At 35.5% G+C, this 72,089-nt stretch overlaps 3 long non-coding RNA genes and 1 pseudogene across 6 annotated transcripts in view; 1 reads left to right on the top strand and 3 right to left on the bottom strand.

Annotated features, from left to right (window-relative positions):
- Positions 1-712, bottom strand: part of LOC146954586 (uncharacterized) — a 4,773-nt gene extending 4,061 nt beyond the window's left edge. Inside the window, exon 1 of one of the 4 annotated variants that reach the window (XR_015014097.1) lies at positions 1-712. This exon is cut by the window's left edge and continues 501 nt beyond it. This is a non-coding gene — a long non-coding RNA (uncharacterized LOC146954586). The other 3 variants (XR_015014095.1, XR_015014096.1, XR_015014091.1) reach the window with 3 other exon arrangements.
- A 24,264-nt stretch (positions 713-24,976) lies between these two features.
- LOC146954587 (uncharacterized) lies at positions 24,977-26,489 on the bottom strand. Its single transcript, XR_015005472.1, has 2 exons — positions 26,045-26,489; positions 24,977-25,156 (listed from the first exon to the last, which is right to left on the bottom strand). It is a non-coding gene; the product is annotated as an uncharacterized LOC146954587 (long non-coding RNA).
- Positions 26,490-31,579: 5,090 nt separating this feature from the next.
- Positions 31,580-33,813, top strand: LOC146954588 (uncharacterized; annotated as a pseudogene).
- Positions 33,814-36,182: 2,369 nt separating this feature from the next.
- On the bottom strand, positions 36,183-37,303 carry LOC146954589 (uncharacterized). Its single transcript, XR_015005544.1, has 2 exons — positions 37,254-37,303; positions 36,183-36,362 (listed from the first exon to the last, which is right to left on the bottom strand). It is a non-coding gene; the product is annotated as an uncharacterized LOC146954589 (long non-coding RNA).
- Between the last annotated feature and the right edge of the window lie 34,786 nt (positions 37,304-72,089).

A 72,089-nucleotide genomic window follows, 5' to 3' on the forward strand; every position in this document is an offset into this window, starting at 1 on the left:
TATGATTGGGAACTACGGGAACCATTGAGATTTTGGGATGATTTGTGAATGTTTATGATTTGGCTGGAAGGATTTCGAGATCTATTAGGTTAACACTGGAAGAGAACGATTTTGTGGAGGTTTTAGGGTTTGAAATTTGGGAGCCCGGAGATTGAAATTGAAAAAGGGGGAGTGAATAAATTGGAAAGCGTGTGAATGTTATATAACTCAAAACCTGCGGCTGTTTGGTAAGGGTCGCAATATTTCTCAAACCTGCGGTGGTTGGGCTTAAGGGTCGCAGTAACTGTCGCAAATGTATACTTTGAGGCAGTTTTAAGGTAAGGGTCGCAATTTATGTGTCGCAAAATACCAAATTTCTTGTAGTGATTTTTCAAAACCTTGCTGAATAAGAAAGCCATCAATCTTCTTATTCTAAGATCTGGAAGCCATCAATCTTCTTTACCATTTATCTCAAAACTTTGCGGTTGGCTAACATATACTTCTTCTTCGAGCTCTCCATTGAGAAATGCAGATTTCACATCTAACTGATACATTGAGCATCTATTGCTTACTGCTATTACGACAACCAATCTAATTGTTTCCATCTTGGCAACTGGTTCATTGAAACGATGTTGTTGGTGGTAATGGAAGTGATGGATGATGTTGGTGGTGGTGGTCGAAGAGATAGATGGAGTTGGTGGTGGCGGAAGAGATAGATGGAGTGGTGGTGGAAGAGAAGGAAGAAGAAGAAAGGGGTATAAAAGTAATTTTGATTTTGTATAGTTTTATTAAGGACAAAATGATCATTTCAAATGTAATTTGCTGAGTCATCCGTGTTTTTTTTTCCAGTCAGAGTTTGCCATATCATCGCCACGTCACTAATCATGTGCAACATAAGTAATAAAATAGGATTAGGACCAAAACTCAAATGATTAATTATTGCAGGGAAATTTTGGGAGGATTAGTAAATACATGGACTAAAATTCAACTGAGCCTTATTTGTAGGGACTATAGACATATTTAAACCTAAAAAAAAATACAAAAATTAACTTAAAAATAGGGACCAGAAGTAGTGATTGAAAATTTTATAGGGACAAAAATTTGAAGGAAAATTATAGAGGAACTAAAACGAAAACTTGATATAATTATAGTAACAAAAAATATATTTAACCCCATCAGAATATACTAATATTTATTATTTTCCTTGACAAAAAAAATGGTATTTATTATTTTCTCAACATCACTACAAGAATTCTTGTTTTTACTGGCGGAAATAATCCCTCAGTAATGCCAAAAATCCCTCAGTAATATATATTACTGGCGGATATGAGTCCCTCAGTAATATGAGCATCAGTGATGTTACTGGCGGAATTTTCCCTCAGTAATGGAGGTAGTTTTGACAAAGCATTACTGAGGGATTATTCCGCCAGTAATTACTGACGGAATAATTCCTCAGTAATGCTTTGTCAAAACTACCTCCATTACTGAGGGAAAATTCCGACAGTAATGTTTATACAGATCTGCATTACTGACGAAAATTTCTGCCAGTAATGTACTTCTCACTTTTTTTTTATTCCTTTCCACTTTTTAATTTTAATTAAAGAAATAAAATTTATTAAACACAAATAAATTAATGAAATAAAGTTTTAATTTAATAAGACTCAAATTAATTAAACGACATATATCATCATAATATTCATACAATTCATAAATCATTTTCGTACAAAACCATAAATATATCAATAATATTCGTACAATCTAAAAACTAACATAATAAAGTAATTATCATAATATAGGAAAATTCGATCTTGATCTCCCTCCTAACTCAAAATCCTTGAACTTTTCTTGAGTATTAGATTCCTCAATCTTTCAGCAGCCGCTGAAGCAGCCTTTTTTTGGTTGGCTCAAGTACAAGGGCATATTTAAAATCATCAATTGCTTCTTTGTAGTAGCCCAACATCTCTTTAGTTGTACCTCTACGGAAGTATGCCTTCACACTCTTTTTGTCAAGACTTGTTGCTTTTGTACAATCTGCCTCAGCTTGGAGATAACTGTCAAGCTTAAATGTGAAGGAATTCTAACTGGACTATATGAAGTAAGATGATAAAAATTATGTTGTTACACAATGCATATCCAAAAGACAGATTATGTAACTTCAGGAATTGATAGAACTCAACATTACTGAGCAAAAGGAACCAACTGAGCAAGTCAAATTACATATATAAAACTATAAGACACAATATTAAAAAATTGAGCTATAGTTAAGACCTTGTAAATATAACTATGAATTAACGTAGATTATATCTGGATCATCCAAGGCCTGGCCTCATGCTTCTAGTGTTAGTTCTCTTATGAAGGCTGCACATCTATAATTATTAATCAACAAAAACCATCACCTTGAATGTATTCAAGAACTAGATCAATGCCAGAAACTCTAAATTCAGATCGACTAACGTCTAGAAACTATATTCAAACATACTACTACAACAAAATAAAACTTCCCATAACTCAGCTGAAAAAAAAAAATTGGAAACAGGCTTTAACTCATCTGCATTCATAATCTCTTTACTCATAATCAATCACACACATGCCAAATTGCAAAATCAACACATTAAAACGTAAAAAACGAGTAATAGCACCATAATCAAACATAACCTAAATCTTATTCATTATCACCTAGTTTTCAAATATATGTTACACAAAATCATTTAGATTATTCTCAACCTAAAATCTACCAAAAGCTTCCATCAAAACATGAAAAACACTTGACTCAGTTTCTAGATTATTCTCAAGACACACAAGTTTAAATTAGTAACACATAATTGATAAAAAAAAAAAAAAACACCACATATAAGGGCTAAGGCTAAGCCAAGTATATTACTCACCCTCGAGTAGCAAAGACAAAGCAATATATTGTAAGGATAACCAACACCAAATAACACAGTAGCTGAATGGATAGCGGGTTTTTCGATTGATGTGGCTCCAGGATTAGGAGACCAACGCTTCACCGTCATCATAGCCTAAAGTTCCTTGCAAACACATAATACTGTCAAAAAGACATTCTCTAATATGGACTTTGTAGATACATTATATAAAACCATCATGAATGTATACTAAACACGAAAGATACACAAAAATACCACCTCTAAATTAAGACTAATCCGATCCATAATATCACTATTAAAGAAAATATTTCTGTGCTCCTCTTTCACTGCATTCATCCATATGGTACTCGCTAGTCGCTACAGGTCAGTCTCTTAGTACACGTAGTGCAATCTCGATCATGTCTCCGCGGTGATAGCAATACCGCGAGCCTATTAGATTATTTGGACTATTTGTCAATAGCCTTCCATGTTGTTGGATACACACAAAATATTTCACCCTCTCTGTAGTCTTAGATGTTTCAAATTCAAATTCTCTTCCACAAGTTAGACTTCTCCACATTATTGAAATCACATAACATGTTACAAGCTGAAGCTATGGAAAAACCATGCATTTGTGGAATCACATAATCTGAAGCTGAAGCAATTTGTCTTTTATGTCATGGGAAGTTAACAATATATGAATGATGAATCAATGTTTTTATGGTACATCACTCACTTTATGGTATTCTGTTTGTTCATGGTTAGGTTTGTATTTGGTGCATCACTTTGAGTTACGCGATCACCACAATCATTTTTGTTATATGGCGGGACTTCCTAGATGCACTCATGCTTTCCTGCAAGGTATCTGGTATTATTGTGTGTGGGTTATTTGGAAGAATCGGAATAAATGCATTTTTCAAAACGAGCCTTTCGATACTCACGGTTTACTTGACAAAGTTAAACGCTATTCTTTTTTATGGATGAAAGCAAAGTATACATCTTTTAGTTATAGCTGGTATGATTGGTGGACACATCCGCTTCTTTGTATGGGTGTTCCTCTTTGAATTATTTTGTTTGTTGGTAGGGAGGTGCCTGTGTTCTGGCACTTTGTACATGTAAATATTTACCAGTAATCCACTCTTTGTACGTCTTGTGCAGGGTGTATAGCCGGCGTTATTAATATATCTCATTTTAGTTTGTGAAAAAAAAATGATAGTTTATCCCTAAATATTTCGTATTGCATGTTTTTTATCTCAGCCCATAACAATCCAACAGAAAACGAACAAATTCTATGCATACAGGCCCCACTACAAAATTGGAAACACAAAAAAGCACAAACTTGAAGTTAACTACATTTGTGTAGTTAAAATGTTGCCAAGTTTCCTGTGAAGCCAAATGGTTGTAAGGTTACACTTCACCTTTAGGGTGTGTTTGGATTGAGGGTTTAGGAGGGGAATTCGGGAGGGGAGGGCTTACTTTTCTTTTTTAAAATACGGACATTATATAATGATCTTTAGAAAATTAAAAACATGATAAATGATCATATAATACTTCAAAAACACATAATTTATTTTAAAAAAACATTTTACATTGTTCGTAATTTAAAAAATAAAAGTGAGCCCTCCCCTCCATTCCCCTCCTAAACCCTCAATCCAAACACACCCTTAAGGTACACAGTTCGAGACTGGCACCAAGAGAAAGAAGAAGGAAAATTGAAGTATTTATGAGGTATTTCAAAATACCTCTCTTTTTATTTTATTTTTTTATATTTTCCATTGTTACTCAATCTTTCAATTTTTTTTAGACATTGTCATGATATTTCTTTACGTTGCAAATTGTAAAATAATATCAATTCCCAATATTTTAAATTGATAAAAAAATTATTTAAATGTATTTTTGGTTCCCTAATTTCAAATAAACTATAATTTTAGTCTCTAATTTCTAAATTCTTTAATTTAGTCCTACTATTCCACAAGTTTTAATTTTTTTCGCACAGCTCGATTTGAAGTTTATTTGTCATGACTTGTCATTTTTTTTAATGATGTGAAAATATATTTTATTATAATTTTCAGGATTTTGTTTAATGGTAAAAAAATATTTGTAAATTAACGAGTTTGACCGAAAATATGGTGTATGATAGAACATTATGAGGTGATTTGCTCTATGTAGTTGTTCTCACTGAGTGAAAAATGACTTGGTTGTTGTTCATAACTTCAAGAATTGATTAGGTGGTAAGAAAGCTAGGCCTAGATTTGAAGGAGGTATATGTATATATATTTGTAAGTGTTATTTGAGCAGTAAGGTCTTCCTTCACTTTTTCTAAATGACATGCTATTGATAAGACTTTGAAAATTAGTTTAATAGTTTATAAATACTGTAACAGCTTCATCATCAGTAGTATCAACATTCTTTTGACATGGTAATCTTAGGTGCAAAAGGTTTCATTGTAGTGACCACTGCATGTTCTGTGAAAATTCGTATGAAAATGATTGACATGTTTTTCCGGGTGTAATAAGCTAGAACCGGTGTGGAGCACAGCGGGTCTTTGGCACATTATCCATGATGTTGAAGCTCATCTGCGCTTGTCAGTTCACACGGCGTAGAATGTGTTGCTGCAATGGCAACAGATCCGTGACAGCAAAAAGTAAGCAGCAAGGGGAGAGCAAGGCAGTAGTGCAACAACCAATCAAGGTCTGATCCGATGGTGCAAGTGGGCAGAAGGGGAGATAAAATGCAATGTGGATGCGACTATTTTCAAGGAGCAAAGCTGATATGGTGTATGAGTGCGCGCAGAGAGACAAAAATTACATTGTCGAACTCTTACCACTAATCTAACACCTAATGAACACAAAAAAAATGTTAAAATAACCTTGAAAGGACTGAAACCCCTAGAAATAAATTTTAACATTTTTGATAAGGACTGAAACTAACATTTTTGATGAGGACGCGAGGATACCTTGATTTACTTAAAAATAGCTCTGGTTTACCAAAAATACCTCACAACTTAGTTCTGGTTTTGATAAGGACTGAAACTAATACTAATATATCTACTGGTGGTATTTCAACTTAGTTCTGGTCTATTAATATTCCTTCACAAAACATTATTGTACATTATGTTTAACATCTTTTTCTTGGATAGCATGGGCATTACTCATCTGTAAAGCAATATCAATGACATCATATTATTATTTTTGTGTTTGTATCTCTTCTTCAACCAATTCTCTCTATAAAAGAACATACATCTTTCCCTTGTTTTTCAAACACATTTAAAACATAGTTATTATTATACAATTCTCTCTATTACAGGTTTCATCAAAGATGAGTTATTTTACTGATAATAAAAAGCCACATGCTATGTTGATTCCATATCCAGTTCAAGGCCATATCAATCCATTGTTTAAACTAGCAAAGATTCTTTACATCCTCCCGCAAATATTAAAGGTTGTGCACATCTTGTTGCTAATTATTACAAAAGGTGTGTGGTCGTGTTGACAAATCTTGAAATTGGAAAATCGGAATCTTTTTTCCCACTAAGAGGGCCACCACCGTCAGGTAAGCAAAAAACTCCCATCATGTGCCTTGGGGTAATTCCGAATCATTTCGTGCTTATTTTTTTGAAGGATGGTTGTCCACTACCTCCATCATCTACGGAGTGGCACAATCACAAGAATGAAGATGCGATGACATGGGAAGATGAGTATTTGGATCAACATGAGTTGTTCCGAAAGCTCATGATTATTGAAAATGGAAACAAACCGCCGCAACCACAAAAGGAGTCAAACAAAGCGGCGCCTATTTTGTTGGGCACTCCCAAAAAACCAAAGCAACAATTTGAAGTTATTGCGAAAGATGAGGAAGATTCTATTTCACTTGCTCTTCCCCAATCACTTGATCTTTAATGAGTGAGTTTTTTGTCGGTGTTAGTCCTTTTTTTGGTAGAAATTACACCGACGTATATTTTGGGGTCGAAATTGTAACGCCAATTTTTTGTGGCCAATATATAAGTAACATTATGTAATTTATATTGATATATATGATAATATGACTTTTATGTAATGAAACTAGTGCAATACTTATTAATGTTTACGCATTTGATTTATTCGATATTACATTTCATTTAATTTTGTTCTAATGTATGATTTTTTTTCTTAAAGCTTTTGTCGAGTGAAAAATGTATGAGGTTGCAAAAATTGAAGGCCGTGTTAGGTACTCCGCTTTTAAAAAGACAGTTAAGGTTATGATAACGCCGACCGACTCTCTTGATGATTTGATGGCACAACTTAACACTTATTTTGAGCATCTTGGTGAAAATCAATATACATGTCACTTGTTTGGTCAAATTCCATCCATAGACCTACGAGAAGATAGAGATTAATACGCATAGAAAACGGCAAGCTATATGCCTTGGCTTATTGAAGACGATAGCGACGTCGGATTTATGTTTCGGAATATGGTGGAAAATAATATTATATATATATATATATATATATATATATATATATATATATATATATATATATATATGTTCGTTCCATATGCAATTGCGTTGAATGTAAGTAGGAATTTAATTTAATGATATGTAATGAGTTGTAATGTGTTGTTTAATTATGGACACTATGTAACGTTTTGATGAATTTCAAACTTTTGTGTACTTTGAACCAAATGTCGGTTTGTTTTAATTATGGACAATTGTAAAAGATAATGTATTTTTCTTGTTTATGACTGAGTACAAATGTTGTACGACTAATATTGCCTCTGGAAATGCTCTGGATGAATTACAGGTAAAAACCGGCCGAAAAATGGCTAGGTTGAGTTATGCAGAACCCACTGTCTGCATAATTGTTTTCCTCGGCAGTTAACTGCCGATGGAACCGGCAGTAGTTAACTACCAAGGTTTTTATCGATAGTTAACTGCAGCCGATTTTTGAATTCCTCAGCAGTTAATTGCCGAGGGGCAATTTCATATTTTACATGTGTTTCTCAGCCTAACAAGATGTGTTAACAGCAATTTTCTAAAACTAATGAATACATCCAAGTGTAAAAGAGCGGAGTGGTAAATTTGTAATATTTACTAAAGAATACAGTATGTGATTAAATTATTTACAGATTGTATACATTAATTCTAAGTATTGCATAACTTTAAATTAAGGATATAAAATTTAGTATTTTTGGAAAATAATTTTTTTAGTTTAATTAACCCATTTAAATTGACACCAGAGAATCGAAGATGAGAATTTGGGAGGAGCAAACTCCAAGATCTCAATCATCCAATACCACTAGGCCAACCCATGTGGGTTTTTTTTTTGGTAAATGAAATTAAAATATACTTTTATTTATTGTGTATAATATTTATTTTAGAAGATATAATGTATAATAATATTGTTCAAATTGTAGTGATTTAGTTCACATATTAATAGAATTTAATCATTTTATTATTTAAAAATTTAAATAATATAAAAAAGGATAAAATAGTAAATAAAATATTTTAAATTAAAGGTAATAAACTATCAAATTAAAAATTAAAGGTAATAAAAATAAACTATCAAATTAATTAAAGGTAATAAAAATAAACTATCAAATTAATTTAATGAACGTAAAATAAACTCTTGCAATTATGCTTACAGACATTGTTATCAAAAACCCGACTTAATCCCAAAATCTTGGTTTTTACGACTTTGTGTAGCTTCAACGACTCAAATCCATAGCAAAGTCCCAAAAACAGACAAAATCCTATCAAAATCGCACAAAATCGTAAAATCCATTCAAAATCACAGGATTTTGATGGATTTTGAAGGATTTTGTTCATTTTTTGATAAGGGTTAATTTTTGACCCAGTTCGTAAATTGACCCGATTTGAATTCATGACCCGTTCTATAAATACCCAAAAGGCTAAAATTTTTCATTCTTTCACTTCCCCCACACATTTATGTATATGTATTTTGTGGACTTTGAACTTTAGTCGTTTATGACTAAATGCAATTTATAGCATATATTTAACATTATTTTTGTTTTGGTACAATCCTCGATTTTGATTGCGATTTTACGAGTCCCGACTTTCCTATCCTACATCGATTCTACAAAAGTCCTTGAGTAAAATCCTTCGATTTTGATTGCGATTTCACGAGTCCCGGTTTTGCTACTCCCTTTCGACTTGAAGTAAAGTCCCGATTTTGATAACCATGCTTACAGATATTATTACTCTTACAAGCTCATATGTATTCTCACCTTACACGTTATTATATACTCCATCCGTTTCAAAATGAGTGTCGCAATTTCATATACAAACTCTCTAAACCATACCATGTGGGACTTTTAAGTTTTGGAATATGAGAATAATACTAAAAAAAATAACAATTTCTTGTATACTTCAAAATACTAAAATAATAACAATTTCTTGTATACTTCAAAAGTTCAAAATAAACTGAAAATAAGTTTATTGTTTTAACATCATCCCAATAAAACAAATCTTTAGAATTATTAAGGGATAGAGAAGTCACTTTTCACCCTAAAACATTTCATAATCAACCACAAACACAAGAAATATAATTGCATATTGAAGATTGAGCATTTTTAGAAATTTTGAAAATGTCAAAACAATGATTTCATTTGGTTTGGAAAGTTATGATAAATCAAAATAATGTGAGAAAAAAAGCATCACATACTTCCCTTAATAGTGTAGTGTGGAATTAATTGTTGAAAATCAAAACTGCCCCTCGACACATCCACTTAGTTTGGCGTATTTTGCATAACATGATACTAGCTAAATCCTCTTTGTTCAATAAAGGGATAAATTGTTCGCCTCTTCGCTACTGGTATAATTTGTTGGTCTCGGACTCGTATACTGCAGAAGGTCTGGCTTGTTGTTGGGTATGGAATTTACCAAAGGCATGTTGTTTCAAAATGTTGAGGCAAGTTCAGACTTAGCTAATATGATTGAAGCCCTCAACATGCAACACTTAATTTCATGTTTTATTAGTATTGTTTTTTCGCATGTTAGAAGAGAAGCCAATCAAGCGGCTCACTACTAAATTTGAAATTTTTAGTTCGTCTGAATTTGGATTGAAGAAACTTCTGGTTGTATATATGTTTTCGTGGCTTTTGATTTATTGCCGAACCTCTAGTTTTATTATTCAACTATCAATGACATGGTGCTTTTATGGAGTTTATGCTTTTTACCATGCATTGATGAGAGGCTCTTGTGTTAACTGTATCATACGCAAATAATTGCAGCAAAAAGGGCAATATATTCAGATGAATCAAAAGCTATTGGAGGTATAAACAAAATTCTATCATAAGCAAAATTCTATCACGAAAAAGAATAAGATAAAATTAATTTAAGTTCGCATCTAACTTTATGTGGATGGACATGGTGATAGTCGATATTTCATTTGAAAAGATAGGAAACTCCAATATTTTTCCTAATCAATCAACATTTCTGCAGTATCTGTGGTTTGAATTGTACTTTGTATGTTGAGGCCTTCATCATGTTTCTTCAAATCCTGAGACCTTATAAACTCTTCAATTTTTGCTTAAAGTAATAAGCAGTCTGCACAAAATACCAAATACCAAATATAAACTCTTCATACCCTGACAATATAGGAAACTCTTCAATTCTTCATATCTAACAAATGGGTATCCAGATATACTCCGACTAGAAAGATTCAATGAAGAAGGAAAAGAAAACTTGGTTTGTAGGTTGATCAAATCTCTATACAGTCTACAGGAGGTGCTCAGATCTTGGTACAAGAGATTTCATTCATTTATGAGTAGCCTCAATTACAATAGACTGAGTTCAGACCATTGTGCACGCTACAAAAGGTTTGATGATAATGATTTTATCATTTTCCTGTTATATTTGGACAACATGTTGGTGGTAGCTCCCAACAAATCCAAAAGTTAAAGGTACAATTGACTAAGGAGTTCGATATAAAAGACTTAGGACCATCAAACAAGATTTTAAGGAAGCAAATTCACCGAGACTGGAAGATTTGGCTTTCTCAAAAGGATTATTTAAAGAAAGCCTTGCAGTACTTCAACATGCAAGAGTGAAAGCCAATTTCTACCCCACTTCCTGTGAATCTTAAGTTATCCACATGTATGAGTCATAACAATGAAGCGGAAATGACGTAAAATTGTAGATATTAATGAAAAATTTATGATAATTAACTTACAGAAAAGCCCTTCGAAGCATGTAGATATTCATGAAAAGTTAAACTAGTATTGTTGAAAAAATCCCACAACCTTTTTTTTAAATTTATTTTTTTAAATTTAAATAGAAAAAGTTTATTCTAATGTGAAATTATCAAACATAAAAGGCAAATTAGCAAACGAATCTCTTGCAATTCATAATTGTGCAAGAAATTGGCTCCACTAACTTGTCTAAAAGCACATAGTGCACATTAGTATATAAAGATTCAAAAAGTCTATGGACCATCCTATTTGGGACTTCATAACTTAAAATATGAAAATACTAAAATAACTTAATATCCTTCACATATTTTAAAAGTTCAAAAGAAATTGATTTTTTTCTAGTTTAACATCATGCCAACAAAACAAATTTTCACATTTATTAATAGTTAAAGAAGTCACTTTTCTCCCAAAACAATCTTTGGCAACCAACTCTGGACTTTCAACTTTTTAACCATGAACTCAAATGAGCTGAGCCACCCAATCCTCAGGCAGATTTGAAACACCATTCCTATATGTTATAGTAGTCACTACTATAATATAGATGCTTTAAATAATTGTGAGTGTTTCTTTTTTCTGTTGGAGTTAAACCATAGTGTCTCTTATAAGTGATTAATATTAATACATTGAACATTATTGGTGACTTCAAGTGAGTGATCTCAGGAGTACTTCTTTATGCACTATGTAACAAACAATTGTTTATCTCCTCCCTACTTGATTATGACATTCATCACATCTTTAGTTTTATTTTTCAACCAGCAAATGTTGCATGTTTAAGCTTGGTGAACTTTGTACCTAAATGGACACGGGAAAGAATCGAACCTAAGACCTTGAAGAGAAACACACTCCCAGATCCCAAGCCAATACGACCAGACCAACCCAAGCGGGTTTTTTTATACATTTTTTTTTGGTGTACTGAAGTGAAAAATTAAATGCATGTGGGCTCAACAGTTAACTGTCATGTCTAGACTATTTCTCTGTAGAACAAAATGGCGGGAGTTGAAAATATCAATTTACTAAAAAATAGAAAATAAACAAAGGAAATTCTAAAATTAATGAAAAACTTCATATTTCTCGGACTTGATCTAGGACAAAAGTCATTTAGGAGACGGTGATAAGTTTAAATCTATCTCCTGTCATTTCTATATAAAAGCTAATCAAGATAAGAAAATGTTATTTGGACAACATTTTTGTTGTACAACATTGTTTTTATCTACGGTTTGAATACACAAATCTCTGGTTAAATGAGTTTGTAGTAATTGTTACTGCCAGTTTCCCAAGAGACCCCACTTGGTTGAGAAGCAACATGTGGTACCTTGTTCGATACTTGGCACCAAGAAGAAGAAGAAAATTGAACTTGTGAATCTTATATTCAAAAATACCTCTCTTTTTATTATTATTCCATATTGGTTCTTAGTGTGTTGAGTCTGAGAAGAGAAGAGGGTTGTTGGTATGAATTGAACATTATATATGTTGGGTATTTATGTTGGTTGCATTATTGCTAAAACAAATATCATTGTTATGTAAGTTGGAACTAATGTTTCAACATGTGGTTAGGCAACTTGTAAGATGTTGGATACAATGTTCCAACATCCTGACACGGTTCAGTGTGTCTGGGTTCTTGCCTATATGTACGTGCGCCCTTTATTGTTTAAGGAAACAATATTTCATTATCTTATTGTCTAAGCAACGCGCATATCTATACAGAATCAGCTGTGGAATATTTCTAAAGTAGATTTTATATTTTAGGAAATATTTGTTATTAGCTGGAACGATCCTATAAATGTTCCGACATTTTAGGACTTTCCAGATTTTTTCCTGAATTCTGTTTTGCAGATTAGCTGAACCGATCTGCTTCATACTGAGGCCCAACGAAGTATTTAGCCCAAGCTTCTTCAATATATAAACAAGACTTTAAGACCTAATTGATCATTCAAGCCGTCATACTAAAAAGTTTAGATTTTTAGGGTTTTGAGTCTACATGTATTCTGCTCTTGTATCATGTTGATGCAAGTTTAGAATCTTTACTGTGTGCCTTTCTTGTATCGCCTGTGATACTTGTTTAGGACTGTCTATGTGAGTTTGATACTCTTGTGCACTACACTGAAGTTGTGAAACAAGGTGATAGTTGTTTGTGTTGGAATGTAACTTCTACTTTTGTTTTGGTTTAGGTCTGATAGGTCATAGGGGCTGTGACTGACCAGTAGGATAGTGAGATGGGATCTCAGATATAGGAGTTCCTAGGTTGAAGTCTAGACGGGTAGGTCCTAGGTCGTATAGTGTAAACGAGGAGTTTGCTGATAGTTATTGAATAAGGACTACACTAGTGGATTTCCTTCCTAGCTTGGAGCCCCCAGACGTATGTATGTTTGTCACCAAACTTGGTCAACAAACTCATTGTGTTCTTTACTTTCCTGTCATTTATTTTCTTGTTTTTGTTTCTGTTTATCACGTGATGTTGGAAAATTAAACGAAACATTGCAAACGTTAAAACATCTGACAGAACATATTAAAACAAGTGCGCTAGAATTACAATTGACATCAGAGCAGGCACCCTTCCTGTTTTAGGGTGAGCTCCAGGGAAGTTCTATTCTGGCACAATGGACAAGGAAGGTGGATTTGTAAACAGACCCCCTTTGTTGGATGGCTTCAACTATGATGATTGGAAATCACACATGAGTGCTTTCCTCAAATCTATAGATAGCAAGACATGGAAAGCAGTTCTGAAGGGTTGGAAACATCATGTTGTGCTTGACAAAGATGGAAACAAGACAGCTGATCTGAAACCAGAAGAAGAGTGGTCCAAGGAAGAAGATGGAAACTCCAAGGCATTGAACGCTTTATTCCATGGAGTGGAGAAGAATATGTTCAGACTGATCAAGCAATGCACTCTGGCTAAGGATGCTTGGGAAATTCTCAAAACTGCTCACGAAGGTATATCTAAACTGAAAAGTTCAAGACTTCAACTTTTCACTACCAAGTTTGAAAATCTGAAAATGATGGAGGATGGGAACATACAAGACTATTACATGAACATTCTTGACATTGATAACTCGGTTGACTCACTTGAAAATCTGAAAATGATGGAGGATGGGAACATACAAGATCTTTACCTAAGAGATTTGACAAGAAAGTCACGGCCATTGAGGAAGCCCACGACATTAGTAACATGAAGGTGGATGAACTAATTGGGTCACTTCAAGCCTTTGAATTAGCTATCAATGGTAGATCTGAAAAAAAAGAAGAAGAAAAACATAGTGTTCGTTTCCAACACTGATGAGGAAGATGTTCAATATGAAATGGACGGATGAAAATACTTTAGATGCAATTAGGCGTCTTGGTAGAGAAATCAACAAAGTCTTGGAGATGATGGACAGAAAGTTGAAACCTAATGTTCAAAACATCTCACTCGACATCAGTAGAAACAGCGAGTCTCAAAGAAGGAATAAAAATGATGTTGAAAATTCCAATCATGTAACAACTTTGACTGGAAGATGTGAGTCTGATGAAGAATCTAGTGATGAAGGGGTCATTTATGAAGAATTGGTTGAATCCTACAAAGAGCCTTATGCCAAAAGTTTAGAAGTGATTAAGGAAGGAAGGAGAGCAGAATAGAATCATAGCTCAACTGCAGGCTGAAAAGAACAAACTTTTTTCAACTAACTCTGATCTTCAAAATGAGGTAACTCTTCTATCTTCTAAACTAGAGAAACAGAAGGTAATCATCAATGATTTTTCTCTGGAAAAAGAGAAACTTATATCCAACATCACTGGTCTACGAGAGGAAAACACCTTGTTAAATTCCAAAGTAGAAAACATGTCCAAATCTGTTCGGATGTTGAACAATGGTTCTAATGTGTTAGATGAAATACTGCAAGTTGGGAAGAAATCTGGAAATATGAAAGGAATAGGCTTTGACTATCGAAATTTGAACAAAGAAATTAAAATTTCCACAAAGAAGTTTGTTTCTCCTGAAAAGAAGACTGAGTTTGTAATGTTGGATCAAATGCCTCAACATCCTGTCCGACATTTGAACCCTCAACCAAGAAACAAAAAGAAATCACCTTGGATATGTCACCATTGTAGTAGATATGGTCACATAAGGCCGTACTGTTATAAATTGTATGGATATCCTCAGTCTCATGTTCAACCAAAGGTCAGTGGTATGATTGCTCAAGCTAGGAAAGAATGGAGACCCAAAACTCCAAATGTAAGTTCTTCTGTGACTCCCACTGTGTCGATTGGTGTTCCACCTGTTTTAACTAAGTCTGGCAACCTTGTTCAGTCTAGTTTGAATGTTGCTGATGTTGATAAAAATGTTTATGTGTCTGCTTTTAAAACTGCAATTGCACCGAATGTTGCGTCTGATGTTACAACATCCCTGGTTCAACCTGATAAAATAAAGTTTGTGGCTGAGTCAGCCTCTGATAATGAAAAATTCCAAAGTAAGAAGGTTTCTGATCATGAGGATGGTAATAATGTGTCTGTTGGTAATGACCCAAGTGTGTGGAGTTTTCTCCTTAGTTTGTCAGAATTTATGGCTAAAAAGGGGGAGTAGATAGCTACTTTGATTTTGTTTTTGGCAGAATGGTGGTATGTTTCTAATGTTGTCTTTGATGTTGAAACATCCTTTTTGATTTGCCAATAAAGTTTTCTCGTAATGGCTGTCAAGTTGCATGATTAGTTTGTCTGTCATTCCATTGGAAGTAGATGTTTGTATGTTAGCAGAAGTATTGTTTTGATGCATGCCTAATGATGTGCCAGATGATGTTGAAACATCTCAGATGATGTTGAAACAAGGTGATAGTTGTTTGTGTTGGAATGTAACTTCTACTTTTGTTTTGGTTTAGGTCTGATAGGTCATAGGGGCTGTGACTGACCAGTAGGATAGTGAGATGGGATCTCAGATATAGGAGTTCCTAGGTTGAAGTCTAGACGGGTAGGTCCTAGGTCATATAGTGTAAACGAGGAGTTTGCTGATAGTTATTGAATAAGGACTACACTAGTGGATTTCCTTCCTAGCTTGGAGCCCCCAGACGTATGTATGTTTGTCACCAAACTTGGTCAACAAACTGATTGTGTTCTTTACTTTCCTGTCATTTATTTTCTTGTTTTTGTTTCTGTTTATCACGTGATGTTGGAAAATTAAACGGAACATTGCAAACGTTAAAACATCTGACAGAACATATTAAAACAAGTGCGCTAGAATTACAATTGACATCAGAGCAGGCACCCTTCCTGTTTTAGGGTGAGCTCCAGGGAAGTTCTATTCTGGCACAATGGACAAGGAAGGTGGATTTGTAAACAGACCCCCTTTGTTGGATGGCTCCAACTATGATGATTGGAAATCACACATGAGTGCTTTCCTCAAATCTATAGATAGCAAGACATGGAAAGCAGTTCTGAAGGGTTGGAAACATCCTGTTGTGCTTGACAAAGATGGAAACAAGACAGCTGATCTGAAACCAGAAGAAGAGTGGTCCAAGGAAGAAGATGGAAACTCCAAGGCATTGAACGCTTTATTCCATGGAGTGGAGAAGAATATGTTCAGACTGATCAAGCAATGCACTCTGGCTAAGGATGCTTGGGAAATTCTCAAAACTGCTCACGAAGGTACATCTAAACTGAAAAGTTCAAGACTTCAACTTTTCACTACCAAGTTTGAAAATCTGAAAATGATGGAGGATGGGAACATACAAGACTATTACATGAACATTCTTGACATTGATAACTCGGTTGACTCACTTGAAAATCTGAAAATGATGGAGGATGGGAACATACAAGATCTTTACCTAAGAGATTTGACAAGAAAGTCACGGCCATTGAGGAAGCCCACGACATTAGTAACATGAAGGTGGATGAACTAATTGGGTCACTTCAAGCCTTTGAATTAGCTATCAATGGTAGATCTGAAAAAAAAGAAGAAGAAAAACATAGTGTTCGTTTCCAACACTGATGAGGAAGATGTTCAATATGAAATGGACGGATGAAAATACTTTAGATGCAATTAGGCGTCTTGGTAGAGAAATCAACAAAGTCTTGGAGATGATGGACAGAAAGTTGAAACCTAATGTTCAAAACATCTCACTCGACATCAGTAGAAACAGCGAGTCTCAAAGAAGGAATAAAAATGATGTTGAAAATTCCAATCATGTAACAACTTTGACTGGAAGATGTGAGTCTGATGAAGAATCTAGTGATGAAGGGGTCATTTATGAAGAATTGGTTGAATCCTACAAAGAGCCTTATGCCAAAAGTTTAGAAGTGATTAAGGAAGGAAGGAGAGCAGAATAGAATCATAGCTCAACTGCAGGCTGAAAAGAACAAACTTTTTTCAACTAACTCTGATCTTCAAAATGAGGTAACTCTTCTATCTTCTAAACTAGAGAAACAGAAGGTAATCATCAATGATTTTTCTCTGGAAAAAGAGAAACTTATATCCAACATCACTGGTCTACGAGAGGAAAACACCTTGTTAAATTCCAAAGTAGAAAACATGTCCAAATCTGTTCGGATGTTGAACAATGGTTCTAATGTGTTAGATGAAATACTGCAAGTTGGGAAGAAATCTGGAAATATGAAAGGAATAGGCTTTGACTATCGAAATTTGAACAAAGAAATTAAAATTTCCACAAAGAAGTTTGTTTCTCCTGAAAAGAAGACTGAGTTTGTAATGTTGGATCAAATGCCTCAACATCCTGTCTGACATTTGAACCCTCAACCAAGAAACAAAAAGAAATCACCTTGGATATGTCACCATTGTAGTAGATATGGTCACATAAGGCCGTACTGTTATAAATTGTATGGATATCCTCAGTCTCATGTTCAACCAAAGGTCAGTGGTATGATTGCTCAAGCTAGGAAAGAATGGAGACCCAAAACTCCAAATGTAAGTTCTTCTGTGACTCCCACTGTGTCGATTGGTGTTCCACCTGTTTTAACTAAGTCTGGCAACCTTGTTCAGTCTAGTTTGAATGTTGCTGATGTTGATAAAAATGTTTATGTGTCTGCTTTTAAAACTGCAATTGCACCGAATGTTGCGTCTGATGTTACAACATCCCTGGTTCAACCTGATAAAATAAAGTTTGTGGCTGAGTCAGCCTCTGATAATGAAAAATTCCAAAGTAAGAAGGTTTCTGATCATGAGGATGGTAATAATGTGTCTGTTGGTAATGACCCAAGTGTGTGGAGTTTTCTCCTTAGTTTGTCAGAATTTATGGCTAAAAAGGGGGAGTAGATAGCTACTTTGATTTTGTTTTTGGCAGAATGGTGGTATGTTTCTAATGTTGTCTTTGATGTTGAAACATCCTTTTTGATTTGCCAATAAAGTTTTCTCGTAATGGCTGTCAAGTTGCATGATTAGTTTGTCTGTCATTCCATTGGAAGTAGATGTTTGTATGTTAGCAGAAGTATTGTTTTGATGCATGCCTAATGATGTGCCAGATGATGTTGAAACATCTCAGATGATGTTGAAACAAGGTGATAGTTGTTTGTGTTGGAATGTAACTTCTACTTTTGTTTTGGTTTAGGTCTGATAGGTCATAGGGGCTGTGACTGACCAGTAGGATAGTGAGATGGGATCTCAGATATAGGAGTTCCTAGGTTGAAGTCTAGACGGGTAGGTCCTAGGTCATATAGTGTAAACGAGGAGTTTGCTGATAGTTATTGAATAAGGACTACACTAGTGGATTTCCTTCCTAGCTTGGAGCCCCCAGACGTATGTATGTTTGTCACCAAACTTGGTCAACAAACTGATTGTGTTCTTTACTTTCCTGTCATTTATTTTCTTGTTTTTGTTTCTGTTTATCACGTGATGTTGGAAAATTAAACGGAACATTGCAAACGTTAAAACATCTGACAGAACATATTAAAACAAGTGCGCTAGAATTACAATTGACATCAGAGCAGGCACCCTTCCTGTTTTAGGGTGAGCTCCAGGGAAGTTCTATTCTGGCACAATGGACAAGGAAGGTGGATTTGTAAACAGACCCCCTTTGTTGGATGGCTCCAACTATGATGATTGGAAATCACACATGAGTGCTTTCCTCAAATCTATAGATAGCAAGACATGGAAAGCAGTTCTGAAGGGTTGGAAACATCCTGTTGTGCTTGACAAAGATGGAAACAAGACAGCTGATCTGAAACCAGAAGAAGAGTGGTCCAAGGAAGAAGATGGAAACTCCAAGGCATTGAACGCTTTATTCCATGGAGTGGAGAAGAATATGTTCAGACTGATCAAGCAATGCACTCTGGCTAAGGATGCTTGGGAAATTCTCAAAACTGCTCACGAAGGTACATCTAAACTGAAAAGTTCAAGACTTCAACTTTTCACTACCAAGTTTGAAAATCTGAAAATGATGGAGGATGGGAACATACAAGACTATTACATGAACATTCTTGACATTGATAACTCGGTTGACTCACTTGAAAATCTGAAAATGATGGAGGATGGGAACATACAAGATCTTTACCTAAGAGATTTGACAAGAAAGTCACGGCCATTGAGGAAGCCCACGACATTAGTAACATGAAGGTGGATGAACTAATTGGGTCACTTCAAGCCTTTGAATTAGCTATCAATGGTAGATCTGAAAAAAAGAAGAAGAAAAACATAGTGTCCGTTTCCAACACTGATGAGGAAGATGTTCAATATGAAATGGACGGATGAAAATACTTTAGATGCAATTAGGCGTCTTGGTAGAGAAATCAACAAAGTCTTGGAGATGATGGACAGAAAGTTGAAACCTAATGTTCAAAACATCTCACTCGACATCAGTAGAAACAGCGAGTCTCAAAGAAGGAATAAAAATGATGTTGAAAATTCCAATCATGTAACAACTTTGACTGGAAGATGTGAGTCTGATGAAGAGTCTAGTGATGAAGGGGTCATTTATGAAGAATTGGTTGAATCCTACAAAGAGCCTTATGCCAAAAGTTTAGAAGTGATTAAGGAAGGAAGGAGAGCAGAATAGAATCATAGCTCAACTGCAGGCTGAAAAGAACAAACTTTTTTCAACTAACTCTGATCTTCAAAATGAGGTAACTCTTCTATCTTCTAAACTAGAGAAACAGAAGGTAATCATCAATGATTTTTCTCTGGAAAAAGAGAAACTTATATCCAACATCACTGGTCTACGAGAGGAAAACACCTTGTTAAATTCCAAAGTAGAAAACATGTCCAAATCTGTTCGGATGTTGAACAATGGTTCTAATGTGTTAGATGAAATACTGCAAGTTGGGAAGAAATCTGGAAATATGAAAGGAATAGGCTTTGACTATCGAAATTTGAACAAAGAAATTAAAATTTCCACAAAGAAGTTTGTTTCTCCTGAAAAGAAGACTGAGTTTGTAATGTTGGATCAAATGCCTCAACATCCTGTCTGACATTTGAACCCTCAACCAAGAAACAAAAAGAAATCACCTTGGATATGTCACCATTGTAGTAGATATGGTCACATAAGGCCGTACTATTATAAATTGTATGGATATCCTCAGTCTCATGTTCAACCAAAGGTCAGTGGTATGATTGCTCAAGCTAGGAAAGAATGGAGACCCAAAACTCCAAATGTAAGTTCTTCTGTGACTCCCACTGTGTCGATTGGTGTTCCACCTGTTTTAACTAAGTCTGGCAACCTTGTTCAGTCTAGTTTGAATGTTGCTGATGTTGATAAAAATGTTTATGTGTCTGCTTTTAAAACTGCAATTGCACCGAATGTTGCGTCTGATGTTACAACATCCCTGGTTCAACCTGATAAAATAAAGTTTGTGGCTGAGTCAGCCTCTGATAATGAAAAATTCCAAAGTAAGAAGGTTTCTGATCATGAGGATGGTAATAATGTGTCTGTTGGTAATGACCCAAGTGTGTGGAGTTTTCTCCTTAGTTTGTCAGAATTTATGGCTAAAAAGGGGGAGTAGATAGCTACTTTGATTTTGTTTTTGGCAGAATGGTGGTATGTTTCTAATGTTGTCTTTGATGTTGAAACATCCTTTTTGATTTGCCAATAAAGTTTTCTCGTAATGGCTGTCAAGTTGCATGATTAGTTTGTCTGTCATTCCATTGGAAGTAGATGTTTGTATGTTAGCAGAAGTATTGTTTTGATGCATGCCTAATGATGTGCCAGATGATGTTGAAACATCTCAGATGATGTTGAAACAAGGTGATAGTTGTTTGTGTTGGAATGTAACTTCTACTTTTGTTTTGGTTTAGGTCTGATAGGTCATAGGGGCTGTGACTGACCAGTAGGATAGTGAGATGGGATCTCAGATATAGGAGTTCCTAGGTTGAAGTCTAGACGGGTAGGTCCTAGGTCATATAGTGTAAACGAGGAGTTTGCTGATAGTTATTGAATAAGGACTACACTAGTGGATTTCCTTCCTAGCTTGGAGCCCCCAGACGTATGTATGTTTGTCACCAAACTTGGTCAACAAACTGATTGTGTTCTTTACTTTCCTGTCATTTATTTTCTTGTTTTTGTTTCTGTTTATCACGTGATGTTGGAAAATTAAACGGAACATTGCAAACGTTAAAACATCTGACAGAACATATTAAAACAAGTGCGCTAGAATTACAATTGACATCAGAGCAGGCACCCTTCCTGTTTTAGGGTGAGCTCCAGGGAAGTTCTATTCTGGCACAATGGACAAGGAAGGTGGATTTGTAAACAGACCCCCTTTGTTGGATGGCTCCAACTATGATGATTGGAAATCACACATGAGTGCTTTCCTCAAATCTATAGATAGCAAGACATGGAAAGCAGTTCTGAAGGGTTGGAAACATCCTGTTGTGCTTGACAAAGATGGAAACAAGACAGCTGATCTGAAACCAGAAGAAGAGTGGTCCAAGGAAGAAGATGGAAACTCCAAGGCATTGAACGCTTTATTCCATGGAGTGGAGAAGAATATGTTCAGACTGATCAAGCAATGCACTCTGGCTAAGGATGCTTGGGAAATTCTCAAAACTGCTCACGAAGGTACATCTAAACTGAAAAGTTCAAGACTTCAACTTTTCACTACCAAGTTTGAAAATCTGAAAATGATGGAGGATGGGAACATACAAGACTATTACATGAACATTCTTGACATTGATAACTCGGTTGACTCACTTGAAAATCTGAAAATGATGGAGGATGGGAACATACAAGATCTTTACCTAAGAGATTTGACAAGAAAGTCACGGCCATTGAGGAAGCCCACGACATTAGTAACATGAAGGTGGATGAACTAATTGGGTCACTTCAAGCCTTTGAATTAGCTATCAATGGTAGATCTGAAAAAAAGAAGAAGAAAAACATAGTGTCCGTTTCCAACACTGATGAGGAAGATGTTCAATATGAAATGGACGGATGAAAATACTTTAGATGCAATTAGGCGTCTTGGTAGAGAAATCAACAAAGTCTTGGAGATGATGGACAGAAAGTTGAAACCTAATGTTCAAAACATCTCACTCGACATCAGTAGAAACAGCGAGTCTCAGAGAAGGAATAAAAATGATGTTGAAAATTCCAATCATGTAACAGCTTTGACTGGAAGATGTGAGTCTGATGAAGAGTCTAGTGATGAAGGGGTCATTTATGAAGAATTGGTTGAATCCTACAAAGAGCCTTATGCCAAAAGTTTAGAAGTGATTAAGGAAGGAAGGAGAGCAGAATAGAATCATAGCTCAACTGCAGGCTGAAAAGAACAAACTTTTTTCAACTAACTCTGATCTTCAAAATGAGGTAACTCTTCTATCTTCTAAACTAGAGAAACAGAAGGTAATCATCAATGATTTTTCTCTGGAAAAAGAGAAACTTATATCCAACATCACTGGTCTACGAGAGGAAAACACCTTGTTAAATTCCAAAGTAGAAAACATGTCCAAATCTGTTCGGATGTTGAACAATGGTTCTAATGTGTTAGATGAAATACTGCAAGTTGGGAAGAAATCTGGAAATATGAAAGGAATAGGCTTTGACTATCGAAATTTGAACAAAGAAATTAAAATTTCCACAAAGAAGTTTGTTTCTCCTGAAAAGAAGACTGAGTTTGTAATGTTGGATCAAATGCCTCAACATCCTGTCTGACATTTGAACCCTCAACCAAGAAACAAAAAGAAATCACCTTGGATATGTCACCATTGTAGTAGATATGGTCACATAAGGCCGTACTGTTATAAATTGTATGGATATCCTCAGTCTCATGTTCAACCAAAGGTCAGTGGTATGATTGCTCAAGCTAGGAAAGAATGGAGACCCAAAACTCCAAATGTAAGTTCTTCTGTGACTCCCACTGTGTCGATTGGTGTTCCACCTGTTTTAACTAAGTCTGGCAACCTTGTTCAGTCTAGTTTGAATGTTGCTGATGTTGATAAAAATGTTTATGTGTCTGCTTTTAAAACTGCAATTGCACCGAATGTTGCGTCTGATGTTACAACATCCCTGGTTCAACCTGATAAAATAAAGTTTGTGGCTGAGTCAGCCTCTGATAATGAAAAATTCCAAAGTAAGAAGGTTTCTGATCATGAGGATGGTAATAATGTGTCTGTTGGTAATGACCCAAGTGTGTGGAGTTTTCTCCTTAGTTTGTCAGAATTTATGGCTAAAAAGGGGGAGTAGATAGCTACTTTGATTTTGTTTTTGGCAGAATGGTGGTATGTTTCTAATGTTGTCTTTGATGTTGAAACATCCTTTTTGATTTGCCAATAAAGTTTTCTCTTAATGGCTGTCAAGTTGCATGATTAGTTTGTCTGTCATTCCATTGGAAGTAGATGTTTGTATGTTAGCAGAAGTATTGTTTTGATGCATGCCTAATGATGTGCCAGATGATGTTGAAACATCTCATCTGTCTAATTTTTGTTTATGCTCTTTGGAAGTTTTCCAGCACTGTTGGTATGGTATGCACTGTTGTGGATACCCTTGATGTCTGTTGACTGTTTGGCATATTTTGTGACTAAAAATGGGAAGAAAAATGGTATATCTATACTCCTTATGCCTTTCTGTATATGTGCTATTCTGCATGTATCTATGTGTCTGCATTAATCCTAATCTTGCAGCTTTATGTATGCCTGGATGTTATACCTGCTATTTTCTGGTGTTGCATTTATTTTGCAACTATGTCAGGTTATGTGTAGATGTTGACACTCATGTTGCAACATCTTGATGGTTCTCAGTATTTTTTTTAAGTACATGTTATTTGCGACACATGTCTAAGAAGACTCGTGTAGATGTTAGCACTTGTGCTACAACATCTCTATGATGGTTCTGAGAATTTATTTTTCTCAGATGGTGTACATGTTCCCTGCAGCTGCTCTATAGAAGGTTGGAACTTCTCTGAGAGACCCTGTGTAGATGTTAACACTTATGGTGTAACATCTTGATGATCTGAGAATTTACTTTTCTCAGTATTTCTGTTGTACATGTTTCCTACTGATGTGCTATTATTTGATGGAACATGTTTTTGTGTTTGACTTGTACAAGTCCAAGTGTTTTTGTGTGACCTTTGATAGGTCTGCTAGCATATATCTGCTAATAGGTTTGCTACTTAATGAATATTCCTTGAAAGTTTTATGCGCAGATCCTGAATTTATTCTGTCTATGCATTATGCATGTATTCAGGGGGAGTAATGGAATATTCCTGTAAGTAGTCACTCATAAGATCATATATTCAGGGGGAGTGATACTTCTATGTGTACTTGTGCTTGTGCAAGCTGGGTGAAGGATGTTAAGTCAGAAGTTTAGACATTTGTGTCTGTCATTTGTAAGTATGGGAATTTATTTTTCCCTTGCTTCTTTATGTGGTTGGTGATAGTACTCTGAAGGCATCCATGTCTGTCACATGTAAGTATAGGAATTTATTTTTCATGTGCTTCTATGATTGGTTGGTGACAGCACTCTGTAGGTATGGGAATTTTTTTCTCTCTTGTCTCTATGTATAACGTCCTGGATTTTTGATCCAAGACATTACGTCTATTTCTTTCTTTTAGAACATATCCTATATATTTTTTTACAATAGTCATGCATAATAAATTCCAAACTAGAACCTAACAAAATAGTTAAACTAATTTAATTACAATTCAAAAACCCAAATTTGTTTCCCCGCGTACACGCTTCAAGCAAAACATCAAGCACACATCATCTCTTCTTTGGTACCTAAAATGTTGGTTGTAAGGGTTAGTCTTCAACACCCATGAAATAAAATCAACAATAAATTATAACATCAAATAAGAATATACAACCATCATCAAGGAATTGTGCTAAAATCATTTCTTTTTAGTTTAAAATATTCATCACTCAAAAATATAATAAGAACAACCACAAGACTCAAGACTCAATGTCGATGCAGGTGCATGAAATGCAAATAGACAATGATCCGGATATCGCCCCAATTGGCATAACAGTTTTAATCGCCTCATTTGGCATATAATAAAGAATCGCCCCATTTGGCATATAATAATAATCACCCCATTTGGCACTTAAAATCCATTGAAGTAATAATAATAATAATCGCCCCATTTGGCACTTAAAAATCCATTGAATCGCCCCATTTGGCACTTGATAAAATAATATAATAATCGCCCTTCTTGGCACTTAATATTCCATTGAATTGCCCCATTTGACACTTGATAATCGCCCTTTTTGGCACTTAATATTACATTGAATCGCCCCATTTGGCACTTAAGAATCCATCAAATGCAATGATATGCATGCTATGCACTCTTTCTTTATTTTTTTGACACTTAAACCACATAAAACAATAAACTTGCACACAGCCTCTAACTCACATACATCACCGAGAATCATTTTAACTCAACAACATTTTTCATTCCACAAATAAGCAATCATCAATATTTACACATTCATCAAAACACATACTTTAACAAAATTGCAACTCATCAATTCTTATAATTATCAACTACAAGAAAATTAATAAAAACATAATAAATCTTTTCACTCAACCATCGAATCAAGAAGCATATCAAATTCAACATCATAACCTATCATTTTCATTTAGATCATGGTCAAGACTAGAGCCCTTACCTTAGATGCTTAGATGCTCTCCTTCCTAGTCAAATAACCTCCAAATCTATACGCATCACTCTTCGCTCTGCTAACTCAACTCCAATCGACCAGGACGACCACAAGAAAACATGCTTTTATCCCATGCGTTGAAGGCTATAAGAGGGTGGATATAGTTATCGGCATATGAAATCTTAGGTAACCATTAGAGGGATAGAGAATTGGGAGGATTTGATTATTCTTTTCTTCTAAAAGTGATACATGGCATGTGCGAGACTAATATCTATATACTAAAATTATGTTATATAAGTCGTACCAGAAAGTATGGATGGGGTTACAACTTAAAGCTATTAGGAGAAATAATAATAATTGGGTGCTTGAATAAAGGAAGAAAATTGAGGCAAGGAATTATATGAAATGGCTCGTATAACACACTTGTGCAGTTAAGGGACAAAACTGATGCAATGGAATTAGAGGGGAAAGGCTCGTGTAATTTAAGCTAGTGGAAGGAAAATATCTATGAGAGAATTCAGATAGGTTGTTAATGTGTGGCTTGATTTTAGGAACAAAATAAACAAATTAGCATAGAGAGAGAGGACACAAATATACACACGTTGGCTGTAGTGCTTAAACATGCAAAAAAATCTCTAGTAATTATTATTATTCTGCCACAATAAAAGAACATAGGTTGTTATCTTTTTTTTTCTTTCTCCCAGCTGCAATGCCACTAACCCAATAATTAGGAGGTAGTTGCAATGTGTATGGCTTGGCAATTAGGCCACAAAAAGAACGTGGATGACAATGTCAAAATAAAGAACCAAAAATAAAATAATTAATATAGTATAAATTATTAACTTTAAAATAGGTTATAAATAAAAATACATCATTAAATTACTTGAATAAAAATAAATTATGTAAGGAATGATTATCCTATTTTTGTCACACCAAGTTGATTAATAAAAATGAACTATATGGAAGAAAACTTAATTAATAAACCAAAGTAAGGAACATGATTTTGTGAAATTTCTCGCACATAAATATAAATTGTTGAACAACTAAGTGACAAGTCAAGAAAATCATTTAAAAAAATACATATATAAAATATTGGGATGTTACATTATTACCCCCTTAAAATAGTTTCGTCCTCGAAACTAGAAAGTTACAAGAATGTAAGGGTTAATCTTCCTTATTTATACAAAATCATAGGTAGTCAAGATTACTTTCTAACAGATGAAGTCAAAATATTCTAATGCATAAAAGAAATGAAATATTTATTTACATATTAATATTTTCGGGTCTTACATTCTCCCCACCTAAAATAGTTTCGTCCTCGAAACTACACAATAGCAAAAGATTTGTGTAAAGTTTGCAAAAATATCTTCATTAAGCCTCTCATCATAAATAAAACTACAATAAAAAAATATTCCTAATTTTTTTCAAATTTTTTTTAAAACAATGTAAGACAGTTCTTCAGGTCAGGAACAACCAATGAGAAAATCTAAGAATGGAATAAAATGTCCAATATCAGTTAAGATTAGCCACAATGTTTCCGTTGCGCACTCTGATAACAAATAGTTAATCAGCAACCCTAATATTGGTACCTACTATCTTACTCTAACAACTATAGAATTCACTACGACTTGTACCTAGAGTTCGTTGAGTTCTCCTTAGCCTTCCACACTCTTGATTTACTTTTCTCTAGAAAATAACAAGACTTATAACAACTAAGATCAAGATTTTTATGGATTGATACCTAAACAGAAACCTTTCAACAAGGGATGACATTAAGACAAGGTTCGAATGATGGTGGAACAAGTACACACCATCTCTTGAAGATGAAGATGAGTAATCTAAGTCCTACAATTTACTTGAGTCGGAAAACATATGTATGATTTAGTCTTAACTCTATGAGCTTGCAAAAGTAACAACTAACTTGCAACTAATAATGTCTTATAAAAGTTAAACCAAAAATCCACTAACCATAAAAGAATCAAACACATTAACAACAAGTAGTGTGCATGCAACACACAAAAACACAATTTTTTTTTCTTTCTACATAATTTTTTTTTTTTTTGTAGAACACACAAGACACACAATCATCCCATTCAAAATGATATCAATCCATGGCATACATTTACACAAAATCATAATTATTATTTTTCCATCCCAACCACTCCATACAAAATTTAACTTAACAAAGAGATGAATTATTTTAATTACTTAAGCTTGGTAAAAATCATCTCATCAACTACTAAAAATTAAATTTTCGAACAGAACCATCTACTAACTATCTATTAAAATAAATGTATCATGTTTTTACATTTTTGCCCCTAGGAGGGGCAAGTTGGTAATTCCATAATTCATGGATTTTGGTTGTTGCCACCTCAACATGCCATGAATTTCCATTTTTGCCCCTCATCAATTTTTTTAATTATTTTCTAATTTTAATATTGGGTTAATTATGTTTTTGGTCCCTACAAAATTGAGACCTTGTAAGTTTAGTCCTTACTTAATTTTAATAGCATTTTTAATCCCTACAAAAAAAAAATTTACTTATAATTTTAGTCCCTGCTAAAATAAATTTTGTTTAATTATCCTTAAACTCTTAAATTTTTTAACGATTCTTTTTATACAAGTTTAGAACACTATGAATGGTTCATTTACTAAAATCTATAATTTTTTAACACGAAATAAATTAAATATGAATTTTTTAAAACGACAAACGTTTAATATATAAGTAACAAAAATATGGATGTAGAAATCAAATTTTTGCGATATTTTTTTCGGAGGACCTTTTAATAACGTTCTTAACACGCCTGTAAAAAATTGTTGAAAAACTTAAGAGTTTAAGCATAAATTAAACAAATTTGGATTGAGTAAGGACTAATATTGAGTGCAGAAATTTTTTGTAGGGATTAAAAATGCTATTAAAATTAAGTAAGGACTAAACTTACAAGGTCGCAATTTTGTAGGGACCAAAAACATAATTAACCCTTTAATATTTTAATAACTTTTAACTATTTTCCTTTTTTTATATTTTTAACAATTTTTCAATTTTCTCTCTCCCAAATTCAGTTGCTTCTACATTGTCGTTGTGCGAGATTAATGTATCGTTTGACCCGGCTTTTTTTCATCTTCTCTACATTTTTAAGGAGAAGTTAGGCCAAACACAATATCAATTAAGTACTTATTAAAACAATACTTGTTTTGAATGCATAAAATTGAATGGAATGAGCTTTGGCCAAAAGTTGTTGAATGTTACTTTAAAAAACTACTTCTCCACAATTTATTTCACAAGCACCTCTTTTCAACTCACGTTGGAAACCTTTTCTTTTATTTTTTTAATATTATATTTCAATATGTTTTTTTCTTCTATTTAACTTTATTTTATTTTATTTTATTGAACCGTTCCATTTAATTTTATTATCTTTTTTCAAAAGAATTTTATTATCTTTTTTCAAAGGACTACCAAATAATTTTATTTTATTTTTTCAACCTCGCAAATATATACACACACACATTAGCGTTTAGAGTAATACTTTATGTGTGTCTGTTTTTTTTGCTACGCTAATGCGTATAATTTTTTTTTGGCATTGCATAATGCATATGATTATTTTTATAAAATTTTAATTTTAATTAAAAGTAAAATTGTAGATGTCTAATTTCTTCAAAAAAGGTATAGATGCCTAAAACAATTATACTTATATATATATATATATATATATATATATATATATATATATATATATATATATATATATATATATACACCTTTATATTGTAACAAACTATGCATATCTTTTTCTTATTCAAAAAAACTAAACATATCTGTTTCCATGACACCAACAATGTAACAAATATAATATCAGATAATACAAATTCTTATCTTTTTCAAAGACACCAAAAATATGAAATTCTTATAACGAAATTTGTTATAGAGTATAATTGAAATAGAAAAAACCAACTATTTTGATATTATTTATGTTATTATTTCAGACTCCTTAAATTGTTTCTCCAATTCAAATATTTAACAAGTCATTTATATGACGATACAAATTTGTATTCATGTTACACAAAATAACGTTATTGAGTAAATATAGTATTTGTAAAAAAAAAATATCTTTTATTTTTTAACATTTTTAGCCTTCAAAAAATATTTTAAACATTTTTTTATTTATTATGTTAATTTATAATAAATTCAAAGTTTTGTCCTCGTGAGCTTAACTCAGTTGATAGGAACAATGCATAAATACATACCAAGTCTAGGGTTCGAATCCCGGACACCATAAAAAAATATTAAAAAAAATTACAGTTTGTACAATATTTTTCCAAACAACATTTAACTTAAAAATAGCTTTAAAACTAAAAAAACAAAGAAACCAAACAACTTTAGCTTCTTTCTTAAAGGCCTTTATTTTAACTTTGTTTTGATGTAACTTTCAAGCCGTAAAAAATCTTGGCCAAATGATATCTAAGTTCAGCTGGAAACACTGTTTCACTTTCTTCTTCATAAGATGTCATTTTCTTCCTTTTTTTCATGGTTCTGAGACCATGCATGACTTGAGTTGACTGGTTTTTATGGCTTGAGGGGTACATTTTTCGACACTGTTTCAGTTTGCCTATTCAAAGTTCTGCAATCAACCTAAAATATTAGAGCTTGCTTATAAAAATAAATAAATTATAGGAAATATTTTGTCTTGACTTGGCTGTTTAGGATAGAGAATATTAAGTTTATGTGTTTCAAAATGTTAATATGTTTGTTGATGATTGTACGATGTGATATCATAACTTATTCCACCTCAATGTTTGTTTTGCTTTGATAAGTAATTTCATATTTTGTGTTTGCAGGAAGAGCAGACAAATGAGCATGTGATGATGGAAAGGGAAATAGAACAAAAGAGGATAATTTTATATATCTTCTAGATTGGGTAAGTTGAACTTCTTTAAATTCTCTATTTTGATTTTCTTTCAATCTTCTTTAAATTAATACTACCTCCGTCCCTAATTATAAGACCCTTTTGAGAATATTTTTTGTCCCTTTTTATAAGACCCCTTTGCTATTTCCAACTACATTAATTATTTCTTTACATACATGCCCCTATTTATTATACATCTTTTTCTTCAATAAGCAATAAATAACATGTTGAAAACATAAACCAACACTCTCTCTTAAAGGATAAAATTGTAAAACCAATAGTAATTACAAACATATTTAATACAAATATCCACTATCTTAATTCCCGTTATTTTTTCAAAAGGGTCCTATAATTAGGGACGGAGGTAGTATATTGTTTTTGGCATGTGCATCCGCTTTGTTCTTTGTGTGCATTGAATTTCATCATGGTCTTAGCTTAGCTTTCTTATATTTTTGTATTTGGTAAGTTTCAAGTTTCTATTAACAAGCATCATTTGTTGCATTTTTATCTGTCAAATATCTTCATTTGTTAATCCTAGCATGATGTATGTTAAGATTTTTTAAGCTACCATGTTGCCGTTTTAGAGACTTAAGTAATAAATATGATGTGTACCACTAAATTCATTAGATTGAAACAATATATGGATTGTGGTGAAGAATGTGAGTTTGAAAAAATTGGATTGAAACTATATATGGATTGTGGTGGAAAATGTGAGTTTGATAAATATGTGCATCCTATTGAATTGACATGTATAATCTTGCTATGGAACTTTCATAGCTTAAATCTCAGGAAGACACTGGTGTGAAAAATTCATAGGTGTAAGCTTACTTATATTATGGCTACCGGGAAGACATTGGTATCATTGAGGCTTTCAATAACGCAAATCTCGGAATCGCCAAAAAGCATGTACCTGACTTCAGGTAAATAAATAGGCTATATACCATATAATCATCATATTGTCATGTCAATGCACTTTATGAGAGCATCTTGGTCATGGTGTCAATGGATATTAATTTCAGTTTCTATGATCGTTCATCTCCAGTTTACACTCAACCGCGATACTTGCCTCCGTCGAAGATGCTTGATGTTGATATCACTGATAGTGTTATCGGGGAAGGATGTGCAATTAAGGTAAATTGTTTCCGAATATGTTCGTAGAATGTGAGATTTATACTTTTCTTGACAAAGATGTCAAATATGATTAAATGGATTTAATTGTGAGAAACTTTAATTTTTTCTATTTCCTAGAATTGCAAAATCTTCCATTTAGTGGTCGGGCTGCAGTCTTGCGTTACGTTCAGAAAAACTCAAAAATTCAGCAAATTACATTCAGGAGCTGAAAGAAATGAAATACATGAAAAACTTGATAAATGGTTTATGATACTTGATTCCTGTGGATTTGGTAAAGTCCCTTTAAGCGCATTTATAAAGAATGTAAATTTTTGTTGGATATTTCTTCAGCTGGTACCTTATCTAACTTTTTCTTACCACTTTAGGTTTAGGATCCATATGAGCCTTAATCTGTCATACTGCATTGGTTTCTTGGACCATGTCAGTACTTGCCGAGGCAATCCTTAGTCCTTTTTGGTCTATAAAAGTTAGAACTTATTAAACCACCTTTCACATACATGTACTGTTAGCTAGGTCATTAATGGTCATGCTTGTGGTTGTGCTAACATATATCATGCTTACATATCAAACCATTATATTTACATATCTAAAGTTTGGTATTTGGTGCAGAAAATTCAGGTTTACTTGTCTTTGACTTCTTTGCTAATCCAATCCCTAGAGAGGTTCTCTTTGTTATTCAGAAGGGAAAACCATATGCATTTTCTCCTGGAAGACCAGAGTTCTTGAAAAATTACAAATCAAGCTTGGAGTTCTTGGCTTATCTAGAAGGTAGTAGTCATATCTCCTTTTAGCTAATCTCACTTTTCACCTTGAGAAACAGAAATAAAGAAGAAAATGTGGCCTTAATGTGTCAAACAAATTTGTTAATTTAACAGTGTATTTGCTAGATTTATCGATACATGTCTAAGAGTATATATTCACTAATATATGTCATTTAATTCCATGCAAGGCTACTATACGTCCATATCTGTTGTTGCTAAATTTCGATCTGAAGCAATCTATACCGAGTTCATGAAGCAATGAAATTGGAAACTTAGACAGTATTTTGCTTTGAGGTGATTCTTATCTTTAAGATCGTCATAACTTTATAAGAATACCTGAATTATTAGTGATATGGATCTCATATCTTCAATTGCCTCAGGTTTCAGGAAATAGCAGGGTCTTTAGATTATATGCTGACAACATCCAATCTTGTCCCCGTTCAAAATTTAGATCATGGCGAAGAATTATCAGGACTTAAGGCTAAAATCAAGTGTAACTCTGTTGGAGAGTTTGAGATTGTGCTGGAGAGAAGGAAATGGTTGTGTAATAACTTGCTGGCAGGACAGGTCTTTGTTTTCAACAACAGCTTGGAGAGCTAGGAAGTAATTAAGACTAATTTTCAAGCAAGAAGAAGAACGCTATATTAGAAAGAAGAAAAATATGATATGAAGTGAAGAAATGATGGGTAGAGTTTTGAGGGTTTTAATTTTTCTTTTTGTTTTTCTTTGTTTGAAGAAAGAGTTTACGAATATGGTAATGAGTATTCATTTCATCATTGTCAATTTAGAGATACTTTTATTTTCCTACTTGACTGCTACTCATTTTGTTCTTCATGAACTCCTATACTCTAGCATGTATGGTACTTGAATGTATAATACTTTGGACTTACTCTTAACTCTAATCGAAAACTATCTTAACTTGGAAATGTTGTTTATTTGGTTCATTTTGTGTCATGCGAATGTAATCGTAATTTGCACATCATTGGTTCCTTCATCGGTTCCAATTAGTTTAATCTTAATTATTATGTTGTTTTCCCGATCTCATGAACAAAATAAATGCTCTTTTCATGAATCAAGACCTGGTAAAGCTTTGATAAATATTTTGATGAATATTTCTAATGTTTGTGCAATATTCCTTAATTTTCTCATTTTTCCTTTGAAACAATTTTTTTACAAAATACGTTTTTCAACCCGTGCAAAGCACGGGTTTGTAACTAGTTAAGAAGATAGAAATTTTTCGTAGATAAATAGCAAAACATAAAAATAAACTTACAAGACATTTCATAATAACAAAACAAGAATTAAAAAAAAAAAAACAGGTTTGCAAAATATATGGCAGCCTTTTTTTTTTGGTCAATGTTAACATGTGCCCTAAGGGCATATGTTAGGGAATTTAAAATAGAAATAATTCTCTTAAAAGTTGTGCATTCAACTTTATTCAACTTTTCAAAGTCAAACTTTTGTTCTTTTCTATGAAAAATTTCTAATTTTGGATTCGTTAACTTGTGCCCTAAGGGCACAAGATAACAATACCCTTTTTTTTTTTATACAGCTACAGCAACACCTATATGGTCTACCAAAAACACTTCTACAACATACTGCCACAATTTTAAAGAAATGGCAACAGTTTTTCTGCAGCAACAGCTAACATCTTGCAACAAAAGGCAACATTCTTCACAGAAACAACAACAGTTTGCACAAAACAGAAGCAACAAAAATAGAACACAGTTTTAGTGACAAACACTAGAAAATAGGTTTTAGAGACAGTCAGCAAAACATAATTACGACTTATCATGTGAGACCACAGAAAACAAATTATATATGATTGACTTTTAGTGACACATAATAGAAAAACCAATCACAATAATAAGAACCACGACGTAAAGAGACAAAATTAATATGCTAATCCTAGAAACTACTTATAAGGCTTACATCATCATCACCTAAATCATATTAAATTCACAAATTATGGTTTCCATATTTTATAAAATTTATTTCTTTAATTAGAATAAATTAATCACTTACCTATATATCATAAAAATTGCTTCTTTGCTACTAATAATAACATAACATAGACACCAAATACAGTTGTGGCCGACATGAGTTAAAAATTCAGAAGATTAGATTTTTTTTTTTTCCTTTTAAAAAAATGGGCAAATTAAACAATCACCGTAAGAAAATAACCAATACAAATCATGATTATAATTTCCATTAATAAAATGATGACGAACCCTTTTTTTTAAGCAAGGTGAAATAATATCAAAACAAAAATCAGTTACAAGATATGACTAGATTGCAAGGCATCGAAACACTCTATGCATATAGCAAATTAGTCAAAACAATTCCAACACCCCAAATCTCTAAAGTCTTGCTAACAAACATCAAACATACAAAACAAATTTAACAATTAGAGACCAAAGACTGAGATAATGGTTTAAACAAATTGAACATCCTGATCGCACAACAAACTGATCAGACCACCACCAAACAATCCATCCTATAGCAAAAGAAACTCATTCACCCATAACTTTTTAGAAATCCAATACCAAGCAAATACCGGTTAGTTACTTAATCCATACCATGATAATGATTTTTTTTTTGGCTGTCTTGTTCAAAAACATTTTAACCTACTCATGGATTCAAAGACATTACTGTTATCAACTATCAGAGGATGATTATGAGGACCCAATCAAATCAACAAGTAATATAAACTCATGAATAAAACTATAATTTGGATTGAAGACAAGTTTGTAGCTCAAACATGGTAATTTAACCTTTGCGTACACTAATTGATCTTAACTTGAGCTATAAAGGTTCTTTTGAAATGAAAGAAACCCATTAGGTGACCTCGCATGTCAGGATTAGTTAAACAAATCCTAAACTAAAACCATAAAAATAACCTGTAAAGTTTACCGCCCATACTTCATACATTCCATTGACTCTTATAAGAGTGTTTTTTTTTAAATCATTAAAATAATACAATCACCCACTTAAATAACCATTAATCCAAAACTGCAATTCTATAAATAACATAAAAAAAAAACATTAAGTTAGCAGTTATATATCCTCATAACCACAAACACATACTCTAATTAACACATAGATAACAAAAGCACAAAATCAAGTATAAATTAAAAACATATATACGGGTAACTTTCAAATGGCCAATCTAATAAGAGTAGAAAGAAGAAAAAAAATGGCAAGGACAACAGCAAAGAATCAAAAGATTCACACATCAATTAAAACAAGCATCATACAAAGTCGTCCCATCCCAAAAATATTTGTCCGAGGATTATTGCTCTGATACAATAATATAACGTCCTGGATTTTTGATCCAAGACATTACGTCTATTTCTTTCTTTTAGAACATATCCTATATATTTTTTTACAATAGTCATGCATAATAAATTCCAAACTAGAACCTAACAAAATAGTTAAACTAATTTAATTACAATTCAAAAACCCAAATTTGTTTCCCCGCGTACACGCTTCAAGCAAAACATCAAGCACACATCATCTCTTCTTTGGTACCTAAAATGTTGGTTGTAAGGGTTAGTCTTCAACACCCATGAAATAAAATCAACAATAAATTATAACATCAAATAAGAATATACAACCATCATCAAGGAATTGTGCTAAAATCATTTCTTTTTAGTTTAAAATATTCATCACTCAAAAATATAATAAGAACAACCACAAGACTCAAGACTCAATGTCGATGCAGGTGCATGAAATGCAAATAGACAATGATCCGGATATCGCCCCAATTGGCATAACAGTTTTAATCGCCTCATTTGGCATATAATAAAGAATCGCCCCATTTGGCATATAATAATAATCACCCCATTTGGCACTTAAAATCCATTGAAGTAATAATAATAATAATAATCGCCCCATTTGGCACTTAAAAATCCATTGAATCTCCCCATTTGGCACTTGATAAAATAATATAATAATCGCCCTTCTTGGCACTTAATATTCCATTGAATCGCCCCATTTGACACTTGATAATCGCCCTTTTTGGCACTTAATATTACATTGAATCGCCCCATTTGGCACTTAAGAATCCATCAAATGCAATGATATGCATGCTATGCACTCTTTCTTTATTTTTTTGACACTTAAACCACATAAAACAATAAACTTGCACACAGCCACTAACTCACATACATCACCGAGAATCATTTTAACTCAACAACATTTTTCATTCCACAAATAAGCAATCATCAATATTTACACATTCATCAAAACACATACTTTAACAAAATTGCAACTCATCAATTCTTATAATTATCAACTACAAGAAAATTAATAAAAACATAATAAATCTTTTCACTCAACCATCGAATCAAGAAGCATATCAAATTCAACATCATAACCTATCATTTTCATTTAGATCATGGTCAAGACTAGAGCCCTTACCTTAGATGCTTAGATGCTCTCCTTCCTAGTCAAATAACCTCCAAATCTATATGCATCACTCTTCGCTCTGCTAACTCAACTCCAATCAACCAGGACGACCACAAGAAAACATGCTTTTATCCCATGCGTTGAAGGCTATAAGAGGGTGGATATAGTTATCGGCATATGAAATCTTAGGTAACCATTAGAGGGATAGAGAATTGGGAGGATTTGATTATTCTTTTCTTCTAAAAGTGATACATGGCATGTGCGAGACTAATATCTATATACTAAAATTATGTTATATAAGTCGTACCAGAAAGTATGGATGGGGTTACAACTTAAAGCTATTAGGAGAAATAATAATGATTGGGTGCTTGAATAAAGGAAGAAAATTGAGGCAAGGAATTATATGAAATGGCTCGTATAACACACTTGTGCAGTTAAGGGACAAAACTGATGCAATGGAATTAGAGGGGAAAGGCTCGTGTAATTTAAGCTAGTGGAAGGAAAATATCTATGAGAGAATTCAGATAGGTTGTTAATGTGTGGCTTGATTTTAGGAACAAAATAAACAAATTAGCATAGAGAGAGAGGACACAAATATACACACGTTGGCTGTAGTGCTTAAACATGCAAAAAAATCTCTAGTAATTATTATTATTCTGCCACAATAAAAGAACATAGGTTGTTATCTTTTTTTTTCTTTCTCCCAGCTGCAATGCCACTAACCCAATAATTAGGAGGTAGTTGCAATGTGTATGGCTTGGCAATTAGGCCACAAAAAGAACGTGGATGACAATGTCAAAATAAAGAACCAAAAATAAAATAATTAATATAGTATAAATTATTAACTTTAAAATAGGTTATAAATAAAAATACATCATTAAATTACTTGAATAAAAATAAATTATGTAAGGAATGATTATCCTATTTTTGTCACACCAAGTTGATTAATAAAAATGAACTATATGGAAGAAAACTTAATTAATAAACCAAAGTAAGGAACATGATTTTGTGAAATTTCTCGCACATAAATATAAATTGTTGAACAACTAAGTGACAAGTCAAGAAAATCATTTAAAAAAATACATATATAAAATATTGGGATGTTACATTATTACCCCCTTAAAATAGTTTCGTCCTCGAAACTAGAAAGTTACAAGAATGTAAGGGTTAATCTTCCTAATTTATACAAAATCATAGGTAGTCAAGATTACTTTCTAACAGATGAAGTCAAAATATTCTAATGCATAAAAGAAATGAATTATTTATTTACATATTAATATTTTCGGGTCTTACACTATGTGTGGCAGGTACTCCTGTCTGAAGTTATGAAGGATGTTGAAACATCCTATTTCTGTGTGGGAATTCTCTTTCCCTGTCTGTAGCATAGGAACGTAGTTTTCCTCTGCTTTTGAGAGAATATGCTTCTCTCTATCTCTGTGTGGGAATTTTTTTTCCCTGAATGTAGCATAGCAATTTATTTTTCCTCTGCTCTTGTGGTGAAGGATGTTGAAACATCCTCTGTACAGGAACTTATGTTCCCTAGTAGTAGCTTAGGAATTTATTTTTCCTTTTCTCTTGAGATTATGCCATTGATCTGATCCGCTGCTGCATGTCTCTGATCTAGTGTAATACCTCTACCAGCTGAAGCTGTGATTGAAGACTCGTGAGGTATTCTATGTATGCACACTATTGCTATCTCTAAAGTGATACTATCTGCTACTCCTTCTTCTTGAATATGTGTTCGTGATGACTTGAGGAAGTGTATCTAAGATATATTTTTAGATTCTGTGTGCTAGCTGTTTCTTCATAGGTGTGTGTTCTTGCTCTTGGAGAAATGGTCTTCTGTATCCCTCTTTATTCTTTGGATTTGGCCTTAATTTTTTTTAGCCAAAAATTTGCCAAAGGGGGAGATTGTTGGGTATTTGTGTTGGCTGCATTATTGATAAAACAAATATCCTTGTTCTGTAAGTTGGAACCAATGTTCCAACATGTGGTTAGGCAACTCTGTAAGATGTTGGATACAATGTTCCAACATCCTGGCACGGTTCAGTGTGCCTAGATTCTTGCCTATATGTACGTGCACCCTTTATTGTTTAAGGAAACCATATTTCCTTATCTTATTGTCCAAGCAACGCGCATGTCTATACAAAATCAATTGTGGAATATTTCTAAAGTAGATTTTATATTTTAGGAAATATTTGTTATTGGCTGGAATGATCCTATAAATGTTCCGACATTTTAGGCCTTTCCAGATTTGTTTTTGAATTCTGTTTTGCAGATTAGCTGAACCAATCTGCTTTATACTAAGGCCCAAGAAAGTATTTAGCCCAAGCTGCTTCAGTATATAAACAAGACTTCAAAGCCTAATTGATAATTGAAGTCGTCATACTAAAAAGTTTAGATTTTTAGGGTTTTAAGTCTACATGTATTCTGCTTTTGTATCATGTTGATGCAAGTTTAGAATCTTTAATGTTTGCCTTTCTTGTATCGCCTGTGATACTTGTTTAGGATTGTCTGTGTGAGTTTGATACACTTGTGCACTACACCAAAGTTGTGAAACAAGGTGATAGTTGTTTGTGTTGGAAGGTAACTTCTACTTTTGTTTTGGTTTAGGTCTGATAGGTCACAGGGGCTGTGACTGACCAGTAGGATAGTGAGATGGGATCTCAGATCTACAAGTTCCTAGGTTGAAGTCTAGACGGGTAGGTCCTAGGCCATATAGTGTAAACGAGGAGTTTGCTGAGAGCTATTGAATAAGGACTACACTAGTGGATTTCCTTCCTGGCTTGGAGCCCCCAGACGTAGGTGTGTTTGTCACCGAACTAGGTCAACAAACTCATTGTGTTCTTTACTTTCCTGTCGTTTATTTTCTTGTTTTAATTTCTGTTTATCACGTGATGTTGGAACATTAAACGGAACATTGCAAACGTTAAAACATCTGACATAACATATTAAAACAAATGCGCTAGAATTACAATATATATAGCAGAATAGTCTGTGAAACCAATAAAAGACCGGAAGAAAATTGGCCTATAGGGAGTAACACTGCCTTAAGCAGATACATGGAACCATGCCCGACAATTTTCCATGATTGAATGACACTCCGACTCCCGAGACGGTTGAGTAAAGGAAAACCTTCTTGTCATCTGTGAAACAAGAACATTTTGGCTCGAATTTAGGCCCAAAATCTGTGTTTGGTATTTTTGGAATAGTCTTAGGTCTTTTAGGAAGCACCAGTTTTGGAAGATGACTTTTTTTAAAATACCCTTCGATCTTTAACCTATGTAGTTTCTGCAAGAATGGCCCTTCTGAAGAGGAAGTGGAAAATGCTTCATTCATGATGTGGTTTGTTGGATATGGTGTTAGAGTCTTGCTGCAAAAGGAAACTCAAAACCTAACATAGAAATTCTAACGAGAATAATTGACTTGTTATCAAGTAGACAGAGAAGCAATATTTTGTTTTATTTGTTTACATTTTGTTAGGATATTATGGTTGTAACAAAATTTGTTCTGGTGGATGATTATTGACGATAATGATAGCAAGATTGTTCACTTGTGGAAGAAAGCTAGTAGAGAATTAATTGTGGCATACTTAATCAGCTTGTAATCATTTTTAGTACTCCCTTCTCTCTGTAGAACCAAAAAGCTCTCTCTTCTCTCTTCACAAACTCGTACACCGCTTGTACCTACCATCCCCACATCCAAATCTTTCATTCAAGATGTAGCTCTTGTTGTGGTGGTGCGTTCGCCTTCGTGGCTGCACCACCATCTTTGCCCAGTCGTCGGCGCCGTCGTTTTTGTCTTTTTCTCTCTCTGTTTCACCATCCTTGGGTCTATTCAGTGTCTTCGTCGTCCTTCTCCGGCGTCGTGGTTCTGTTTTTTGGCCGGTTCTTCGAGGTTCATGTTCAGATCTTTTTTTGGGTTAGACAAGCTCTTGGTGTTTGCTCTGTCTTGGGTTTTTTTTTTTGGCTCAAATCCCGTTTTTCGGGTTTGAGTGCTTGTTTTGGTCCTAGATCTGTGTTCTGATCCCGTTCTGGCGTCGCCAGCTTCTGAACCGGCGGTGGTGGTAGGTGGGAGCTAGCCTCGGCCATGGCGGTTCTTTTGTTCCGGTGCTCTTTGTTTTATGTTTCGTTTTGGGTCGCCGGTTGTTGTTGTTTGGGGTTCACCGGTTTTTTTGTCGGTGGGAGGTTTGTTTGCGTGGGTCTCCGGCTTTAGTTTTTTGTTCGTTCTTTTGTTCTGTTGCTGTTTTTTGTTTGGGAAGTTGTTGTTGGGTGGTGGTGTTCTCTGGTTCTGTCTATCTGTGCATGTTTTTGTTGGATGCAAGTTTTAGATTCAACAAGACTTTTGCCTTGTTGTGAAAGTGCCTCAAAATTGAAGAAATTGGAATTCTGGTAGCAGAAAATCGGTGGCCGATTTTCAGAGCACGGTGGCCGATTTTGGACTCTATTTTTTTGTCTATTGGTTCTGTAAAAATCGATGGCCGATTTGGTGAGCACGGGGGCCGATTTTGACAGCAGAAAATAAAACAGAAACGTATTTTCGGGCCTATATTTGTTCCAGTTTTATTGAGGATTCTTTTACTATAAATATAGACATTGTATCAGTGTAAACCTTGAGATAGAGGGGGCTGAAACAAGGGTTTAGAAATCAAACTAGGGTTTGTATAGAGTTTGTCTCTTGGCAACAAACTAGGGTTTGAAGGTTGATTCATCTTGGGAAACACTATTAGGATTGAGTCTCTTGGTTACGGGAAGAGGCTGGGATTTGGGTAGAATTAGGCGGGAGACTTATTCTTGTAACCCATTGATATCTTGTTTGTAACGTTACTCATCATATAGTGGAACGGACGGCTGCTCTCTCCCCCATACTAGGTCAATTTGGACCGAACTGGGTCAACAAATCCTTTTGTGTTCTCTCTTCTTTTCTCTCGCTGTTTTTCTACTTTTGCGTGTTTAATTGCAATTCACTTTGATATTGGTTGCTTAATTATCCTTGCTCCACACATGAAGTTTGTTATTGGTGTGTTTTCTCATCGAATTTGCAACATGTCTGGTGTTGCTTGAAAGGGTTAGGTACATAGATGCTCTGTGTTGACGACAATAGTTGTTCATTGTACCTATGAGACTGTTCAATTAGTGCTGCAGTTGCTTCTTGCATTGTTGGTGGTTTGTGGTGGCTGGGTCGCTGGTGGTGTTTGTGGGGGTTGGTCGCCGTTGTCGAGTTACCGTCGTGCTAGTGTTTTGGTTACTGTTCCTTCTTTATGGTCGTCCAAGCCTCTGTGCACTTTCCCAACCTCCCCCTCGTCCTCGGCTTTTGGTCGGCGGCTTTCTTTAGGTTTGCAAAGGGTCATGAAGTTGTGGTGGATCCAGTCTCTGGATGATTGGAGATTTTTCTCCTCCGCGAAGAAAGACGGTACAGTCGTCCAGAGGGTGGCGCTGAAAAGGTGTTCGTTGCGGTGCTTGTGGTGGTTGATTTTGTGGTTTGTTTTGGTTTGTTTATGTTCGAGCTGGATCGATTTGCGCTGTTGTTCCACCTTTTCTCCGTCTTCGAATTTTGCATCGGGATAATGGTGGGCCGAGTTTTTGGACAGGTTTAAGTGTCTGCTCTGGTGGTTCATAAGTTGAGTGGTGCCTTTTTGATTTGTGTCTAGAGCTGTTATTATGAAGATACTAATGTTAATTATATAATCATGTTTTTACATCTATTAGTAGAAATCACCAATGGAAGAACAACTATGATGACTATTGATATATCACACCTCCATTTTTCAGTGTTTTCATGTTAGCAGAAGCAGAATATGCTGAGTGGACTTGTTGAATATAAATTTGCACTGAACTGAGGTAAATCATATGGTGGACGTGTAAATATGACATTTTTCATTAATTATAGAAATATCAATATATATTAAAAAAAAAATCAAACAAGTTATGAAATCAATGAAAAACATCCAATTTCTCTTATTTGATAATGGTGGACCAAAGTTTTTCATGAGAGATAGTAATAATCCTTCAAAAAAAAATGAGAGATAGTAATAAGTTTAAGACTATAGAAAAGCAGGACCTGATACAAATCCTTATAATATTCAATCTCATGACTTCTATACGTGCATGTTAATTAAACTTAATTATCTAAACATTACCGTAAAACTTCCAAAAGATAAATGAGAATAAGATTAAGTTAATTAAACTTCCACATCTAACTTTTACGTGCATGTTACAAATCCATATTTCATTTGTTAAGTTAGGAAACTGCTAAACTTTTTCTATGCAATCATTTGTGGTTTGAATGGTGGCCAAACTCAATTGCATACAGGTGTATTCATTGTTGGTTGACCATATATTATCATCTTTAATGTAATTTTTCATAACAGACGTTAGTTAATCGTACATCGACAAAGTCTACTAGTTAGATGTTTAAGATAAATTACAATTCCTCTAAAAAAATTACAATTAGATGTACCATATACCTTTTTTTGTCAAGTAGTTTAATGGTTAGATATTCATTCCATAAGATGAATTAGTGTGATGTTTGAAGTTTGAATCCTGACCTAACATATGATATGCAATGTCAATGTCAATTGAGCTATGTTTACGTGGACATATATATCATATTGTTTACGAGCTTTAATCAGCAATATTTATATTTCGTATAATAAAGCTTAATGATTGTTTTTACAAACAAAATAAAAAATAATAATTAATGTTTGTTGTGTTGGTTCAGAAATGTTACCTTCCATGTTCGATTCATGACGAAAATCCCATTAATGGTTTGCACATTAAATTATTCTATATTCATGACCTTATTTTTCCTATATTCATGACCTTATTTTTCTTTTGAAAGGATTTTATAATCATGACTTATTGATGAATGAAGGCTTCATCATCAAAGAAAATAAAAGCTATGTTAGTTACATTTTTTTGTGTGATGGTTTTGTTAGGTGAAAAATGACTTCTCTAACTCTTAATAATTGTGAAGATTTGTTTTGTTGACATGATGTTAAACCGGTTTTTTCTTCTTCAAGATGTTATTATCTTTCTTAGTGTTTTCTTGAATTTTAAAAATTAAGTCCCATATAGAATAGTTTATAGACTCTTTGAGTCTTTATATATTGTATTGCATACAATCATAAAAGAGGAAACTTACTCTCGGAGGAAGATATGGATTGATATTTAAATTTAAATTTTAAATTTTAAATTTAAAAAATTTATGAAATATTCTGAAAAATATGAAATATTCAAATTTAAATTTCAAATTTAAATTTTAAATTTTAAATTTAAAAATATGAAAATCATCCTATATTTCTTCAAGGGGAAAGCTTAATCTTTAGTGTTTCTTTTTGAGTGTTTTTGTTGTTGTTTATCTTTTTTTTTTAAAATTTTAAAATATTCTAAAAATATTAAATTTAAAAATATGAAATATTCAAATTTAAATTTTAAATTTAAAAATATGAAAATCATCCTATATTTCTTCAAGGGAAAAGCTCAATCTTTAGTGTTTCTTTTTGAGTGTTTTTGTTGTTGTTTATCTTTTTTTTTAAATTTAAAAATATGAAATTTAAAAATATGAAATTCATCCTATATTTCTTCAAGGGGAAAGCTTAATCTTTAGTGTTTCTTTTTGAGTGTTTTTGTTGTTGTTTATCTTTTTTTTTTTTTTTTTGAAAAGCTAAATTAGCCCACCTAAATTGGTACTAGGGAGAACGAACATGAGTCCTTGAGGAGGTGCACACTCCCAGGTCCCAAGCCAATACCACTAGGCCAACCCAAGTGGGTTTTGTTGTTGTTTATCTTATGGTATCTTTGTTTGTGTTTTGAGTTTTTTTTTTTTGTTAATCAATTTAAAAATATGAAATTCATTTTATAGTTCTTCAAGGGGAAAGCTTAATCTTTATTTTTTTTTAATCGGCAAATATTATTAAACGCCATTCCCGCAAGACGCAAGGTATGGACGAAACAAGATACAAATGGTGCCGCATATAGACGGTACACCATAACCACCTAAAAACACCCCTGGAGATAAATCCACCAAAACACATCACCACCTAAAACAGACTCCAAAAAAACAAGCACTGTAAACACGGTATCCACCACTGCCCATCGTCACTACTCACCCACAAAGAACACCCTCAAAATAAAACTCCCAGACCCCAACACCCAAGCCAAGCCACATTTCGAAGAGCACCTAACCGAAGGATCATGCAGCTATCACCTTCAAAATCTTTATTGTTTGTTTTATTGAGTGTTTTTGTCAGGGGCGGATTTACCGCCCAGCTAGCCTGGGCACGCGCCCGGGCTCAACCCATACTCAGTGGCGGATTTCCTTGGGACCTATGGGAGCCATGGCATCCACTATGGTTTCTATATATATTAGATTCGGCGTAGTAATAGCAATATGTTTCTGTTGGCGCAGTGGAAAGTTGGGTTCCTCCATGTTCTTTTCTCACAGAGGTCGCGTGTTCGACTCCTCCATGTTCTTCTTTTTTATGTTTCTGTTATATTATTATTATTATTACGATCTTTTTTATGTTTCTGTTATATTATTATTATTATTACGATTTTGTGCAAAAAAATGGTGGTTCTGTTACTAACATATTACGATTTTGTGCAAAAAAATGGTCCTGGATGGGAATCGAGGAATCAAACAAGCACACCCTGTAAAAAATGGTCCTGGATGGGAATCGAGGAATCGAACAAGCACAACCTACTATGCAACCTATTAAAATCTACCTCTGAACCAGTTAACAATTTTGATATGTTTTACAAACAGCTAAATATATATTTCACAAACGTTTGTTACCCCCAAGAAAATAACTCAAGATGAGCCACTGCCCATACTTTCTTTGTATCGCTACAAGAAATTTAACTCCATAATTTTATTTTTTTTATATTTTTTATTTTTTATTTAGCACACTATTGGCATGTTATATTTCATATCTCTCTTGTTTCAAATTGTACTTTTATCGACAAAATGACGAGTCTCTTTTATGTGAATTTGCGGTCAAAATTTTGCCCAGGCTCGATATAATTCCTGGCTCCGCCACTGGTTTTTGTTGTTGTTTATCTTATGGTATCTTTGTTTGTGTTTTGAGTTTTCTTTGTTGTTAATCATATGGTATCTTTATTGTTTGTTTATTTTTATTAATCCTATGGTATCTTTGTTGTTTGTTTTTTGGGATTTTTGGTAATAAATCTTTTTTTTAATCAAATGGAAAAACTAAAGCAAGAGAAAACGACAATGAAAAAGTATAAACTGGGAACAGAATTCTAATAGCATCAGCTAGAAAAATTATCGATAAAGGATAAGGAAAAGTAGGGATGATCCTAAGCTCATTAGTAAGTGAGGCGCTTAGTTTAGCGAACCAATCTGCACAAGAGTTCCCTTCACGCAATGTATGAACAAAACCAACATTTCAATCTCTCAACATATAAAAACTAATTTTATCAATCAAAGGAACATAAGGGTGAGTAGGTAGGACCCGACCTTTATAAAAGTCAAAGTTGTTAATTTGAGAATCTGACCAACAAATGATATCCCTAAAATCAAGATTCAGGTGATTTGTAAGTTATGACTATAACTTCCAGCAAAAACAATTATCCAACCACCTAGAGAGTTCCTCAGGAGACCCCTAAATCCTGATCTACTAGGATTACCAATCGAACTACCATCAACATTAACTTTAATCACATTATCTAGGGGAGGGTGCCAAGAAACCAATCTAGGAGTAGGGATAGAAGAAGGACCACCAAAAATGTTCTTGGTGGAATTATAAAGAGAGTAAATTTTGCTAAAAATAAATCAGATGAAGTGATTAATGTCAGAGAAAGTTTCGAGATTTCTAGACTTCCCAACAAACCAATATTCTATGAGAAAGAGTGTGTTATATTGACATGTTGCATGCATCTTAAACTATATAGCACCAACATTTTTTATTGAAGGTAAGTCTAGTATCTAACATGTTTCGGCGTCTAACACTAATATGACACCAACACATGTAGTTACATTCAAATTGTTGTTGGTGTTAGCGTCTTGTTTGGTGTCTGTATATGTGCTTCATAGGTAGTAACCGAGGTTTACTTAATTGAATTTAGGGTAAGGATTTAATTTGTATAGACACAATCAGTGTTATTTCAAGTGAAGTGAAGATGACCAAGTCCTAACACCATATTTTGTTACTATATTTTGTTAACTATAATGTAATCAGTGTTATTTCCAGTGAAGATGACCTTCTATTACCTTTTTCTTTCCTTTCCTCCTGTTGATATATTTCATATACTCTTCATAATTTTGCCAATTTTAATCAATCCACACATGTTTGATATAGGACCAAAGTAGTTTAAGAGAGACTGATAAATTCAAGTCTCTCTGCTACCATTATAAGAAAAAGTTAATCATGGTCAAATCTTCATAACCATTTTGAGGTCATTACTCAGGATGTACCATATAAATTGTAACATATTCAATTTGATGACTTCTCTACATTACTTCAAATTGTATACAGTAATTCAAAGTTTTGCATAACATTAATGTTTTAACGGTCATTCCCTTGTAGGAGACTTAGACACAATTGATCAAACTTCGTGATCAATCATGAGTACATAATTTCACGCTTTTATATATCTATTTTCCTTAGAGCTAAGCTTATTTTCTAATAGATTGAAGATATAGGAAGGTCTAAGCAATGATCTCAACCTTGGTTAAAGTAATTGAAGCTCTTAAATACTTAAGTTGAGTTTGGACAGGTTAATATGGGTTAACTTTTATCATACGAGAGTTTTTCAATCAAAATTAACTTATGTTACTTAATTTACAAAATAGTCCTTCGAAGCTCGTAGATATAAAATTAACTTATGTTACTTAACTTACAAAATAGTCCTTCGAAGCTCGTAGATATTCATGAAAAACTTCAATGAGTTTCTGAAAAAGTTGAGATCTATAAGACTTCGTGAAAGATAAATCTAATAGATTAATCCTCGTTAAGTTTCCTCTTTGTAATATGTAATTATGAGAATAAAAAAAAACTTTGATTTGAGTATAATTATGAGTATCTTTGATTTGAGTATAATTACGAGAATAAGAAAAAACTTGTACGAGAAAGAGACACTTTATGAAAGATAAATCTTATAGATTAATAGTCATTAAGTTTCCACTTTCTTACTAGTTACCGTTAAAGTATTGCACATTAGTATACAAAGACTTAAAAGTTCTATAAGCTATTCTATGTGGGACTTCTTAACTTTTTAATGTATGCGGACTTTGATCTTACCACGTCCATCCAAAACAAACAGATATACACAATAAACATACAACCATGTCCTCCCAGCTCTACCAACTCAACCCTTTTAAATTAAATCCGTCATTTTCTCCATCATCATCAAACCTTCCACATCAATAAACCTGGTCCGTTCTACCCATTCACCTTCACCACTCTTCTATCCTTCTCCACCAACACAAAAAACCTCCTTTTAGGTAAAACAATCCACGCTCCAGTCCTCATCAATGAATTCTTCAACAAATCTCCTTCACTTCTCAATTCCCACATCAACATATACTCCAAATGTCTCCAAATCGATACTCGAGGTTTTTATTCGATTCTTCCTACTTTTAGTTCCTGCACACAATTTCATCAGCATTTTTAGTTTTTATAAGATTTTCTGTCAACATTTTTGATCCATAAAAATGCTAAAGAAAAATGTTACTGGAACTAAAAGTTGTGAGGTTTTTTTTGTAGGGACTAAAAACGAAATTCTTTTCTAAAAAATTATGAGTAAAATTGTGTGGTGATAATTGTTACCAGTTTCCCGAGAAGTCACTTGGCCATAAGATTAATCTTTCACTTTGCTAGAGAAGTCACTTGGCCATAAGATTAATCTTTCACTTTGCTATTGAGACTTGGCACGTAGGAAGTGGAAGAGGAAACAAAGTACTTGAGGTATTTCAAAACACCTCTCTTTTTCATTATTGCATTATATTGTTGCTCAATCTTTCATTTTTTTTATATTTGTTTTAGACAATATCGTAGATGAATCAGAAGCTTTGTTTTTTGAAGCAATGATTTATAAAGTGGTATCCGATACGATACGGATACCAGTACGAAAATACAACAATTTTTTAAAAATTAAGGTACGAGAGTAAAAGTAGTTCATGTTGAAAGCTAACAACTGTTGATTTAAGCATCAAACTAGAAGTTCTTCAATAAAATCATGAGTAAAAAGTATTTCTCTTTAGAACAAAACGGTGGACATGTAATATACTCCCTTCGTCCCTTAATGTAACCCCCTTTGCATTTTTCACATTTCTTAAGAAAAATTGTCAAGGTAATTAATGTGTCTGTTTTGTGTATTAATATTACCAAATTGTCCTTTGTTTGTATGTGTATTAAATTTGACTATTCATATTTCAAGACAAGTTATTAGTATTAATGAGGGGTATGTTTAGGAAAAAAGTAATAAATACATCTAGTAATTTGAAAAGGGGGTTACATTTAGGGACAAAAATAAAATCATATAGGTGGTTACATTAAGGGACGGAGTAATAATTTTCATTAGTTATAAAAATATCAATTTCTTAAAAAGAATTTTAAACCAAAGAAGTTATAAAATCAAAGAAAAGCTTTGGTAGTTCAACTTCAAATGATTCCTTAACATAACTCAAATTAATTGAACTATCCAACTATATTTTGTCTTTCGTACAAGAAAGGATACTCATTTTACATTTTTGTCTTTCCCAACGTATGTCCTACATAAAAAAAGGGAAAAACACAGTAATAGTAGCAAATAAATACGTTTCTTTAGTAAATAAATGTACATAAAAACCTGAGTCTGACAATACATCTTTTTACGTACATTATTATTAGAAAATCACCAATCGAAGAGGAACTATTAGGACAATTGATAGCACCTCTAGTTTTGTTATTCAAAGAATAAATCTTTGAAGGTTTATGTTTCAGTGTTTTCACGATAGCAGAAGCAGAGTTTGCTTAGTTGACTTGCAAATTCTTATAAAGGTTTTGGTACTAAGGAGTCAAACGAGTTTACACTGTCGATGAGAAGATGCCTTGGATGACAGGACCATCAACCGTGATCCTTCAAGAAGGATCGGCAAGGAAAATACTTGGGTGACATAATGTCACCGTGACATTAAATCTGGGCCACACAAATGTACTCATGGATGTGTTGTGTGACCCAGATGCAAATGACAATGTGTGTTGTGTGGCCCAGATTTAATGTCACGGTGACATTATGTCACCCAAGTGCTGTCCGGCAAGATAACTGGATCCTTCATCAAAGTATACTACATCACATATAACGTTAAGAAATGTCATTCCTCTACTTAAAACTTTAAATAATATCATTTTTTTCAACAATTCTTTTTTTGCAATTTCATCATCAAGCTTTCATTGATGAATAAGTCATGGTTATAGAATTCCTTAAAAATAAGTTATGGTTATAGAATAATTTAATGTGCAAACCTTTTATCATTTTATGGGATTTTTGTAATGAATCAAATGTAACATACAATATTTTGATTAGAGTTTTGTGATATAAGTTATTTTTACGTAGAAGCAAGAAGATAAGTTTACAATGTTATATGCTAAATAAGTTTTTAGAATAGGGTAAACTAAAATGACCAAATTGTTGAGTGGCAATTTATTTAAGGGAAATGGTTTTTCTCGGGAGAGAGAGTATCAAGCGAATGCTTCAAGAAATAGTTGGCTAGTTTTGATTGGAGGATTATTTCTTGATTTCCTTTTTTTCAGCTAACACCTCCTTGTATTCCACCAAACGGCAAATTGTGATTGGTCAGTTTTGATTCTGGATGTTTTCGTTGTGTTTTCTTTCACACCATATAGCATCGCTTTTTTTTTTTTTTTTGGATAATATAGCATCGCTCTTTATTTAAATAGTTTAAGGACTAAATTGACTCAACAAATGTGATTGAAGCCCTCAACAATAATCATACAGCTCCCAAATTAATGACCGTTACTAATATCAAGTTTTAATGGTATTGTTTTTTCACATGTTAGAAGAAAAGCCAATCAAGTGGCTCACTACTAGATTTTAAATTCCTAGTTCTAATCTTTTTAACAATGCAAATGTTGTGTACGTTTGTGTTTTCAAGTCTCTCTGCTGCCATTATAAGAAAAAACTAATCAATATGAGATCAAATCTTTATTAGCATTTTGAGGGCATTACTCAAAAGCAACTTTTACTGAAAAATGTAAAAACTAAGATGAAAACATAACGTTTTATTCAAAATTTCCTGCTAGTTTATCGATTTCACTCAAAGGATTCTGCCGAGTAAATTTGATTTCATTTCTGAGTACTAAAATTCAAGTTTATAGCCAAATAAACTCAAATAGATATCTAAACTCTTACAATTCATACAATTCCATAAGTTAACTCACTGCTTTAACAACCTTAACGTGGACTACAAGATGATTGAACTTGTTTGGTTGACATGTATTTGATCTAGAACCTTCATAAGCACTTTGAGAGCATTTCAAATAATTATATCATACTCCCTCCGTTTCAAAATACATGTCCAAGTCAACAACTTCACATATGCCAATGCACAATTTTGACCGTTAATATCTTTAATTATTTAAAGTAAAAAATTATAAAAATTTAATATTTTGAAAATATTTGTCGAGACAAATCAAACAACATCTTACATACTAATATTTGTATTGATACATTAGTAAAAAAGTATGGTCAAAGTAAGTCAAGTGAATAGTGCACATTGCAAAAAGTGGACATGTATTTTGAAACAGAGGGAGTAGTATTCAATCTGATGACTATTATACATTACTTCAAAGTGTCACATAGAGGAGGGGTATATTATTTGTAATGTGGACTTTAGTATTTAATCATAGATGTATACCGTAATTCTAAGTACCGCACAACATTAAGTTATAGCAGTCACTATATTGTCGGAGACGTAGACACAACTGATCAAACTTTATAATCAATGCGCGTTTATTTATTTGTTTTCCTTAAAGCTGAGTTTTTTTGTTTAATAGATTGAAGATATAGTAAGGTCTAAACAATGATCTCCATCTTGGTTAATGTAATTGAAGCCCTTAAATACTTAAGTTGAGTTTGGACCAACTTTAAGTTAATATGGATTAGCTTTTATCTTATGAGAGCTCTTCAATCAAAATTAACTTTTTTTTTTTGAAGAGACTAAAATGAATTATATTACCACACCAAAAATGGCCTTCCTAGCACAAGGTGTACTAAGGACGAAACACCAAAACACAAGACTTCATACAATATTTACATGGCAAAAGCCACCACCAAAAAACACACCAAAAGAAAAGAGTGCAACTAGCCTATGCCAAGAGTAGAAAACGGGCAAAGCCACCAACCATGGTAATTGAGGGGTAGACAAAGATATTTCCCCTTCAACCACGTGAAGGTTAGAGACTTAATTTTATCCACCACCTGCGGCATAGAGCAAATTTTGTCATTGAAAATCCTATTGTTTCTTTCTATCCAAATTTCCCACACTGTTGCAAACCAGTTAACCTGTAAAATGGAACATCTAGACTTGGCCAATCCACCAATTAAACCGAATTGATAGAAATGATTTGCAACATCATAAGGCCAAACTGCGGTTAAGCCAAGCCATCGAAGAATATGATTCCAAACGGATCCAAAAAAATTACAATGAAAAAATAAATGAGAAGATGTTTCCACCTCCCCACAACCACCAACACACATCTGAGCATCAGAACCAATAACATGTCGTCGTAAAAGATTGTCTTTAGTAAGGAGCCTCTCACGGAACAGACGCCAGACAAATAATACCACCTTTAGAGGAACATCCTTGTGCCACAGAGATGATACAGGCACCACTAAGTCTACAGGAACAGTAACATTAGCATGAATAAAATTATAAGCACTTGTAATTGTATAAGCTGAAGAAGTTTCCAAACGCCACTGCCACCTATCCCCTCTATCAACCTGCAACGTAACATTAAGAAGTAAAATCCTAAGCTCCCCTAGTAACTCTTCTTCCCACGCAAACAACCCACGCCTCCACCGCCAAGCCTCCCCATCAATCCCCCACCATAAAGCATGCATATTAGCCACAGATTCACCCTTCAATGTTGACAGCTCATATAATCTGTTAAAACGACTTCTAAACGACACACCACCCACCCAAGCATCCGACCAAAAAAGAGTATTTTCACCATCACCCACAACCTGACTAACATTACCAAGGAACCACTCCTCCGACCGCAAAGTCGATACCTCACGCCACCAACTAGAGGCCTCACGACCACCCTTCCTCACCCGACCATCCTCGACTCCGTACCGAGATGACAACACCCTAAACCACAAACTATCACTATCAACCAACAATCTCCAACACCACTTCCCTAAAAGTGCAATATTAAAGTCCCTAATTCTCCTTACCCCCAAACTGCCAACCTCCTGACTACAACAAATAGACTGCCAATCAACCCAAGAGATTTTCCTGTGGTCTACACTCCGCCCCCCCCCCCCCCCCCCCCCGCCCCCAAAAAAAATTACTAAAAATAGATTCGATAGAGGAAACGATACCTGACGGAGCCTTGAAGATGGAAAGGACATAAACAGGCAACGATGACAGGATAGACTTCAACAGGACCAGTCGGCCACCCAAGGACAAATATCTCGAATTCCACCTCGACAGTCTAGAATTAATGCGCTTAATAAGAGGTTCCCAAAAATCCATACGACGTGCATTACCTCCAATAGGCAACCCAAAATACATAAAAGGAATAGTGCCAACCTTACAATTCAAAATCGAAGCTGCTTCATTTAACCAAGATCCAGGAATGTTCACACCGACGAGAAGACTCTTTGAGAAGTTCACTTTTAAACCAGACAACTCTTGAAAAAGAAGGAGAACTGCTCGCATAGCTCTAATATTGGCCCAAGATTTATCACCCAATATTAAAGTATCATCCGCAAATTGAAGATGCGACACCGACACCGAATCAACCCGACCCACTTTGTAACCAGTGAATAAATTATTAACAGTCAACGCTTGCATCAAAACATTAAAACCCTCCGCCGCCAAAAGGAAGAGAAAAGGCGAAAGTGGGTCACCTTGTCTCAATCCCCTTTTTAAAGGGAACTCATCCGTTGGAGATCCATTCACCAGAACTGAAGCAGTGGCTGTCCCAATACATTCTTTTATCCATTTACGCCACAGTGTCGGAAACCCCATTTTAAACATCACCTCATCTAAATAAACCCAATCAATAGAGTCGTATGCCTTCTCAAAATCAACCTTAAAGAGAATCAGCTCCTTTTTACATTTACGCGCCTCATCTACCACTTCATTAGCCACCAGAATACAATCAAGAATCTGTCGACCTTTAATGAAAGCCGACTGTGAATCAGAGATGACCGACCCAATCACCAAACGGAGTCTGTTGGCAAGAACCTTCGCCAAAATTTTATACATGCTTCCGACCAAAGAAATGGGGCAAAAATCATTCAGACGTTGAGGATTGTCAACCTTAGGAATAAGAACAATGAAGGTACTTTATCCCTTTGGTTAACTTTCCGTTCCTATGAAATTCCACCAAAAACCGCAACACTTCCTCTTTCAAGATATCCCAAAATTCCTTAATAAAACCAAAAGAAATACCATCCGGACCCGGGCTCTTATAACTATCACAATCCCAAACCGCCGCCTTTACCTCGTCCAACGAAAAAAGCTTAATCAAACCAGCCCCTTGACGACAAGATAAAGACCGAAACTGCATGCCATCCATTGTAGGGCTATTGACACGGCTAGATTGAAAATGGGCAGCAAAGTGAGAATACACAGACTCACGAATCCTATCAACCCCTTCAACCACCTCCCCATCCACCATAATAAACTGAATAGCATTTTGACGGCTTCTACTAGTCATGATACTATGAAAAAACTTTGAGTTCGCATCCCCTTCACGAAGCCACTGCATCCGCGACTGCTGCCAACAAATACTTGTATTAATACGAGATAGCGAAAACAATTCCTCAGAATACCCATGAAGCTCTTCAATTTCCTCATCCGATAAAACAACAGCTTCGGCTTTCATATCAATAGATGTAATACGGTCCTTCAAGTTGGAAATTCTAGCCGGTAAATTATTAGAATGACGCAGATGCCAATCCTTCAAGTCTAATTTTATTAATTTGAACTTCTCTTTTAAGACATAACCACCCCATCCATCCAACCGATAACTGCACCATTTTTCACGGACAAACTCTTTATAACCTGGAAATTTCTCCCAACAATGTAACATTCGCAAAGGACGAGGACCCCAGTTTTCTTCATCAATATTTAACTGAATTGGACAATGATCAGAAAGTCCCCTTGATGAAGCCAGCTGAACGCAATTAGGCCACGTTAGACACCATCTTTCTGATAACAAAAAATGATCCAGACGAACTTTCCATCCCCCCGGAACCAAGTAAAACTGCGACCTCGGAGAGGTAAGTCAATCAAACTATTCAAATCAATAAACTGATTAAAGAAATTGCTCCCTGCATGAATGCCGACATTTCCCACACTTCGTCGTTCTTCCAAACTTCTAACCGTGTTAAAATCTCCGCAAACACAAATATTATGATCATTTAAAGGTGTCAGCCGAAAAGAAATATTTTGCCACAAATTATGCTGACTAGAGCTATCACACAGAGCATAAACATTCACCACCGAGAACTCCTCTCCCGAATTCACAAACCGGCCTTGAATCATTAACACATGATCAAATTGTATGGATACCCAAACCTCAACCTTAGAACAATCCCAAAGCGTAACCAACCCACCCGAAGCACCCCTCGACGGTTGGTAAGAATAATTAACATTTAAATCACTCCAAATAGATTTACACACCGCATCATCAAACACAGATAACTTTGTTTCTTGTAAACATAGAATGAAAGGATTTTTCTCCCTCACCAACTGGCACACCTCCCTTCTTTTTTCAAAGCCCCCTAAACCCCGAACATTCCAAGAGATAATCTTCATCGCTACCACCCTCACGCACCACCACACCAACCCCCCGCCACGCACCACCCCCACCACCAATCACTCCTTCCCTCCTCCCTCTGGATTTTTTCTCCCCACCCCAGACAACACATCAAAACTATTATTTCTGTCACCTTTAAAATTCAGCCCCACTGTCTTACCAATCCCCCTCACATCGTCGGACTTCGCCTGTTCACTACCATGCAAAACTAACCAATTTGTCCAGTCTTTAGTAACCGATGCTTGAGAACTACTTTGAGAAGAGCCTTCTGCACCATTTACCTTATCCTTTGATGCACCTCGATCCGGACGACAACGTCTATAAGACTTTTGCAAAGCATGGAGAACATCTTTACGATCCTTCTCAGATAACCTCGCAATCCGCTTTAAATTTCTGGCACAATGTCGAATCTTGCTGTTGCCCTTGATGACACCCTGTCATCCTAGTTCATTAGGCTATTTTTATGTAATTTTTGGGTCATTTTTGATGTAATTATGGGAGCTAGAAGCCACAAAGGAGCAAAAATACAAGTTTAAGGGAATCAGAAATCGGCCACCGATTGCACCAATCAGCCACCGATTTTGCTGCTGAATTTCCATATTTCAAGACTGCAAAAATCGGCCACCGATCCTGTTAAATCGGCCACCGATCCTGAGCTTTGGATCGCATTTTTCTGGGCTTCAATTGTGGATCGGTTACCGATTGGATGCCATCGGTAACCGATTTTGACTGTGCTTATATAAAGAAACTCGGTCTCAGGTTAAAGGGGGACGATTTTTGGGAGATCAAAACACCTGGAAACACATAGGAGAGCGATTTGGAGCATCTTGGAACATCATTGAAGGAGTTTTAACAAGGTTTATTCATGAATTCATCTTGTAATTCTTCTTCTTTTGTTTATTGCTCAATTATGTGTAACTAAACCCTCCTTTGTTGGGGATGAGTAGACCTAGATGAACATCATTATTATGACCTAGTTTAATATTATTGATTGAAATTCATATGATTGTTTCTCTTATTTCCGTTCTTAATGCTTTTTATTGATTGATCACCTTTAAATTGATTTATGGTTTATTTTGTGAAACGGAAGTGGAATTGATAAACGCTTTGAAATCAGAGATCCTTGCCTTTGTAATCTAGGAATAGATACAAACCCTTGGAATCATTGAAAGAATTCTTGTTCGTTAATGCTTAACCCTAATCTTCAAATTCACTAAGGAATTAGGTTTTTATTTTAGGTTTAAAGTTTTTGTCACTAAGGAATTAGGGCAAGAATAAATTAGATAATTCGGTGACAATCATACGAGTCGATTCAATAGTTAAGACTAGGTTATTAGCTTTTCATGGTCATCTAGCGAAACTCATCCCTGACATCTTTCTCTCATTAATCTTAATCACTTTAATTTCCGTTATTTTCAATATTGCAATAAAACAAACAACTTAACCTTTTGTTCAATTAAGTCATAAATACAATTCAACCGTATAACGCGATCCTCGAGTTCGACACTCGGTCTTACCGTTTTATTTACTACTTGAACGATTTCGTACACTTGCGAAATACGCCATCAAGTTTTTGGCGCCGTTGCCGGGGATTGCCAAATCACTGTTGAATTTTATTTTCTTAATTGAAATTTTTTGCTCTGCAACAAAATTATTGTATTTTTGTTTTAATATTAGTACTCACTCATTGTCTAACCTTGTATGCGAGGCCAGCCCTCAGCTGAACTTACCTTTATTCCAGAAGTTGAAAAGTACTGCCGAGCAATCCGGAAAGAAACAAAACTCCGAAAACTTCGAGAAAAGGAAGGGACCAGCGGAGTAGAGGTTGACACGGACGAGCAGTTAGACGAAGAGATGGCGGAGGGACCAGGACCACAGCCACAGCCCCAACCTGAAGAAAGACTTCTAGGAGACTATGGGGCCCGAGACAGAAACCGAAACAGGCTAACCATCACTAATCAGCCTGTGACGGTAGACAAGTTTGAGATTAATCCCGGTCTGTTGCGGGAGTTGAAGGAGAATCAGTATGCGGGGAAGTACAATGAAGATGCCAACAAGCACTTGAAGAGTTTCTTGATACTTTGTGAGACAGCTAAGGTACAAGGACACTCTGAGGAAGCAAAAAGATTGAGACTGTTCCCGTTCACTTTAACCGATGATGCATATGAGTGGTTTGACTCCTTACCGGCTGGTAGCATAACAACTTGGAATGAGATGGAAGACAAGTTCTTGGAGCAATTCTTTCCTACAGCTCTATTTGTAAGAAGGCGACAAGACATTTCCAGTTTCCAACAGAAAGAGGGAGAGTCTTTGGGAGAAGCTTATAAAAGATACAAGAAGTTGATCTCAGCATGTCCCGAGCACAACTTTGATACTACGGTTCAAATGCAGATGTTTTGTAATGGTCTACGTCTGGCTACTAGACAAGTTCTCGACACAGCTTCAGGTGGTTCCATCAATTTCAAAACCGCCTCCCAAATAATCAAAATCATTGAAGCTGTTGCACTTAATGAACAAATGGAGATGTATGACAGAACCGGCGGTACACGGGGAGGACTCATAGATCTGAATCAACTTGAGCTCAAAAATGCTCAAAGCATACTAACTGGTAAGCAGATTCAAGATGCAGTAGCTGCTGAAGTGTCAAAGAAAATGGCAGCACTTAACTTAACTCAAACCCAAGTTACTCCGGTGAATCAAATGAACACCGTCAAATGTGATTGGTGTGCTGGCCCTCATTTCACTATGCATTGTGATGTGCCCATGGATGCAACCCAAGTGGAGATGGTGAACTACCTCAGCAGTCAAGGGAACCAGGTTAGAAATAACCCTTTTGCAAATACATATAATCCAGGCTGGAGGAACCATCCAAATTTCTCGTGGAAAAATCAGCAAGGTGGTTCTCAAAATCAACAACAAGGGGGTTATCAAGGAGGTCCATCAAACCAAGCTCCAAAGAAGGCTGATTGGGAGTTAGCTATAGAAGCAATGGCATCAAACATGAATTCCTTAGCTCAAGAAACCAGAGAGGCTCAAAAGAATACAAGGGCTTCAATCAAAAATCTCGAAACTCAAGTTGGTCAAATTGCTCAACAACTCACACAACGAGCACCAGGGACCCTTCCAAGCAACACTGTTATCAATCCAAGGGATCATGAAAATGTGAACATGGTTACCACAAGAAGCATGAAGAAAGATGAATCACTATCATCTCAAGCTAAACATGATGAAGGTGACTCATCTCCTGAACTAATTGAAGTGGAGGTTGAAGTGCGTGATTCTGGTGTTACTCAAGTTGTTGGAGAGCCTGAGAAGAAAAAGAAAGATGAAGCTCCAAAGCCACAAATCAAGCTGCCTTATCCTCAAAGGGTGAAGAAAGAAAAAGATGAGAAGTGCTTTGCAAAATTCATCGAGATGTTCAAAAAGCTACAAATCAACATCCCATTTGCTGAAGCTCTCCAACAAATGCCTTCATATGCAAAATTCATGAAGGACATCCTTTCAAGAAAGAGAACAATTGATGATGAAGATGTGATGCTCACCGAGCAATGTAGTGCTGTTCTACAAAGAAAAATCCCAAGGAAGCTAAAAGATCCTGGTAGTGTTACCATTCCTTGTACCATTGGGGATAGAACTTTTAAGAAGGCGTTGATTGATCTTGGAGCTAGTGTGAGCTTGATGCCTTTGTCTATTTATAAGAAGTTAGGCATCGGAAGAGTAAGAGACACAAGGATGACTCTACAATTTGCAGATAAGTCTTACAAATTCCCCTATGGCATAGTTGAGGATGTTCTTGTGAAAGTTGATAAATTCATCTTCCCGGTGGATTTTGTCGTTCTTGAGATGGAAGAAGATGATGACATTCCTTTGATACTCGGAAGACCGTTCTTGCAAACCAGGAGGTGTTTAATTGACATGGAAGATGGCACTTTAACTTTGAAATTCTTTGATGAGGTGGTGAAGTTGAATGTTCTAAAAGCTATGAAGCACCCCGAAGAAGAAAAATGCTATAGGGTCGACATGATCAAATCCTTTGTGAAAGAAAAACTCCAAAAAGAGATACCAGCTCTACCACTTGAAAAAGTCTTAAGCTTGCCACCGGAAATTGCACAAGAAAGTGAGGATCCTAAAGAAGGTGAAGTCTTAGCTATGTTGGAGGCCTCTCCATCCCACAACCGTCGCACCCCTACTAGGTGGGAGGAACTTCATCCTCAAAACGAAGTTGTGGAGAAATCAAAGGAAGCACCGGTAGTTGAACTCAAACAATTACCCTCTCACTTGAAGTATGTGTTCCTTGGTGAGAAAAAGAAATACCCAGCAATCATTAGTTCTAACTTGAGCAAACTTGAAGAAGAAAAACTGTTAAGGGTGCTTAGAATGTACAAGGGTGCTCTAGGTTGGTCTATTGAGGACTTGAAAGGAATAAGTCCTACTTTCTGCATGCATAAAATATTAATGGAGGACAATTTCAAGCCGGTGGTGTAGCCACAACGAAGACTAAATCCAGCCATGAAAGAGGTGATTAGAAAGGAGGTGGTGAAGTTACTTGAAGCTGGTATCATCTATCCCATTTCAGACAGTTCGTGGGTGAGTCCCGTCCAAGTTGTTCCTAAGAAGGGTGGGACTACCGTGGTTACAAATGAGAAGAATGAGCTGATCCCAACACGTACAGTCACCGGGTGGAGAGTTTGTATTGACTATAGGAGGCTGAATACCGCAACAAGGAAAGATCATTTCCCACTACCTTTCATTGATCAAATGCTAGAGAGGTTAGCGGGTCATGAGTACTACTGTTTCTTGGACGGGTACTCTGGTTATAATCAAATTGCGGTGGCACCTGAAGATCAAGAGAAAACTGCTTTCACATGTCCTTATGGGATATTTGCTTACAGGAGAATGCCATTTGGGCTATGCAATGCCCCTGCCACGTTTCAAAGGTGTGTCATGTCCATATTCTCCGATATGCTTGAAAAACATATCGAAGTTTTTATGGATGATTTTTCTGTCTTTGGCTCTTCTTTTGATCATTGTTTGCATAATTTATCTCTTGTATTGGAAAGATGTCAAAAAGCTAATTTAGTCCTAAACTGGGAAAAATGCCATTTCATGGTGAGAGAGGGAATTGTTTTGGGTCACCGAATCTCTCACAAGGGGATAGAGGTTGACCAAGCTAAAATTGAAGTAATTGAAAAACTTCCTCCTCCCACTAATGAGAAAGGCATTCGAAGCTTTTTAGGCCATGCAGGTTTTTATAGGAGGTTTATCAAAGATTTTTCAAAAATAGCAAAACCCCTTACTAACCTGCTTGTCAAAGACATTCCATTCCAATTCAATGATGAATGTCTGAATGCTTTTAATACTTTGAAACAAAAATTGATCACTGCCCCTATTGTCATTGCACCTGATTGGTCACTACCTTTTGAAATTATGTGTGATGCAAGTGACATAGCTGTTGGGGCAGTACTTGGTCAAAGAAAAGATAAGTTGTTGCATGTTATCTATTATGCCAGCCATGTTTTGAATCCAGCACAACTTAACTATGCTACCACTGAAAAAGAACTTTTGGCTGTTGTTTATGCTTTTGGTAAATTTAGATCTTACCTATTAGGGTCTAAAGTCATTGTTTACACTGACCATGCTGCACTAAGGTATTTGTTTTCTAAGCAGGAATCTAAGCCAAGGCTTCTTAGGTGGATACTGTTGTTGCAGGAATTTGATTTAGAGATCCGTGACAAGAAAGGATCGGAGAACACGGTGGCTGACCATCTTTCTCGCCTGGAGAAGATGGATGAAACAGAGGAGGAGAGGCCTATCAAGGACCTCTTTGCTGATGAGCACATCTTAGCTTTTACAATGGTGCCGTGGTTTGCGGACTATGCAAACTACATGGTGGGTAAGATTATTCCTCTTGACTTTAACTCCCAACAACGTAAGAAATTCCTACATGACTGCAAGTCATATGTGTGGGATGAACCTTTTTTGTACAAAAGGGGGGTTGATGGTCTGTTAAGAAGGTGTGTCCCCGAAGATGAACAAGAAAAGGTGTTGTGGCACTGCCATGACTCCAGCTATGGGGGACACTTTAGTGGGGATAGGACTGCTGCAAAGGTCCTTCAGTCAGGCCTGTTTTGGCCCACTCTTTTTAAAGATGCTTTCACTTATGTTCAGAAATGTGACCGCTGCCAACGCACAGGAAATATTTCAAAAAGAAACGAGATGCCACAAAATCCTGTGTTAGAAGTGGAAATCTCTGATGTGTGGGGAATTGACTTCATGGGACCATTCCCGTCCTCATACTCAAAGATGTACATTTTGGTGGCAGTGGACTACGTTTCTAAGTGGGTGGAAGCAATTGCCACGCAAACCAATGATGCTCAAGTAGTGGTGGCCTTCCTCAAGAAAAACATTTTCTCACGCTTTGGGGTTCCTAGAGCCTTAATTAGTGATGAAGGCACCCACTTCCTCAATCGAAAGATGGAGGCGTTGTTGAAAAAGTACAATGTGCATCATCGGATTGCCACACCCTACCACCCTCAAACTAGTGGACAAGTAGAAGTGTCCAATAGGCAAATCAAGCAAATTTTAGAAAAAACGGTGAACTCGTCCCGAAAGGATTGGTCTCTTAAGCTTGATGATGCCTTATGGGCATATAGGACTGCCTTCAAAACACCTATAGGTATGTCCCCTTTTCAAATTGTATATGGAAAATCTTGTCATTTGCCCTTAGAGCTCGAACACAAGGCTTTATGGGCAACTAAGCTCCTTAATTTTGATCTTTTTAAAGCAGGTGAGTCTAGAATTCTTCAACTCCATGAGTTGGATGAATTCCGGAACTATGCCTACGAGAATGCCAAAATTTATAAAGAAAAAACAAAGAAATGGCATGACAAAAAGATTCAAATTAGGGAGTTTAGAGAAGGGCAACTTGTTTTACTTTTTAATTCCAGGTTGAGGCTGTTCCCTGGAAAGCTGAAGTCAAGGTGGTCCGGGCCATTCAAAGTGGCGAAAGTTTACCCGTACGGTGCCATTGAGGTACAACACTTGGATTCTGACAAGACCTTTAAGGTCAATGGACAAAGGCTCAAACCATATTATGGGGGAGAGTCGGAGCGTTCAAGGGAGTCCATTTCGTTACAATCCACTTGAAGGAAGAAAAGTGGACCGTCAAGCTTAGGACGTTAAACCAGCGCTTGATGGGAGGCAACCCATCGTAGGTATATTTTTTTTCTTTTCGTTATCTCTGCACTTATGAAAAATGTGGGCACTACAGATTTTAAGTCCCACACAAAAAAAAAATTTTAGAAATTTCCTTTTGAAAATGTCAAAAATTGGTAGTCGTTTTTCACAACCGGTGACCAATTTTTGACACCAAAAATATTTTTTCCGAGTCTGGAAAAATCGGTAGCTGATTGAACAAATCGGTGACCGATTTTCTACGTTTTTTTTTGTACAGTTCAAAAAAAAAAAAAAAAAAAAAAAAAAAAAAAAAAATTGAAATCGGTAACCGATTTCACTCCATCGGTTACCGAAAAATCCAGGAGCAGCAGCGAAATTTTGTTGTGCAAAATCGGTAACCGATTATGTCCCATCGGTAGCCGATTTCGGCCCTTCTAATACCCATTTTTCATCAATTCTTTCATTCCCAACCTCCACAACATAGTGTTATGCTGTCCCAACTTCAAATAGGAACCGCAAATCACCATCCCCATCTTCTTCTCCACCATTTAAACCAACCCAAACCACAAACCTTCATCTAAACTTCATCTTCAACATTCATAAACCTCAACCCACTCATAAACACCCACACATCTTCATCTCCAACCCCACCAACTCTAACACCTTCATCAAAACCACCACTACCCATTCCTCTTAAACCTTCACAAATCATGCATAAACCACCAACCCTTCACAAATCATTATCAACATTCTAACCCACAAGCTTTTTACCAACAAATTCAACCCACATTCCATCAATTTCACCAAACCCTAACATTATCCCCAAATTCTATATTCCCAAATTCACATACCCATTCCCAATTTCACAACCACCCATGGCCCAAACTCGGAATCAAGGTCAACCACCACCACCACCCACACGAAAGAGGAAAGGAAAAGAGTCTTCCTCCTCTCAACCACCACCACCAACCCCTCCACCCCAACCACAACCCAATAACCCACCACTTTACCGACGGTTTGTCTCTGAGACGGCGGAGCAACGCTACCAGGAAATTAAGGGGAACACGTTTACTAAGGAGCGGGGATTTGATTTTGGGTCACTCACGAGGTATCCTATTTTTGCTGAGAGAATTGAGCAGAGGGGTTGGCACGGTATTGTGAATATGGTGACAGGTGAGAGCAACAAAACCATTGCTTTAGAATTTTTGTCTAATGCATTTGCTGCGGGAGAAACGAGTAGACATGCTAAAGTTCGAGGCAAGAGGGTGGGGTACAGTTCTGATGATATTGCTAGGGTGTTGGGGCTTACTAGGCCGGACGAGTGTGGTGTTATTGAGCGGAGGAAGGAGTCTGGAGGAGGGGAGAGAAATGCGGATTATTGGGCTGGGTTACTTGCTGGTCTTGTTCGAGAGGGGGCTGGTTGGAAAGGAAAGGGCGGAGTACCGCAGCGAATTGATGTAGTGGATTTATTGCCAATATTCAAGGCTTGGTCGAACTTTCTTCTGACCACTATTGAGCGGACTTCCGCTAAGGCTGAGATGACCCGTGCTCGCTTTTATATTTTGCAGGCTGTGCTTTCTGATGATGACATTGATGTTGCTAGGCTGATGTATGCGAGTTTGAAGGACCTCATCAACACCACTGGGTCCACTGCTGGTCATTGTTGTTTGATTAACGCTCTTTGCCAGGAGGCACAGGTTCCTTCAGAACCTACTGATATCTATCTCACATCTCAGCTTCCAATTTCAGACAAGACCCTGGTAAAATATGAGAAAGAGCAAGAGAAGTTTGAGCGCGAACTCGCGCGACAAAGAGAGCAGCAGGGTCAGCCTCAGATGATGGAGGAGGATCAGCCACACCAGATACCGCAGATGCCTCAGGTGCAGCCACCTATGATGCAGCAGCAGCAGGGATACATCCCTCCTCATTTTGCACACTACACTTATGCTATGGCCAACTGGGCCATGGATATCTCCTCCCGAGATCGGATTCCACCACCAGCCTTCCATGAAGAGTTTATTATTGCAGCTGATGCATATCGTCGTGGTCCTGATGCCATGACTAATGCATATCAGAGATTTGCGAGCCCCGAGGACATGGAGAGGTACTTTGCTGAGGAGAGGGCGAGGGGAGCCGCCAGAGAGGCTAGCATCAGAGAGGAGTACTACCGGATTCAGGCTGAGCAGCCTAATACCGAGGAGCATCCACATTACTATCCATTCCCACCATCTGGACCAGGAGGGTCGTCAGGAGCAGGAGGACCACATTGACTTGACTTGGGCACCTTGTCTAGCCCAAGCATTTTATCTTGTTTTTCAGTATTTATGTTTTTGCTATTTGATTCAGTACTTTGTTTCAGTTGTATTTTCATTTGAACTTGAGTAGTTTCCCATTTTTGTACTTGTTTTTGAACTTGTTTATTATCAATGAATTTGTTTGTTTCAGGTGACCTATTCCAGTTTAGTAACAGTGATTTGATGAAATGATATTCTGAAAGTTCAAACAGGAGGAGTGACTTGGTTCTTCAAAAGGCGAAGTGTACGGCGTTGCTAGGTAGTCACAACTCCCAGAAATCTCAGCCATAAGGTTCATTGCCAAACTTTGTTTTTCAATTTACTTATATGATAGATTAGATTTCCATGCAACTACATTTCTAGAACTTGCATTGTTTCTCTACTGTCGATTGGTCTTTGTCATTTACACACTGAGGCAAAAGTGCTTGGTCCTGTGAGCCTTTTTGAAGCCTACCCTGTTTTCATTTTGTAAATTTATCCTTTCTTAGCCAATTTGAGCCGGTAGGTTTAGAACTTTTTGTTCGGTGACAAACTACAAATGAAGCCTAGAGCCTTTTAGGATGATTAACCTGAAATATTATTTTTGAGTTAGGCTATGTAGAATGTTGCTAAATGATAAGTTTGGGGTTGCCTTTGGAATTTGCAACCCAATAAGTTTGGGGTGGGGTACTAGAGAACAAGAGAGAAAGAAAAAGAATGAAAAATACACACAAAATGGTGTATCAAAAAAAAAAAAAGAAGAATGAAATTGAAAAAGGGACACACATTGCTATATCCGAGTAAATTTCAAACTCGAAGTGTCCCAAATTTTGAAAATGTTCTCTAGGTACCTAAAATCGTTATTTCAAAGGGGAATTGGGGGATTGAATGCTGTTTATCACTTGTAGGAATGCCTAACTCAAATTTTGTGTAGCCTACTTATCCAAATGTATCCCACCTTTTACCTAAGCCCCGTTACAACCCTAAAGACCTCAAAAGTGTGTAATGACTTTGACTTTGATTGATGTTTAGAAACTTTTCAAGCGTATGGTAATATGTAGACCTGCATGTCGACTGGTAGAACCCTATTTCATAATTTTTGCGTGGAGTTGTGAATTGGTGGATGCGAACAAGTCAAACTAGCTCATCTTTAGCTAGAGGGAGATTGAACTTTTGGGTACTATCATTTCATCAGGTAACTGTTATTTTACTGTCATTTGTCACTGTTGCAAGTAAATTCCTTGAGGACAAGGAATAGTTCAAGTTTGGGGTTGTGATGACACCCTGTCATCCTAGTTCATTAGGCTATTTTTATGTAATTTTTGGGTCATTTTTGATGTAATTATGGGAGCTAGAAGCCACAAAGGAGCAAAAATACAAGTTTAAGGGAATCAGAAATCGGCCACCGATTGCACCAATCAGCCACCGATTTTGCTGCTGAATTTCCATATTTCAAGACTGCAAAAATCGGCCACCGATCCTGTTAAATCGGCCACCGATCCTGAGCTTTGGATCGCATTTTTCTGGGCTTCAATTGTGGATCGGTTACCGATTGGATGCCATCGGTAACCGATTTTGACTGTGCTTATATAAAGAAACTCGGTCTCAGGTTAAAGGGGGACGATTTTTGGGAGATCAAAACACCTGGAAACACATAGGAGAGCGATTTGGAGCATCTTGGAACATCATTGAAGGAGTTTTAACAAGGTTTATTCATGAATTCATCTTGTAATTCTTCTTCTTTTGTTTATTGCTCAATTATGTGTAACTAAACCCTCCTTTGTTGGGGATGAGTAGACCTAGATGAACATCATTATTATGACCTAGTTTAATATTATTGATTGAAATTCATATGATTGTTTCTCTTATTTCCGTTCTTAATGCTTTTTATTGATTGATCACCTTTAAATTGATTTATGGTTTATTTTGTGAAACGGAAGTGGAATTGATAAACGCTTTGAAATCAGAGATCCTTGCCTTTGTAATCTAGGAATAGATACAAACCCTTGGAATCATTGAAAGAATTCTTGTTCGTTAATGCTTAACCCTAATCTTCAAATTCACTAAGGAATTAGGTTTTTATTTTAGGTTTAAAGTTTTTGTCACTAAGGAATTAGGGCAAGAATAAATTAGATAATTCGGTGACAATCATACGAGTCGATTCAATAGTTAAGACTAGGTTATTAGCTTTTCATGGTCATCTAGCGAAACTCATCCCTGACATCTTTCTCTCATTAATCTTAATCACTTTAATTTCCGTTATTTTCAATATTGCAATAAAACAAACAACTTAACCTTTTGTTCAATTAAGTCATAAATACAATTCAACCGTATAACGCGATCCTCGAGTTCGACACTCGGTCTTACCGTTTTATTTACTACTTGAACGATTTCGTACACTTGCGAAATACGCCATCAACCCTTCTTCTTGACAGCCCGAGGCGCACCTGATGAAGATTGGTGTCCCCTTGGTTCAGATTGGCGAGGCTGCGATGTAGCATTATTATTGTGTCTGTTGATCCACTCCAAACTCCACGGACCGGCAGAATCGGAGTAAGCTCGACCCGGAGGACATGACGTTGTTCTCTTAGTTGAACGTTTATCACCACAAGTAAGCTTACGAGCCCTATCAATTCCAATAGGTTCTGATTGATTATTAACCAAGCTGACGTCATTATGAAGAGATTTGCTCAAAACTGTTGGCACAGGACCTGAAGCTGAATTATGAGAAGCCTTTGAGTCATCTAAATGCTGAACCAACGGAACCTTAGCTTGCTCGACCAAAGGAACAGACTGCTGCATACTGTCACAATGCAACTCAAAATTCTGGCGGGCCACAATACCAGCATCCTCATGTTGCCAATGTTCAGATAGATGGTTCAAGAGATCATCCACTTCCCCACCAGCAGCCACCTCATCGTTAACAACATCTACCTGGTCATCATTTTCAACTTCAGACTCAACACATTCCCCTAAACATGCATCCTCCCCTAAAGCAAAGCCCCATTCCTCGACAATTGTGAAATCTAGAAGTTCACCATCCACTAAAACCTTCGCTTCAGAATTAATGATATTTAGAGACGACGTTGAAATTAGGACACGTGTGTAATCAAAGCGAACTCTATCCACGGTAAAATCATCCACTTTCAAAAGGCGGCCACAATCATAGACACACAACTTAAAAAAATCCACATTCCATGTGTGCAACTGAATGCCGTAAATCCTTACCCAAGCACCTCGTTCACGGATCACCAATTCCTTTTTCCATTTCATAGGAGGAGTAAAGAAATTGTAAAAAAATTCTGATGCATCGTTAAAAAGAGTTCTAACATCTCCGTCATCTTCCATTCGCAAAAGGACCTTATCTGCCCCCAAAGGAATGATATCTAACTTTTCAAACCCTGCATCATAAATTCGACGTTGAATCACAGGGATAGCCTCACCATTTAACACAGTAGCCACCAAACCATGACTTGCCCACGAAACATCTTGTTCCGACGAAGAATACTCAGGAACATACCTCATATCCACGTCCACCACCTCCATCACCTCGTTTCCCCGACCAGCACTACGGTTCTCCTTCAGCCTACCAGCCTCCTCCCCACGAACAACCTGAGCATACCCTTTCTCCTTTCCATTCTCTCCCTCAACACCGCACCTCCCACCTACCTTTCTTTTATCTCCCTCGTTGCTAGACCCTCCCGCTTCCTTTCTTTTTTCTCCCTCAGAAATTTTTTTAACTCCCTCTCCCCGCTCTCCACCCTCTACCCTCTTATTACCAAACCGATCAAAAGTAGACACCTTAGCCACCACCCTCCAATCACCAAACCAAACATTATTAACCGCCTTTAAGAGTTTGTCGACATCCTTCACATTACCGTATCAGACAAATCCAAAAGCACCACCATTTACATTACGTTTACGTGCCATATAGACATCCTCCATAACTCCACACACCTCAAAACCTCGTCTCAATTCAACATAAGAAATATTATGCGGTACATTTGTAAAATAAAAGGAAACAAATTTAGAAGTCACCGTTTGAAGCTGGTCACGATGAACCGCATTCCTTTGACGAGACCCAGATCGATTATCTTTCTGAATATGCTGCGCATTGCCTTCTGTTAACCTTCTGGACTCATCTACCCCATGATAATTGGAATTCGATCGTCGCTCCAACACATGACCATTTTCATACCTCAAACAGTCGTTGTCCTTAACCTTACTTGGCCGAGCATAATGAATGATCACCCTACCATCTGTTGTTAATTCTTGGTTGTCGTATTCAAACTCCACGTCTGTATCAAAACCTGTTGCAGAACTGTACCGAGCCCTAACCCTAGACTGTCGTTGCCGACGATCCTTTGAACCTCCATGCCGCTGATCCTCCCAAAACCTGTCCCGTTGTCTGTCCACTTGTTCCTGCGCTTTCCCCATTCGCGGTCTCACGCCGGACCACTCTCCCCTATCCCCCCCCCATATAGTGGCACCCTGCTTGGACCCCTTCCCCCCCTATGATACCTTACTTCCGGCGAAGGTGACTGCCGACGCAGTCGTCCCCGACGAGAACGGGAATAGCTGCTTCTCTCTCTCTAGACCACGCTCTCTCCCTCTCTCTCTAGACATTGTTTTCATTATCAGCATCTATCTTATCCCTCAATCAAAATTAACTTATGATACATAACATACAAAATAGTCATTTAAAGCTTGTTGATATTCATGAAAAAGTTAAACGAGAGTTTCTAAAAAAGTTGACATCTATAAAGTAATTTTAACTAATGAAAGAAGTTTTTTTTTTTTTAAGAAGAAGTCTAATGAAAGAAGTTGTTCTTTGCAGAATTCATAGACGTTTTGTTTTTTAAAAATTAAGAAAGTTTACACTAATTAAAAAAAAACTTTGAAAAGAAATCTTCAAGAAGTTGTATACATTTATTGCGAATCAAATCTCGATTATGAGAAGGGAATAGAAAGAAAGAAAAAAAAAACACCAGGATTCGTACATAAATCTTCATGTACAATATAGAACTATGAAACTTCCTCTTAATTAATTACTAGTGGACATACTCATATTCCACATTAGTATATAAAGACTCAAAAGATCTATTAACTTTTCAAATATAAGAAAAACACTAAAAAAAACATAACATTCTCTCACATATAATTTCTGGGGTTTTAAAGAAACTGAAAAATTAATTGTGTGAATTAACCTTACGGTACTCGGTTCAAGACTTGGCACACCTTGGGATTGAGAAAGAATGAAGAATACATGTGAGGTATTTTAAAATACCTCTTCTTTTATTATCATTTCCTTTCTTACTCAATTTTTCAGACAATAACATAGTTGAGAATCTTAATAACATAGGTGAATGAATCAAAACTGTGTTTGTTTTAAGAAAGGAAATTGGAGTTATAGAAGCTTGTATATAGATTTCCATTCTTAATGAAACAAAAGCTATCTTTCAAGTTAGTAATGGGATAAAACATCACAACGGTGGAAGCATAGAAGCTTCTATATTATAGATTGTCATTTGGATTAGAGAGAGAAAAAATTGGAGACACATTGCTAGTTTTGTTAGTTTAAATGACGAATTTACAAATTTATAGCTAACATCACTTGTTGATATTGGATTGGATGTTGCAGAAGCTCTAGCTATTTTGTTAAGTATGGACATGTTGTTTCAAAATTTTGAGGCAAAGTGGACTAATGTGATTGATGCCGTCAACAATAGCCATATATATGCAACACTTTTATTATTATTGTTTTTTTTTCTGCATGCTAGAAGAGAAACCAATCAAACATCTCACTACTAAATTTGAAATTTCTAGTTCATTTGATTATTTTTGGATTGAAGAAACTCATGGTTGTATGTTGTAGTCGCTTTTGATTTATTGCCACTCATTGATTAATATGTTGGAAATTTAGGTCTTATAAAAACATATTTCAAAAAACATGTTCAACAATTATGAATCAATAGCGGAAGCAAATAAAGCATTGAACATGATTATGATCGGATCTACGACATGTTTGATTTATCAAGGATATTAAGAATTAGGGTATTAGGAATACCTGGATAAAACTTTCATGTAGCCCTCTCGACAACGGCAATAAGGAGAGAAGGTGATCTGAAGCAAACATCAACATCAACACGGTTAGCGGCGGCTGATTTGGTTCTTCCTCAACCGGTACCTTTATGCCTCAAGTTCGCTTCAGATGGGGAGAAGAGAATGTTTGCCGTGTCCGGTGTATTGGGGACCATAGTCTCTTTTATATTGGATGACCATTAGGGTTTCCCATTATTCCGTTAATGGGCCATCCGGACATCCACTCATGTTAAGTCCATATCAACTAATTAAATAATTAATTATCCAAAATAGAAATCT

The sequence above is a fragment of the Medicago sativa genome, chromosome 1 (assembly GCF_051527215.1).
Source record: "Medicago sativa cultivar Bolivia chromosome 1, Bolivia_mono, whole genome shotgun sequence".
In the NCBI taxonomy this organism is placed as follows: domain Eukaryota; kingdom Viridiplantae; phylum Streptophyta; class Magnoliopsida; order Fabales; family Fabaceae; genus Medicago; species Medicago sativa.